The 72,089-nt window shown below is 39.9% G+C and overlaps 4 protein-coding genes across 4 annotated transcripts; 1 reads left to right on the forward strand and 3 right to left on the reverse strand.

Annotated features, from left to right (window-relative positions):
- Window positions 1-5,519: 5,519 nt before the first annotated feature.
- eno1a (enolase 1a, (alpha)) lies at window positions 5,520-18,140 on the reverse strand. The gene is made up of 12 exons (XM_030767390.1): window positions 18,061-18,140; window positions 15,820-15,914; window positions 13,390-13,485; window positions 11,923-11,981; window positions 11,367-11,436; window positions 11,018-11,151; window positions 10,643-10,865; window positions 8,035-8,232; window positions 6,899-7,100; window positions 6,645-6,753; window positions 6,406-6,464; window positions 5,520-6,007 (listed from the first exon to the last, which is right to left on the reverse strand). Exons 2-12 carry the CDS (start codon window positions 15,902-15,904, stop codon window positions 5,944-5,946), a joined length of 1,299 nt encoding a protein of 432 aa, XP_030623250.1. The 5' UTR covers window positions 15,905-15,914; window positions 18,061-18,140; the 3' UTR covers window positions 5,520-5,943.
- A 2,537-nt stretch (window positions 18,141-20,677) lies between these two features.
- Window positions 20,678-25,633, forward strand: ca6 (carbonic anhydrase VI). Its single transcript, XM_030767730.1, is given in 10 exon segments — window positions 20,678-20,767; window positions 21,507-21,653; window positions 21,655-21,685; window positions 22,264-22,412; window positions 22,832-22,927; window positions 23,722-23,788; window positions 23,912-24,069; window positions 24,201-24,327; window positions 24,639-24,722; window positions 24,993-25,633. Coding segments are annotated over 10 exon segments (1,590 nt in total).
- A 406-nt stretch (window positions 25,634-26,039) lies between these two features.
- Window positions 26,040-31,468, reverse strand: slc2a5 (solute carrier family 2 member 5). The gene is made up of 12 exons (XM_030768546.1): window positions 31,386-31,468; window positions 30,972-31,070; window positions 30,708-30,868; window positions 30,392-30,516; window positions 30,122-30,274; window positions 29,751-29,876; window positions 28,489-28,676; window positions 28,123-28,233; window positions 27,866-27,967; window positions 27,488-27,563; window positions 27,075-27,202; window positions 26,040-26,737 (listed from the first exon to the last, which is right to left on the reverse strand). The coding sequence occupies exons 1-12, from the start codon at window positions 31,428-31,430 to the stop codon at window positions 26,510-26,512; spliced, it is 1,542 nt and encodes a 513-aa protein (XP_030624406.1). The 5' UTR covers window positions 31,431-31,468; the 3' UTR covers window positions 26,040-26,509.
- Window positions 31,469-38,121: 6,653 nt separating this feature from the next.
- Window positions 38,122-40,542, reverse strand: gpr157 (G protein-coupled receptor 157). The gene is made up of 4 exons (XM_030769846.1): window positions 39,950-40,542; window positions 39,282-39,495; window positions 38,671-38,865; window positions 38,122-38,445 (listed from the first exon to the last, which is right to left on the reverse strand). The coding sequence occupies exons 1-4, from the start codon at window positions 40,324-40,326 to the stop codon at window positions 38,239-38,241; spliced, it is 993 nt and encodes a 330-aa protein (XP_030625706.1). The 5' UTR covers window positions 40,327-40,542; the 3' UTR covers window positions 38,122-38,238.
- Between the last annotated feature and the right edge of the window lie 31,547 nt (window positions 40,543-72,089).

Below are 72,089 nucleotides of genomic sequence, written 5' to 3' on the forward strand. Positions count from 1 at the left end.
CCTTAAATCTTGCAACTTACCTTAAATCTCGTTCTACAACATCAGTGATTTGTTTGAGATGTGACTGCAACAATAAACAAAAAACAGGCAGATAGCAAGCGGGTAGTCAAGTGCCGCTACTAAGGAAATATGAGCCACTTCGCTTGGCTGTGTGTTTCACAAACGTTTGTGACCGAGATTGATCATTCGTTTGTCAATCATAAATATTAATGGTTCAGAGTAGTGTGAGTAGTACGGATAAGTGTAGGGATAGCGTTCGCTCCCTCTCTCAGTCAGAAAGAAACCCCCTGCATGAGACCTCCTTCCTGTGAGGAGAATGGTGTGAAGGAAGAAAAGTTCAACCCACTTTCCAGTGTCATGCGCCAGGATAGGCTACTTTGGTACTCAGGGAGCGCTATAAACCAATGAGGTTGATCATTTTGTGATTTAAAAGCGACACGTTTTTATTTGTGTGTGTGTGTGTGTGTGTGTGTGTGTGTGTGTGTGTGTGTGTGTGTGTGTGTGTGTGTGTGTGTGTGTGTGTTGTGCCTTGTGCGTGTTGTGCCTTGTGCCTTGTGCCTTGTGCGTGCGTGTGTATTGTACGTGCGTATGTGTGTGTGTGTGTTTTCTCGTTATCTCATTACAAATGACTGCTAATATTCCTGTGAATCACAATTATCAGAGAAACGCTTTAACAACCCTATGAAACCCTCCTATAGACATATGGTTTCATGGTTTCAATGTGTATTTTTTATCTTTAGTATCTTCATTGAACATAGGCTTCAAGGCTTTCTCAACAGGAGAAAGGTGACCCTACACAGATCACATTCCTTTACCCAAACACCTAGGCATAAACTGGCTCTGTTATCTATAATAAATGTTTTCAATTGCTGGGATTCTAGTATGCTTTGGCACATACACACTATATATGGCATCCTGCAGAGAAAATAAGTATGTATGGTATGGACTGTCTGTGGTATCTTGTTCTCTCTTTTTCAAGGGCAGCTCCAGCTTCAGTGGACAGATTCAGGGGTGAGTTGTCAAAGTGAACGTTCCCACTGACCCTGTAATATACCAATATAATCCTCTGATGCTTTGTGTAAGGAATAACCAAAATGTGGTTATATATAAGGAATACAAATATATTCTTATATTAGCGGTAAAGTTCTCATTTTAACAATAGATTTTACCCCACTGATGTTGCCACTGGTGCCTTTTCACATAACGATTGGTGTTCAAAAATGACTAAAACTAACATACAAATTCAGACCTGTTTTGTTATGCAGATTAGATTTTAGAGGCTGCTGGTAATGTTACCACCTGGAATAATGGATGGAGGGTTTTGCATGCTTTGCATATGTAAGAGTAGCACTGTCCCACAAAGAAAAAGGACTGAACACATAATAAATGGTCACACACTATAACATTACACTGTTGGAGAAGGAATAAAGACTGCACCGAGACAGTTCTGTAGTACAGTGTAATGATCACAGCTGGCTGTTTTCTTTTCTCATTATGGTAAAGGTATCAAGAGGCTCGCTTCATGATATTGTGTCGGAAACGGATGACTTGTTATTTTATTGTGACATGACAGGCTGAATGAACAATGAAAATAAAAAAAGGAGATGCAGAGAACAAGTGTCTCAAAAGGGGTGGGAGGTGTAAAGGGGGGAGGGGGGTGCACACACGCACACACAGTCAATAATTTCACCAGGAGGAGGTAAAGGAGGCTCAAAGCAAATTCAGTAGAGTGCCTGTAATCAGAGAAAGAGAATTATTCTAACAAGTGCATTTAGGATAGAGGCTCAGCGTGACCAAAGGAAACAGCACACCGCTATCCCTTTGTAACTTAGGATATGCATGCTGAATGGATACTCTGCAAACATAATACCTCCATGAATCCTGCCAACACCAAACAGATGGCCAGAGCCTCATTTCCATTACAGAGCTACCTTGTTTTGGCAGCTCATCTAAAATACCACTATTAGTAGTCCTTTATAAAGCGGATGCCAAAGAATCGTGTATATTAAGGTTATTATAAGAATTTGATTCCTGCAAAAAATTTCTTTGTCTTTGTTATTTCGAGGAATAAGGAGACCTTGTACGAGAGGGTTTGTTGTAAAATTGTGGGTGCCTCGGAGAGTGGATTGAAATCTAATACGGGACCTAGATTAGGCGAGACAATGAAGCACAGAGTGATTTGATTGTTATCATGTTACTGGCAGTACACTCTCCCAGGGGGGTTTTGATAGCACATACATACAAACCTGACCACAAGCTAAGACATATGTATGCACGTTCACACACAAAGGAGTACAGTCATGCACGCGCACACACACACACACACACTTATAGACTATCGGTGTAATTATGTTGAACATACTCATTCACTATTAACTATGCTTACCTATCCTACAGCATTGATCATTAAAGAAAACATGCTTTTGTTCTTATTGTTTTCCAGTTCTAATCAGTTATACTTTATCTGAATTGATGACAGCCCCAGTATGTTTGCATCATCCCTTTCTTTGTCTCCTTCAAATTACAACTGGAGTTTTATTGTCAATGAATGAACCAAAGCAACATATGAAAATTATGTTGAATGTTATAAAGCAATGTATGAAAATGATGTTGAATGTTATATGAAGTCTTCAGCATAACGGCCTCAAATTAATTCAGTTCATTCAAATTTGTATTCACGAGTACAGGAACAAAGTAAAAGGGACCCCAAAAATAGTCCAGTGACTAGTCATTTACACACTTATGCAAATAAATGTACAACCCAGGTCAGTCATTTAAAACTATGTTTTTCTTCAAATATATAACGAGCATGGCAGAAAAATATTGATTTTTAGCTATGGTAATATTGGCGTGGAGGTTTGGGGCGGGGGGTAGAGATTACCAGTTAATGTCAGCTGTGATTTAAAGCACATGTTTCTGGAACACTCCGGTCATACTTTTTTAAGGATGCAAGGCGAACCAGGTGTGTCACTCAAAAACAATTGACTGCAAATATCAATCTGCCTCACAGAAAGGGGGATGCTTTGGTCAGGTTGCAGTGCCAAAACCTCTTAGAATATCAAACACTGCACATAAAGTCATGCCCAGAACACAGGCAGTGGCCTACTTAGCCATGGAAAAAGTAAGATGGTATAAATATCACCCCTCACCCTGATCTTCAGTAGCTGAGAGCATGCGTGTGGCACACATCAAAAGAGACCCACACGCCCGAGCTCTTGTTTCTCATGGTGAAGAGCTCTGGTGAGGTCGTGGATTTTTTCTGACACGGCTTAAGTCCACTCAGTCCCTTAGGTTTTTCACCCCCATCATATTGTGACACATCTCTATTGTGACAGGAGCGGGCTTTTCCAGAATGATGATTCTGACTTATTATATGTTATAATGCTGTGGAATGAGCAGGTATCTCATAATTACCTTACAGTGGTGGTAGAAAATGTCATTGGTCATGATTAAAAACACAGTATATACAGAAGCTTATTGGAGGAAAAATACAACAAAGCTCACCATTTCTATTTTTCCTTGTACATGATAGAATAGTAATAATTTATGAAATTGCATATTTGAATTTCTGACCTTGATTAAACTGTTCAGGTTTTTTTCAATGAAATTAAGCAAACGATGCCATTTAAAACATTTGGTTTATGGCCACTGCCTAAAATTTTTAAGTATTTACCATGAACCACATTATTAATTAGGCAAGAAGATATTGTATGAACAGAAAACTGGGAATACTAACACAGAGCATTCAGTAATAGTACCATTAATATGAACAACAGTAAGGCTAGTTGTAAGGCTCCAGCAGTTTATCAGAAAAGAAATGCATTTCAGCCTCAGGTCAGATATTGTTGAGGAAATGTGCACTTTCTCCTCTTTATGTTAACCACTGATCAACATGTCAAGAAATGACCGGGGGGTGTTCCAGAAAGCGGGTTTAGTGAAAACTCTGAGTTAGTTAACTCAGAACAAGTATTAAACCTCTTAATAGAAGAGCCCTATGGCTTCATTCTTATAGCAAAACAAAGCCACAAGGCTCTACGCTTCATTCTTATAGCAAAACAAAGCCACAAGGCTCTACTATTTGGAGGTTTATTAATTGCTCTGAGTTAACTAACTCAGAATTTTCACTAAACCCGCTTTCTAGAACACCCCCCTGAAATCTGGCTAAGCCTGTTTTTGTTCATGAATGAGCAGTCCAGGGTTATGTTGTGGTTGCTGTTTTATTAAAAATGAACAGCAGGTGGCAGTATACATCTGCAAAGTAAGATATACTCAGCGGACGCCAGGCGTATTGTTAACTTCCCGACTTCAAACACATGACACAAGACACAGAGAGTGTATTGGAGTGTGTGAGAGTGTTGTTCAGATGAGTGAGAGTACTAAGTAAGTTTTGTAAATTTACCTCATCCACAGAATGAAAATTCTGTGAATATATATGTATGTATGTACCTATGTATGTGTGTATACACACACACACACACACACATATATATATATATGAAGAAAGCATGTCGAGCGATCATTTTGAATAGCCAGAACACGACAACTAAATTGTTCTAATGTCTAAACTTTTCCAAATTTCTGAATATTCACCAAGATTAACTTTAATGTAAGTTTGCATAATGAGGCATTGTGGAAACGCTGTAAAGGGATGTGACATAATGCTACAAACCAGGAAGGAACTATCCTTAATTTGACCACATGGTGGCACAAGAGGATTTGAAAAGAATGAGGGAGGATGGGAGGGGTGACGGCTGCTCTCGGTGTGGTAGCATGGGTACAACTTCAGAATACTTCACACATAGCATTGAAATTACCGAGAATGTAACAGCTCACAGCGAGGAGAAACCTGGATAATGAGCAAACTGCTCAGCTGTTTGACACATTAACCAGAGAGCACAGTCAATCCAATCTGCATTCGATTGTTCTTTGCACTTGTTCTTTGTGTGATCACTTCTGAAAGAAACCAGTCCTGAGCCAGACTGATGAGTTTTAGAAGGGAGAGCCGTTACCGGCAGTTGTCGTTCTCACTGAGGTTTAAACCGGATACCACCGTTTCAGCGGGCATTCGAAGAGAGCAAATAGCTTCTTATGGCAACTGTTGATGCCAGTTCTCCAAGCTCAAGCCATCAGAGCATAACTTGTCACTACGTAGGCCATTTTATTGACTATATTACGGCCTGTGACAGGGCTTTTTAATACAATGTGAGAAAATTCTTTAACGTGTTGGCCAAACCAACGTGTACGCGCCCTGTCCCTTATACACTATTATTTCATGGCAGAAGAGAAATATTAATTGAGAATCATTATGACAAATAAAGCTCAATTAATTGATTGTGTACTTTTTCAGTAGTACTTCAGAACTACATTACTTTTTATCATCTCTGAATCATTTCATTTGAACACCTTTGATAATGAAACCATGCTGTGTGAGTTTGGCGACATGACAACCAAGGCTTGAAAGAGAGAAAAAGAAAATGCATGAACATACACACAGAACACAACCGTGTTCATTCATTTCAGTAAGGATTGTTTATTTCATGTTATGCCACGCTTTTACAGCAACACTACAACTTCTCAAAAGCAACACAATACACATACTCTGTGCTCCGTACTGCGGCACAGTGAACGGATCTCTCAACAAAAAAATACTCAGGAGAGGACCAGAATCACTACAACTCACAAAAAGCTAAACAAAGATCTCTCGCACAATAACAGAGACACAATTAAGAGACCAATGCTACTGGGGGCTGCCAAAGCATACAGGGATGGGATCATTGACTTGTACTAGAAGCGAGATTCTGTGCCTTAACCTACAGACTTGGACCTTGGGTTTCACTGCCTTTTCCGACCTTCCTCCATTCCGTGAAGGGCATCTTGGCGTGGCTTTGATGTGTGGGAGTGAGAGCATGATGAAAACACTAAGGCCCAAGAATGGTTACCACTTCAGATGGGCCTCCTGAAGTTCTTGCCGGCAAAACGGGCCTTGTCTCCCAGCTCCTCCTCAATCCTGCACAGTCATATCAAATGTATTAATACTCATATTCAGCATTATGATTCATTTTTTCTCATAACCTCTTAAGGTCTCGCAAGACGTTCTCATTTAACCCACTGCATAATGGTTGTTGTTATGGACAATGCAATGAAATAGAGCAAAGCTTTCTTTTCAAACTGAAATGTCAAACATAATTGCTCTTAAAGTGTAAGGACATTGTCCAGCCAGTGAATACCCTGAATACTACTTCCCAATGGCTCATTATGCAGCAGTGCCATTGTCTCAGTATTTTGATGGAAGGTTGCTGTACTATGAATGTCAGATCAAAACTAATATAGCATCCAAATTTAATTTTATAATAATTTTTTTGCATTATTAGTCTGAATCTAAAAAAAACCCCAAAAAACACCAACCTCAGCAGCTGATTGTACTTGGCCAGGCGCTCAGATCGGCAGGGTGCGCCAGTCTTGATCTGAAGTCAGACAAACACACACACACACACACACACACACAGAGGAGACGATATGTATTCAGGATGTTCACTCACTTCTACACCATCACAACAGAAGTGCACTACAGCAATAACAATTACTAGGATGTGATGTAGGGACAGAGAAAAAGAATTATCGTGAATCGATATTGGTTTGCATACCTGGCCAGTGCAGAGTCCCACCACCAAGTCAGCGATGAAGGTGTCCTCTGTCTCTCCAGAACGATGGCTTACCATGACACCCCAGCCATTGGACTGTGCCAGCTTACAGCTACACAGAAAAAAGAAAATGAGTAAGTCAAACCAAACCAAAATTTCTAGTTGTGCTGTTTTATACTGTTAAAAAGACCGCAGAAACGTTTTATGAGGTTGAGAAACTCAAGAAATGAAAGGGCTAAAGTGCCAAGGGAACTCACGCCTGCAGGGACTCAGTGACTGAGCCAATCTGGTTAACTTTGAGTAGGAGGCAGTTGCAGGCCTTCTCAGAGACAGCCTTGCCAATGCGCTTGGGGTTGGTCACAGTTAAGTCATCACCAACCACCTGGATGCTGGTGCTGGCAGTGAAGTTGGTCCATGCCCCCCAGTCGTCCTGGTCAAATGGGTCCTCGATGGACACCACTGAGGAGAGAGGAGATTTTCATTTAGGACTCTGAGAGTAAGTACCTTAAAAACAATTACATATGTGGGTCTTTTAAGATGTCTGGTAATCTTAGAACTGTGAGAAATAATTTTTGTAACTCATCTTTTGCCAGACCTCAGACTAATACAATTTATAAGACAAGCGCCACAGAAAACTCAGCAGTAACAATGGTATATTGAAAAAAAATTAAAACTCAAAATTAAAAACGCATCAGTGTGGTTTTTACGCTACTCCATTCAACAAACATTTTAAGTTCTAGTGAAAAAAAAACATTTATGGGGAAAACTTTAACAGCTGTTCTAAATCCCCATCAGTGCTGGTATGGGAGCCAACTCATGATCCGTGTCATGGAGGGTATAGGTTTTCACGCATTAGCAAAGCTAAGCTGAGAGGCCTCAGGAGGTTAATTCATTAAAATCTTATTTGGCCTTTTGTTTAGCCTGCTCTAAGCCACAGTGTGGGAGATCATTAGGTTGAGATTCGATACGTCAAGCACCAAAGGAGATACTCCAGTACATAAACTCATTTTCACCACTGCATATTTAATCCCTGATTTCTAAAGTCATTACATTTTTTTTATTTAACGAGGTGCACCAGTCAAATTTTTTCGACAGGAAATTAAGGTGCCATAAAATGCTAAACATGCCCAACAGTGCTAATTTAAGCAATTATCCAGGGCACATGTGGTTTTTTTTGTTTGTTTGTTTGTTTTTTTCATGCTTGAAAGAAACCACAAACTTTAATATTTTGCATCTGCTGAGGTATAATGATGCCAAAACAAGGTGGAAGTCTCTCTTCTGTGTAACGGAATACATTCAAGAGGCCTGAATATAACTGAATCCAATGTGTTTTAGCTGTAGTAGAGCAATAATAACACTTAAGGGAAAGGATCCACTGATCTGGTTAACTGACCTGGGTAATCCTTCACAAAGCTCCTGTAGAGGTCAGCCAGTTGGTCAGGGGTGATGTAACGGCTGGGGTCGTCGGGGGATTTGAAGTCCAGGTCGTACTTGCCACCCTTGTAGAACTCGGAAGCAGCCACATCCATGCCGATCACAATCTTGTCGGTGTAGCCGGCTTTGCTGATGGCGTTCTTCAAAAGCTCCAGGGCTGGAGAGAAACCGTTTAATTATGATGGAATTCAAGTATCAAAGGACATGAGGTTAATGAGTGACAACAAAGGGGGTCTTGTTCTTCTGCTCTGAGGAATGGAGAACACCTCAGCAAATTTCCAATTCTTTCCCTATGCTTTGTTGAGACATAGAGAAAACAGAAAGTAAAGCATGTAATCAGCTGCGTCCAAGGCTGAGCAGGAATCCCTCAATGAAAAGAGTCTTTTATTTTACAAAAAAATTCAGTATTACCATCAGAGTTCAGGATTCACAACCGCCTCCCTTACAGCCTGATGTGCTTTAGTTGTGAAGGACAAATAATTGAGCCAAGCTTCATCACATTTGCATAAAAAAATGAAAATATGACCATGAAAGTTCAGTTTCTAGTATCCAGGATATCTGTCAGCAGTAAACCTTCTTTGCTGATGACAATGGCTAATTCTGCTGAAAACTCCAGTGCTACGTTTCTCAAGAATGGGCCTCTCTTTAAATGGTGCGAAGAAATTTACAGGCCTGGTGGTTTTTAAGTTTCACAAACTGCAAAATTAAAAGCTAGTTAAAGCCAATACTTCGTACATACAGTAATAGCTGCATATAATACCTATTAACATATAAAGACCAGAACCTATGTGCTATCTTTAAGTGGTTTTGAGCAGTAGTTTTATTTTACGGTGCAGCAGACTGTTCAACGCACAGGATCCCTGCTCGACAAGAGGCATTCAGCCATCTCAGCACCTCCACAAGTAACAGGGCCATAGTTCAGGTGGTTCACTGGCTGAGAGTCAGTTTATGCTCCTGGGTCGAAGCCTTTATTTAGAAATCATCTGTTGCTTGAAAGGGAGACATTCCCAGGCAAAGAGCTGAGAGGACTGGGGGGGGGGGGGGGGGGGGGGGGGTCTTAGAAAGGCCACACAACAGTTCTGCTAAAGGAAGTTTTCAGAAAGGGGTTAAAATACCTACCACACCAGACATGCTTGGATCAGTGTGGATCATGATCATCTATTATGGGAGGAACAAAATCTTCTCTGATATATATATATATATATATAAAATGGGCTGACCTCTTCTATATCTATATATACATAACAGATTAAGCAATGGATTTTTAGTCCTAAACTCATAGTGGATAGGCATTCAATGACCACCAAAACATGGTTGGCTATTTTATCAACATCCTTCACTAAGCCCAGAATCACGGGCAGCTTCTACTTTAGAACAATGCGCATCATTCACCAATATCCTGAGAAACGTCTATGTCAGATTCATGATGTGTTCTTAAACTGCAGAATTCTTTGCACTTTTTGCTAGCACCCCATTGTCCTCGTAAATTGAAAGCGTGTGCTAGTTGTTTCTAATTAGCACAGGTAAATGCCCCACCAACCCCCATAAAAGGACATGAGACTGCAGGGCCATGTGAACACACGGAAATCTATGGAAGCCCATTTCCGCCACATTAAAAAAAAGAGTCTGCTTAATTGCAACTTTATTTCTCGGAATTCCGAATTTATTTCTCACAATTCTGACTTTATTTCTCACAATTCTGACTTTATTTCTCGCAACTGTGACTTTTTTTCTTGCAATTCCAACTTTTGTTCTTGCAATTATGACTTCATTTCTTACAATTCTGATTTTTTCCTTGCAATTGTGACTTTTTTTCTTGCAATTCCAACTTTATTTTTCACAATTCTGTGTTCTTTTATAACAACCAACAAGTAGCTTGAGCCATCACTTCTGCTCCCGCTTTAATGGTTCAATGAAACGTGTGTACAGTAGCAGACAGGAGCAAAGGCTAGAATGGCTGCGTCTGCTCTGTCCAGGTATTTTAATATTCATCCATATGTTTAAAAGTAAAACTGACTGATTCTCACACACCTGCTTTACTACCTGTCTGGTTTCAGAATGGGATAACCCATAAGTACTGTATGTAAAACTACAGCTCACTTATCACAGTCTCCATATTGCTCTTTTTCGCTCATTGTACAAAAGTATGAATAAATATGCACTACATTCTGGAGAGTTACATGAAGTGTTAGTGTTGTGTTTATTTACTTTAAAATACTATAATGATTTGCAAAATAATGAAAATAATTATTAAAAAAATATTATAAATGATAAAAAAAATGACTGTAATTTAAATCCTATAACATTATACAACTGTAGACTTGAGGGAAACTCAATAAACAATTATTTTGTGCTGAAATGTGCTTAAGTGTGCTCTTCAGTGTGCATAGATTTTGGTCTTACCTAAGAACAAATCCCAAATAAGAAAACATTGGTGAATGTCAGAATCTTTGTGAAAACTGCGTAAGTGAGTTTTAAGAACAAATTTCTTCTTAAGAATGGTTGGTGAATAAGGCCCAATGATTTGAGACAGTGGTATGAACACACATTTTTCTTTTGTTTCTCACCCTCTTTGTTCTCAAGGATGTTGGGGGCAAAGCCACCTTCATCGCCGACATTGGTTGCATCCTTGCCGTACTTCTCCTTGATGACATTCTTAAGGTTGTGGTAGACCTCAGCACCAATGCGCATGGCCTCCTTGAAGCTGCTGGCACCAACCGGCAGAATCATGAACTCCTGCATGGCCAGTTTGTTGCCTGCATGGGAGCCACCATTAATGACGTTGAAGGCCTTGAAAACAGAGAGAAAAGATGCGTCAACAGTAAACAGTGTCTTTGAACCACGGCTGAGCACCACGGGCTAGAAAGAAACAGCATAAGAAAGCTTGTGAAAATATTTTGATGGTCATCATTAGAGCTTTTGAGGGCAGAGGCGGGTCTTACAGGAACAGGGAGAATGACTTCAGGGTTTCCAGCGAGGTCGGCTATGTGGCGGTACAGAGGGACCCCCTTCTCTGCAGCTCCGGCCTTGCACACAGCCAGGGAGACGCCCAGGATGGCGTTAGCACCAAATTTAGCTGTGAAATGAGAGCATTGAAGATGAATGAAATGAGTCCAACCATAAACAACAAGGGAAATCTAAGTTTTTTAGTTTTGTAAGACTCTATGCAGATCCTAGCTATGTCGTGTTCTGACAACTATTAATATAAAAGGTGTAACTATTGGTAAAAAATATTAATACTTATACTTGTAACTATCAATATAAAAGGTGTAGTGCGTAGCGGCAACTTACACTTGTTTTCTGTGCCATCCATGTCGAGCATCAGCTTGTCAATTTTCTCCTGCTCCAAGACGGACACGCTCTGTTTAACAGGGAGAGGAACCCCATCAGAGATAATGCAAACGCATTTTATGACAGGACCGTTACATTTCACTCAACACAAAGTCTGTGCATTGTTAATGTGTTCAAAGCATTCAAATTTACAAGACCATATCATGAAGAGATCAGCCTCAGCTTGTAACTACTGTCATAGCTAAACCTCACACTTACCCAGGCAAATATCAGATGGCTATGAGCAAAAAAAAAAAAAAAAAATGCACTGTACAATGTACATAAGTTAGCTCTATATGTTTATCACCCAACAGGAAACAGGCAGCAAGACATGAATAAATTAAATGTATTTAAGTGAAAAGGGGTGCCTACCATTTCTATTCATTGCTGAATACTGTGACAGGTTAAATGTGAGTTTATCTACAGTGATATTTCTCGCATACTTCTATATTAACATTTTCTGAGCTCTTGATTCTAGCACACATTTTCATGTTAGTTAAATAATGAATATTCCTACCTGGCTAACCAGAGCAGGTGCAATTGTTTTATTGATATGCTCAACAGCTTTTGAGACACCTGCAGGGAACAAGCAGACCATCACTGACCCGAGTACAACAGGAGCATGCAGAGCAGGCACGACTAGACGATCACAGAGTTGACTTTTCTGATTTAAACTGCTTGGGTCAAATTTTGTGGTTCATGTCACTGACAAAGGTTAGGAACACTGTTTTGGGACACTGTGATCATCCATAAATGCCCACTGAGATTAGTTCACAAAGCAAACCCAGGTCCATGCGTGTTTGAGCACTGTGTCATCTGAGATGTTAATGGTCCTTTATTTTAGTTTGTTTTGTTTTTTTTCCACACACGTTTACCTGATTACACAAAGCTGGGGCCAAGAACTCATTTACATATTTAACAGCTCTTTTCACCCCTGACAGAAGAGGGAAGAAAAAGTGCTGTCAGGAGAGCCAAAGAAGAAAGGAAAGAAGAAACTGCAGTAGAAGCCTATCCAAAACTAGAAACCAGTTTCAGTTCATTTCAGTGTCTAACTGATCTTTCTGAAATTACATCATATCATGTGTCCCAACAGTGTGCAAGAGAACTCATCTGAAATCAAAGACTCTGAAAGTCTGAGTTGGATACAGTGGAACTCTGTGGGAGTGTCATTGTACACTGTTTTTGCCCATCTCTTCTCTTATGTAGTGGGGAGACGACGCGAATTTAAAACATTTTAGAGATACAAATAAATAAAATGACCCTACAGGCTTGTATTACATCTTTTAAGGCCAGAGGAACTGTTTACGTCTTAGCAACAATGTAGCGCTCCCACTTGAAAATGCAAACTTGAAAATGGGCATATTTAGGGTCTTCCCCCGGCTTTTGCTCTTTGGTGTCTACGGTTGCCAGATCAAAGCTGGACTAAGGAGCAGTATCTAAGGAGATGAGCAGATCCACTGATGGGTCAATTCCATTCCCTGCAATCCACTTTAACAGTGAGCTCTTACAGTGTGTTTCATGTTGTCTAAGAGAGACCTACTACCCATGTAACCTACAACCGAAACTGGTCATGGTATGATGTTATTCAACATTTAACAGATAAGATTTTGAGTAACAGCAGGTCAAAGAATCTTAGAAAAAGAAAACTGAATGCGGATTACTGTGCGCAAATGGAAATAATCTAAATTAGTTAGAATAGTGAGATGTAACTTGTTGCATATATTCATTGAGTACTTCATAATTGTTATATTATATAGTAATTGAAAAATATTGCATGTAATTAGTTCTATACAAACTTTAGGATGTTATCAAATGACAGAATAATACTCAAACACACTGTAAAAATGCATTGTAAAATGCCAGTGTGTATATTGAGATAGCTGTGTTGACTACAGAAAAATATCCAAAATACATTGTTTGTTTGTTGCTGTTACACTAGTACTAAATAGAGAAAGTAAAGATTTATTGTACAGTTCATTCACACCTTTGCCCAGATAGCGTGTCTTGTCATTGTCACGGAGTTCCAGTGCCTCATAGATGCCAGTGGAAGCCCCGCTAGGCACTGCAGCTCTGAACAGACCTGAGAATGAACAAGATTAAGATGCATTTAAAACAGCTGCGACACAAACTGCTTACAAAAAAGGCTGTGAACCAGACAGCTCCAGTGTTCCTGACTCTGCAAATAGGAATAATTTGTCTTGTGATGTTGAATGCAGTTTGCCATGGAAACACGCAATGAACCTGTAAAGCCCCTCCCCCTCATCCACTGAAGGGAAAGGGATTACATAACAACACTGCATTTCCTTGAAAGGATGACAGTATGATAGACAGTGCTGGTACATGTACTGTCAGTATCTCTATATCTTTCATCAATATCTCAGCATATCTCAATACAGCAGAGACAGCTCCAGAAGTCTGTAAGGGAAAGCAACTCAAGTCAACGGGAGGGATTCTGGCATTATGAAAGCTCTTTGCCAGGAAAGACTGGGGGATTTCTCACAAAGCAGACTGTTGTGATGTAATACACCAGAAAACCGGGCATACATGGCAGTTTGAGGATGCCACACATTTACCACCTGTCAGCTCAGCTATGTGAAGCTAATCTGAATGTGACAATTGTATTCAGCGTCTGGCTAACTGAAAATCAGATTCTAACCGAAGCCAGACTCAAATTAAAAAGGGATTTAAAGCTTAACTGACTGGCGATTTAAGCTGTTGGTCTGGACTTTGCCAAACATCTGCACTAAAGAACCACTGTTAAACCGCTGATAAAATATGAATATGAATGAATTTTGAACAATATTCCAAAAATGAAGCTGGATAATACTGTTACTAAGAGTAAACTGAATGGCTAATCCTTGGTCTAGAAATGACACTTCAAATCATCCTTTTATGTTCTAATAACTGACATGTTACACTAAGTTGATAAACTGAAATACTTCAAATTTCTAAAATCGCTGATAAAATGACTATATTATTAAATGAAATGATTCTGAAGTGGGTGTGCCGTTTTATGACCTCCTGGTGTGTGCTTCCTGATGGCCCTGAACAGCCAAAATAAACACTACAGTACTGTGTCCCTCCCACAGATGTGAGGCAATAGAATTATGTAATACCTTGTAGTAGACAAATTATTTCAGGAAGACCTATTTCTGCTTGCACAACCAATCCAGTTTCAAGACTAAAAGGAAATATAAAACGAGGCTTGGCAAAAAGCAGAGGATTGCAACAGACTAGATTTCTTGTAAGGAAATGTAGAAGGGTAGAACTCCAGCACAAAAGGCAGCAAACCAAACAACCGGCATGTTGAGCTGCATCTATACCAGCCAAACAAAGCCTGTTCTGTTTCTACTAAATAATGAAGAGACAAGTTTCTACGTATGGCTGTTTTTTTTTCCTCAAGCTGGTTACCCTATTCAATGTTCCTATGCACTTGTACACTGTTTATCTTCTCCCCAGCTGGTCAGCCGACTCAATGTGTTTCATTAACAGTCCGGTCAACCGACATACTCTAAATAGACGCTTTGTTTTGGACTCTCATTCATTAAAGGTTAATATCGGATAGACACAAGAGAAGTACAAATTTTTCAAAACTGTATAAATTAAAAAGAGGAGCCTACTGTGAGATAAAATGAAAATACATTAAAATAAAACAGATTAATAAAATATTAGATTGATGTTTTAAATCAGGGAAATACTAGGCGCAATAATCCAGAGATCTGAGAAACATGTTATTCTATAATACACCAAAGTCATAACAAAATATGGCGCATTAACCTATAATTGAAACTGTGGTAAAAGCTACACTGTGGAGGGAAGCAATGTGAAATGCCCACTATGTGGTTGGTTTTCTGTTTTCAAGTATAGAGCATTACAAAGTGGCAATGCTATCCATGCAGTGTACCGTTACATTCGCTATTTTTAACTGTCCACCACCTGATCTACTGCTTTTATTGGATACCCACTCTCTCTGGCAACAGAGGGGAGCTCACAAGCTCCCAGCTCAACAGAACTACAGCATTTTCTCTCTTCCTCACAGTCTGGCAAGACTAGACACAGTATCAGTCACCCCAATTTGTGTATTATTACCTTAATAGACACAAATGTTTTCCCATTATGGTTACACTTGACATATGGGTAATGGGTTACTACTTTGGCACTATGTCCAGGGTAATTCTACTGTTTACATAATTATTATGTTTTGGTTCAACTCCTCAGCTATGAAAATCACCCTGACTGCAGATGCAATATTATTATTTCTATGCAAGTCATACACTAGTGCATAGGGCCAAAAACAACTGTCTTTTTAATCGAGAGACAAAAACATAAAATCAGGAGAGGAATACTAATTACTTCCGCACTTATTACATCATTAACAAGCAATCCCAGTCTTACTCTGTGTCATGTTTTATACCTTTCTTGGTGTAGAGATCGACCTCCACAGTGGGGTTCCCACGGGAGTCGAAAATCTCACGAGCATGAATCTTCAAGATGGACATGTTGCAGGATCTGAGCAGAAAAAAATACAGAATTAGTGAGGGAGACATCCAGACTTTTTCTAGAGTCATCTAATTCCATACACTTAAATAAATTTGAAACTACTTTGGAAAATGTTAATAATTGCGGCTGAGGCAAAGGACACACGAACTGTGTCTCATAGGGAAATACCATCACAAGTTACATGGACAGAAATGTCTATTGGTCAGGACCAAAGTAATGACAGATACCTCTGTCCATTAGACAACCATATCAGATTTACAATTTTATGGAATACATTGTATAACAAAAACTGACCGAAGAAATCCTGCAGGAATAAAAACCATGTCATTGACTGCTCATATGGAAGGGCATGGAGGGAGACTGCAGTGGCACTGTGACTAAGCAAAACTGATCAACTAGCCTGCAGGCTAATCAAAGGCAGACAACACAAGCCTTTCAAACTGATGCTGGCTGATCTTTAGACACACCTAATATGTCCCATTTCATTTACCTTAGGCTATACTTTCCAATGAGCATTGAAACCCAAAGCACAAGCACAAGTGTGACTCAACATAGCCTCACTGTGTGAGTAGGCCCAAAGGAAATAATTCATCTAGCACGGATGAAATGAATCACTTGCGGTGGCAACTGATTTGAAGGGCCTGGTCTTTCACCAAAATTACATCAGCATCCACATGGTCCCATTCATTGGTTAATGCAAAATCATTTAAACTTGAGAGTACCGTTAAATAAAATATACCTACAGGAATACAGCTGTGAATAAGTGAGCTACTGGTTTGCCTCACACCACACTTATCAAGTCAACGGCCCTGTTTCCTACAGCACATCCAGTGATGCAGCATATCGTGACTTCCACAGCCAGTGCTCCTACAGCTGAACACAGACAAGCTATTAATGATAAGAGTGTGGCTGCAGGATATCAAAATATATGCTAGTGTAGGGAATATGTTAAGCTGTTTCACGATATGTTATTTTGTTCCTCTAAGGGAGACCTAAAAATTCCTATCAATGCTTCAGCCAGCTCCAACAAAGAATTACAGATTTCTACTCACTGGTATAGGCAACAACAAGCACATCCATTTCTGCTGGACCAATAGAAAATCCTATGGCCTTAAATGTAGGCATGGAAACTTGCCACTGGCCACAAAGCAGTGAGTCGGGTCTATGCCGAGACAGACAGCAGCATGTGACCCTGCCCCCTGCTACAGTGTACCCGGCGGTACAAGGTGTGCATATTGCTATTTTAATGGAATATTGGCTTTTAAAGCATCTGAAATGAGTCACGCGTGATAAAAAAAAAAGACACTGAACTTCACTACTACCTGTGCAGAGCAAAATCGTATAATCCTTTGCTCTCTGCTTCTTTGATTGTGAAAATGCAGCAATTTGAAACACAAAGGGTACATTTGCTCTGCAGTATCATGTCTGTCCAAAAACAAAACTATAACTTTAGACATCAAAACCTGGAAAAGCTGAATGTAACGACAGCCTTGTTTGTTAACAAGATTATTACATCAGTAGGATTAATATTTAAGAGCGTTTTTGTACACTGTGAACAGCATGAATTGTGCATCGCTGTGTGATACATGTATATTTTTCCAGGGTGCGCATGTTCCGAACACACCCCCTCTACACATAGCAGAAATCCGCTAGCCAGCAACTAGTTGCCAAAATCAAGTGGCACTTCAACGTATCAACTTGCGCCTCCAACCAAAACGTTTCGAACTTTCTATGCCATTCTTAAGATATAAATGAGAAAAACGTCCACCCCACTTGCTGGTTGTAACTTGACACCGAGAGCCCTGTATACAAACCACTCACAGTATGAAATCTCCAAGTGACAGGCGTGATATAAATAGACCACATCAACTTGGAGCGAGGCACATTCTTGTCGACAGAACAAGCTAGTTTGCTGCTGGGTAAAATACGGAAAACACAAACTACATGCTCCAAACTGATCATTTGAGTGAAAGCATCACCTGCGATCTTTCTGATTTACATAACTATGAATGTCTAAGAGCAGACCTTGCCGCATGATACATAAAAAATGACTCTAAATAGTAAAAATGATCTTGTCGTTCAAAGAGAATAACGCTGATTTTGTATGAAATGCGTCAGTTTTTTGCTAGTACACAATGTTCAGAACTCGTCTTACCTTGTCCGGCCTAGCTGTGTGCAAGGACAGTACTGTACCGTTGAAGCAAGCAGAGAAGGCAATGGGTGCAGTATAGCGTGCTGATAAATGGAGGGGATGAGGAAGAAGCCCGAGGAGTATGATTGGCTAGACCAGTCTCACGCGGCACGCTATTGAGCGTGCGAGGAGAAGTGCACGTTCTCTGCCATCACGACCCCGCCCCAAATGGATGCAGGCATCTGATTCATTCAATCCTGTATCCTCTACTACGCTACATAAAATCCCTTAAAAGCGCTCAAAAAGTAAAATATGTTCAGGTAAAAATATGATGTCATTACACTGAACATATGGTTAACCTAATATATCATTATGCTTTGGTGGAGCATCCATTCATAGTCGTGATGGTCATGAACTGACGCATTGTGGAGTACGTGCAGAGCATCAGCTACAGCCAGACATACGTCACTGTAGTTACTTCCATCAGTAGCAGTGACTTGCTGTACTCGTTAGCTTTCAAGTTTTTGAAATTATGCAGTTATCAGTGAGGCTGTCTGAATTTATTTGTATTGTTTCGAATCAGCTGTTGAACTGAAACATTTTTAGTAATTTCGATGCGTGTTTTTTCTTTTTCTTTCTTTTTTTTTTTTTTTTCCAAAACGTGTCCGCTGGATTAGGTGGCATGTCTGTTGCGTAATGTTTTATAATGGTAGTGCTTCCCTTAGACACATGCGAATGAGCAAAGGGCTCAGACTACCCCCAGCCAAAATGAAGATGAGCTCTTAAGCATTTTAAGGGTATTTTGCTCTTTATTTAAATAAAGAAATACTCCCCCTTTTTGTGATTATCTCCATTTAATGCACCTACTAATATTTTCCAAATATGGAAATGGTTACCAGTCCTCTATGACGGGGAATTCCCTCTCACAGACGGAGTAATAAACACTGTAACATTACTTTAAAATTTATTTTCTAAGTGCACACTCCTCTATATTCGTAATGAACGATGCCCTTCATGCAAAAGCACGAAGTAGCCTACTGCTACTTGGTGCAGTGAATGACTTTGAGCAACAATGACTTTGTAATTTGCGACATCCAGTGGCCGATCCGAGCAGCAGCAGTTCCGTAAAGAGACATTTCTTTGCACTTTTCGGGCTTTTCAGTGGGTATGAAGTAAATAGGGGAATGGCTAATTTTAGGATAGAACTTTAGAAGTTTTAAAAGATGTTTTTATTCATTAAATGAACATAAATGTAGTTAATTCTTTGTTGGCTATGACTGACAAAATGATTCTAACTTTAGGTATCGTATGACCCTTTTAGAAAAAAAAAAGAACTTGTTTTACAGGCCCTTTCCAATCCTTTACCTTGGAAACGCTTTAATGGCTTTCAGTGTTCGTTCAAACAATTCAGACTGGAATGGTCCGACATGTTTCAACAAGCATTCAGCACTTCTCCGAATGACTTTGCAAAATTTCCCCACTAACTGTTCCATATCACAGAGGGTGAAAGTAATTTTGCCATTTGTTTATATATAGTGACATTATGAGAACATTTATAATTTAAAAATGACCCTCCGAAAAGTGAACCAACATGTTGATGGCCTACAGATTCTTGAGCTGTCAAGGCAAGGATTTTGCCTCTTTGCTTGGGTGTCTAGCCTATTTTTTACTATAACATGGAGGAAGAAACTAAGCAAATCACAAAATTATTCAAACCTTTGTAACAATTGTTTCTACAACCTCTTACCATCATCAGTAAAGGATAAGCCTAATCACTCCATCCCCATATGCAGACACAACATCGGTCAAATGTGATATCCTTTATTTATAGAATGAATTCCCATGTATTTATTTATTATTAGACTATGCACACATTGTTACATAACAATGCATGACTGTCACAAAATCGCTCTGCGACATTATATGTATTCGTGCTACATTGTTTTACCGTGGAAAAATACACATCAGTTCCACCTCTCCAAAATCAACAGTACAGGCCTCAAGTCACTCCACATAGTAAATCCTTCAATGTGAAAAGCTCACTCAAATATGACAGAGACTACATGATCCCACTCTAATCAAAGTGGAAATATACAAGTTAATTCAACTCTAGTTTACAAACAGCAGTTTTACTTTTCATATTTACTTAATTTGCGAACACTCAGTCAATCAGAATGAATTCCTTCTCATAAGTGTTTAAAGTAAGATGTGGTGCCTTGGATAAAAGACTGATGTGACGCAAGTTGGAATACACAATCATTATCCAAAACTAACAATTTACAAAGAGTGCACTAACGCAAGGTTTGAGTATAAACAAGAAAATGGGGAGATGTGCACAAAAGACAAAAATGTGCTCGGGAAATAGTCAGATGTTTAACTGACTCCCACAGCTGCCTGTTAGTGTGTCCGGTGATGTCTGTACTACGGTATGATTGCCCGCCCTCGGCATTTCGTGTATATACTCTTTCCTAAAAGCTTGCGAAGTCGATATCAGAATCAAGTCCTGTGTGAACAACACTGTAACAGGGAGTAGGCTCGCCCGAGGGGTTCTCCCATCAGAGTTTTCACAGCGTACTTCACCTCTTTGTCAGTAGTAATCTGTGTGCAGAAGCTAAGCTGTGCGTAACAGGACAAAATCGGGATGGAGTGTTTTTCCATTCTCGTACAATTCCTCTTGGCAAGAGTTGTTTTCGCTGGGATTGGTGGAACGCACTGGACATACTCGGGTAAAGTAAAGTAATTTCTACCTACAAATGGCCTCGTTTTTCCTTCATTCCAAATATCAAGCTCCAGAGTAACACATAGGCTACAGCTGGCGTATTCTTGTGTGTTGTTAATGTACATTATGCAAATTCACCTAACACGCATATACAGTGCGAAACCTTCAAAATTAGGATCACTTAGAATTTGGCAACTGGCTATCACAATTAAGTAGCAAATCTCAGTTTTTAAATGAGCTACACAGAATCTACTTTACAAGTCATTCAAAATTCTGAGATTTATTTTTCCAGGATATCGCTTTCCTCACAGTTTTCTTAGTGTTTAGAGGACATAGGGATCACTATGTCACCCTTTCCAACTCCTACACTGTTAAACATTGAAACTCTGAAAACACAAAAAAAAGCCATACATTTTTGAGAAAGTTTTTAAAGTAAATTTGGGGTGATTCAACTACATGCAATTTCCAGCAAGATATACATTTCCAGTTCAAACTATTATAGCAACAGCCAACCTCATCAATGATTAACGAACTTGCTAAAAATGTAAAAATAATTCTCACCTACACAGATGTATTTCGAAAGTATACTTAGACTAGCAGTCCTGTTGCCAGACTTTATCATGAACCTTTTTTTAATCAGAGACAACAAGTGATACTGTGGGGGTGCTCGAGAGAAAATAAATAAATAACACTCGTCTGACTAGTTTATACAATTCAAATCTTCTTAATCTTTCCACATGGGCTCTCAGAGGGGGCCCTGGACCAGAAGCACTGGGCAGAGGAGTATCCCGCTTGCGGCGGACGCAACCAGTCCCCTATCGATATCCAGCGGCGCAGTGTGCGTTACAACCCGCGCATGTTGCAGCTCGAACTTACGGGCTATGATGAAAGGCTTGGCAAGTTTCCTCATGACCAACAATGGGCATTCAGGTAATGTTAAAAAAAAATGTTTAAAAAATCGCTCTCCAACAAATACAGCATTTCCGGGTAATGAGGGTCCCTTTCTCCGTATTTGGCTAAATTTCACCAGACACAGTTGTTGAAAAGTATAATATTACACTCTGCTGAAAGGTACCACATTGACTCGATGCCAGCTATGACGCCACCTTGTGTCTGTATATTGTCAGTGTCTTGTAACCAATGGAGGCAATTTATTAAAGACTTTAAACTTCAGAGACATGTGCTGTTTGTTTCCCTTCACCTTCTTCATTTACATATGCTTCCTGGTGGCTCTAAGAGACAATAAAAAAAGCTAATTGTCCAAAGCTGTATTTCAGGAATCAACCTCTACTTTTTGATTGGTCACATGCAGTATACTCATGCCATAGGCATTGTAACATTTATAAATGGGCTTTTCTTTGCATAACCCCTTCACATTAAAAACTAACGTAAAAAAAAAAAAAAAAGATGCTAATGAAACAATTGTACCATGCAGTACGGGTAGGATGTTTCTCCAGTTTACATATTATTTTGAACAACTGTGGGATATTGTATATCTATCTTGACAGTTCAAATTGAACTACCACCTAGTATGATGATCACTGAGGGGCTGCCAGCACGTTACACAGCTGTTCAGATGCACCTGCATTGGGGAGGCTGGGACCTGGAGGCAAGTGGAGCTGAGCACACCTTGGATGGCATCCGTTACATGGCGGAGGTGAGTCACATGTCCTTCTGTTGTGTTAAATTTTTAATTTCCTCTTCCCTATCACTATCCTACTTTGTGCAGGGCTTGAAAATTCATTAACCTAAATAAAGATACAAAATATCTACAGTGAGACAAATAGGCTGGTCTTATTTTCTTTGAGTAAGCCTCATTTTGTAAGATTTTAACACCACAAGATGAGCAGTGATAATTGATGTGTTGGCTGACTATTAAACACTCGACTGAAATTTGGGATTGCTAATGGATTAAATCATTTTCCCTCGTGCAGACATAACCAGTCATTAGAAATTTGCTATGTGACTTTCATGAAGCTGCTCTCTTTCCTATCAGCATGTCACATACCCATTTCTTGGAAATGACATCATAGATTTGGCCGATTGCTTTGTCCTGCGTGATGTCTTTTTTTACAGCTCCACATTGTCCACTACAATTCTGAGAAGTACAAGAGCTTTTCTGAGGCTAAAGATAAGCCTGATGGACTGGCAGTTTTGGCCTTCTTCTATGAGGTGAGAGCTGAAGTTCTCAATGAATCTGTACATGCTGGCAGATACAAATAACCTGAGTCCCAGATTGATCATATTCTCATATTTGTAACTGGAAAAATGTTTTTGACATAATTTACATTTATTCATTTGGCAGACGCTTTTATCCAAAGTAACTTTGAAGAGATGTAATTCAATATAGTGATAAGACTTCATGAAATAATCTTCGGTACAACACTGCCACCTTGAGGAAACAGAGTAAACTACATAGTTTTCTTGCTATCTGCACAAAAACATGGGCAAACATCTTTTAAGAATACAGATTTAAGAATTCTTCTAAAATGGATCAATTATGGCTTTACAAATGATGCATTTGTTTGTAGTTTATAGAAAGACATCCTATGCAATACTAAGCTTGCAGGCTGTGGTGAAGTGGTAGTCTGGAGTGTGTCAAACATTTTTTGCCCTAAATGGATTCATTGATCAAGCCCTTGCATGTTGGCCTACTGGCTGACATTTCAGCTGCAGACGAATAGGTCCAAAGCATTGACAATCAATGATATAGTAGGTCATTTCTTTTGGCAACTGGTATCCTATGCGAATAGAACTGTAATTCAGCCACTGAGTTGCATCTCTACCAGTGTTTCAGTAATAGCTGACCTTTTAACATAGTCTTGTTAGCTATGAAATGTGAAACCTGTGTTCTCTTCAAATATCACTCACAACATTTTAAATTATGGTTAAGCTGTGTCCCTATCTCGGTGCATTTTTTAAGATGTGAAATGTCAGTTATGTTGAAGATTTTTTTTGGTCTGCAGGATGGACATTTTGAAAATACCTACTACAGTGATTTCATATCCAACTTGGCAAAGGTCAAGTATGCGGGTGAGACATTGTTGCTTGTACAACACAATTTCAAGGATGCTTTCTTTCACTAGTTTAATATTTCTCACATCAATTTTCATGCCTCCTGTACACCTTATGCTCTAATTTCTGTGCACTTTACAGGCCAGTCCATGAACATCTCCACTTTAAACGTCCGTTCCATGCTTCCTGAAAACCTCTCTCACTTCTACAGATATCATGGCTCTCTCACCACGCCGCCCTGTTACGAGAGCATTCTCTGGACCGTGTTTGACACTCCAATCACTCTCTCTCACAATCAGGTCCTTGGCTTACTTAGTGCAATAGATACAGTATACTTACAAACAAAATGATCGCGTACGTTATGCAGTCTCATACTGTATCATGTTTCATTTCATAAATGAATAACAGCGTGGATACCGTCTGTTCACAGATCAGGAAGCTGGAGAGCACTCTGATGGACCACGACAACAAAACTCTGTGGAATGACTACCGTATGGCTCAACCGCTCAACGACCGTGTGGTGGAGTCCTCCTTCCTTCCCCGTTTGGGCAAAGGCAGTATGTGAACTTCCACTCCCTGTGCTCTCTCTCTCTCTCTCTCTCTCTCTCTTCTCTCTCTCTCTCTCTCTCTCTCTCTCTCTCTCTCTCTCTCTCTCTCTCTCTCTCTCTCTCTCTCCCTCACTCTCTCTCTCTGTCTCTCTCTCTCTCTCTCTCTCTCTCTCTCACTCTCTCTCCCTCACTCTCTCTCTCTCTCTCTCTCTCTCTCTCTCTCTCTCTCTCTCTCTCTCTCTCTGGGATTTAATACTTATAAGAGTGCTAAATTAACCATATGCAATAATGATTTTTCTCATGTTTCTAATTTTACTCAGCGTTTTGTCGTCAAGAGGAGATTGAGTCCAAGCTTTTGAAGATTGAGAGCCTGATTACCTCTCTTGGCAAGCACATTCACTCAGGTGGGTTAACTTTAGGTTTTAATGTTCTTCTAGAAGCATATAAATTCTCTTTTTGATATTCTGTTTTTCTTCTTTCCACTTAGACGATAAGGAGGATTCAAGGTCCAGCAGTAAGGGTGAATGCCAAAGCCTCTATGCCTTATTACAATTCTGATTTTGTTTCCTGAGTGTTTGATATCTCAGCCTCTTCAAATATGTTCAAATTCAATAGCTTTTTACTATTGTTTATCAACAGTAATGAGGTAAATTGCTTGTTTGTTTTTTTTTAAGATCCTCGGGATCTGTCCTCAATGATACTTCACTTTCCGGAGAAAAAATTGGAAAGTTATGCTTTGGCTGACCTGACTCATCCTATGGACCTCCACACCTTCACGGTCTGCATGGACATTCGCCTTAGGCCCAGACCAGTTCACACGGTGCTATCTTACTCCAGCTCTGGCAACGACAACGAACTGGTGATCGTCCTGAGCGATCAGGAGGTGGGACTGTGGATTGGCAATGAGTTCATCAACCTCCCCCACAACCTCCGCTCCCGAGACTGGGCCAATTACTGTGTGACCTGGTCCTCCCACACTGGAGGAGCAGAGCTGTGGATCAACGGTATTGTAGGAGAAGAGCAGTATCTGCAGGCCGGTTACTCCATAAAGCCAGGTGGGGTACTCATCCTGGGAAAGGATCAGGACGGATTCCTGGGCATCTCGGATTCGGATGCTTTTGTGGGCCACATGACGGATGTGAACATTTGGGATTATGTGCTCAGTGCAGCGGAGATTCGGGAACAGATGGAGTGTGAGAACGATGTTATGAAAGGGAATGTGTTGAGTTGGGGCGGCACTCAACTCAGCCTGTATGGAGGAGTTGAGCTGCAGGCAAAGCACAAGTGCCCCTTACTGACTGACAGGCAGCCTTAACTGTATGGAGGACTGAGGACTGGAAAAGAGTTTCAGTCAGCTCCATTTTTAAACAGCAAGTGATGGTCTGACTTGAAAACGAAACGTTGAAATTCTATGTTTTGCAATATCTTATGTTTTTTAGCCAGTGATTTGAATATTGTCTGTGTATTTCAATGAAACTGACATTAGCTCTTCATTACTGACTCACAGTGGCCCCTTATTTGCTCTGGTGATATCGTCAAATGCATTAAAGATGCTACTTCACCGGTTTAACAATCACCATATGAGCTAAAATATCAGATCAGTTTTATATACCCTCAATCACAATGCCATATTCAAACATTACCGAGCATTACATAGCAGTGTGAAATGTAAGCTTTAATGCTATACCTGTTGTTGGAAGTTGGAAAAGCCACAACAGCAGTGTTATTGACATATTTTTAATAAGAACAAACAATACACAAGCTTATACGATCCATATCTCTGTATTGTCAATAAATACATATTTGTATTGTGTTTATGCTTCCCATTGCTTGACTAAGAGACATCTCTAGAGACATTTGTATTTGTTAGAGTGCACCACATGATGAAATGTGGTTATTTCACCCTTTTAAGCATATTAGCACAAGAAAATGTTTGCTCATGATGACATATTCTTGCCCCAAATTAAAGACATTTTTCCAGTTTTTGTGTACAAACTATTTGTGTACAATGAAATCTGTGATTTAAACATACAGAAATAAAATCTGCACAATTTATTTCAAAAAAGATTTTTATATTGGTTTTTGCACTGAGAAGAAATATACAGAAACACTCTTGACAACACACAGTCTCTAACACAGAGGATCTCTCTCTCTCTCTCTCTCTCTCTCTCTCTCTCTCTGTCTTGTTCTCTCAGAAGGCAGTGGCCTTCTCATCCTTCCAGCTTTCTTTTACTGTCATATCTTTGATGTCCAAATCTCCAGAATCCACAGCGATCTCTACCTTGTTCCTCTTTGCAAACAGCTTGCTGATCTCCAGAAAGGTCTTGTTCTTTGTCTCTGGGATGATAATCCAGATGTAGATGAGTGTGGCAAGGCAGATGAAAGCAAAGATAATGAAGCTGTATTCTCCCAGTCCCCTCTGTAAGTACACATACACAAAGACTCTTAGAAAATGAGTCCTACTATTAGTTCACACAACAGCACATTTTAATCTGCTGATGGGCTGACAATATGACTCTAAAAATAAGCCTGAAAACCTTTCATAATGTGCTACCTCATCATGTCTCATTTTCAAAAAAGATGTACAGCTAAATTTCTACCTGACCAATTATAAAAAAAAAACCACATGAATTTTGAAAAGTTTGACCAGTCATAAGCAGTCTCTGAAAACTGCCTGTGTGTGTTTTTTGTGAATGGTTTGCTTTCCAACTGTAGCCTTGCTCCTTGACTCTGTCTGAGTAGATCTGAACTCTAACCTCCATAAAAGGGAAGACCAAGCCCACAGTGAAGTTGGAGAGCCAATGCACAGAGCCTGCCACCATGAACGCTGCAGGGCGGGAAGACTGGCGAAACATCTCCGTGGTGATCACGTATGGAATTGGACCTGTAAAGGGTGGGGAGACATGCAAACATGAGCTCCATTTTTACAGTTAGACATTTCAACATCAGGTTGCCCCTACAGGAAACACGAGTTTCAGTATTGTGATGTGCCCTGCAAGTTTAGCCCAGCTGTGCACGACTCCATTGACTTTAATCACGGTAATGTGTGTAGTGTGAATATTTCCACATTCAGAAATCTGAAAATTTCATTGTGAAGAAAATGTGAGCATGTAAAGCACTAACTTAGATGCAATAAATCTTACATCACCTGGCTTTAGGGCATACTCACTTGGGCCAATTGCATGTCCAATGACATAAACAATCACGCAGACAATGCTGACATAGGGCATCCAGTCCACACTTTCCTGTCAACAGAACGACAGCTGATACTGTGAGATAAACCTGCAGCGTCTACAACATTCTGTCTCACACTGGTGCAGGAGGCAAACAGATGCAACCCCACACAGAGGGTGCGAACCTCAAACCTATGACTATATCTCACCTGCAGGCTGACTAAACACGTTACTTACTGCGGATGTTAAGAGCTGAGAGGAAGGAGATGTAAATGAGAACTCTTTCAGAATATTATTATTTTATAAGCAACATTTTTTTCCTTTTTGTATTTGGTGCAATTTGCATGCTAGTGGCCTCTGCTGTAGGGATATACCTGGAGGTTGAGGGCAACAGTGAGAAGAACACAGGAAAAACAACAGATTGCAAACCCAATCAAGAGAAGCAGCTTTCTACCAGAGGCCTCTACTATAAACACCTGTGGAACAAACAAACAAACAAACAAACAAACAAACAATGACAAAAAAAACAACCATTAAACAAACAAAAAACTATGGCTTCTGTCATCTAGTGATCGAATGACAAGTCATTTTAAATGGTTCATCATCAGAACTGAGAGAGAGTTAGTCTTACCGCAGCAACGGTCATGAAGACGTTAACAGTCCCTGTACCAACGGTAACGTACTGTATGTCACTCTGCCTCACTCCTGCAGAGCCAAAGATACTGTCTGCATAGTAATAGATCTGGAGAAAGAGTTTTTACAAAATCACATGAAGGACTCTTGCTTCCTCTCATTGTCATACTATTTTACCAGCTCAAAAGTTTATTATGTGGTGCTACTATGTTTATCTTTATATCTTTATGACGAATAAAAAAATTTCTTTGTGAGAAACGATTCGCTTATGTAAAATACACATAACTAACCCTCCACAATGAGTGACAGGCACTCAGAAATGGTTTACAGAGCAGAGTTCAATTATGACTCAGTTGTGGCTTACCGCATTGACACCAGACAGCTGCTGGCCCATGTTCATAATGATGATGGACACCAGCTGCCAGCGCATTGAGCGGAAGGTGAAGAGGTTGAGCACAGACAGACGACCCTCGACTCGCTCTGACTGGTCCTCCAAATGCATCTCACTCAGCTCCTCATCCACGTCCTCAAAGCCACGCAAACGCTGCAGGGCTGTGGGTTCAGGAGAGGACAAAATGTGAGGGACAAACTTCTGAGACCATTTCACAACCCAGGTCCTGAGGAGCACAACAACGGTACTGATGTAAACAGCCTGAAAGGCCAATTACTCTCGTTTTTTTTGCCTCTCGCCAAGTTGATTTTTACCTGGAAAACAGGATTAATGCACCGACCAGGAGGACTTAGGTCCTTCAGAACTGGATTTGAGCACTTTAGATTGAGAGCTGTGTATGTTTTTTTTTTTATTGTTGTTATTGTTTGTTTTTTGCTTTCTAAAATCTAACCCAACACTTAAAACTCCTGATTCTAAGCTCAGGTTTGACAATGTACTGAATAATCCCAGCACGCGGGATAAGACATCTTTGTGTGAAGTTCTGTGTATTCTCAGAGTGGGAGTTTATAAACAATGCAGTAGGGATTATATAAGGTATCTAAATGGGTTGTCTTCTGCCCAGACAAGGAGATAGTGATGGTCCACTGAAAGAATGCAATGGAAACCGCATGACACAAACAGTTCGAAACATTGTTTTGTTGTATTTTTGGTAAACTCAGTCATGAAATAATCATTTACTGAAAATGACCCTTGAGGTGATACAATGGAGTGACCTTGATTTTTAGACTGTGTACATATTTACAGTAACGCAGCTTCTCCAGAACGCCAGCTACACTTTGACATATCAGATAGGCCACATCTTAACAGATCTTAGTCACATCTATCCGTAGGCTGTGTGTTTGGCTTCCTCATTCTTTTGTAACGTGGCTTGCGGTTCTTATAAACTATGTGAATTTTCCTGGAAGAGAGTGAAAAATGATCCTCTTTGATCTGTCCTGACATATTCATAAACAGGACAACCAAAATGCAAAATGTCTACAGACAAATATTTCTTAGCCACCAATGTACTTTTCTTAACCACCAATGTACTTACGTGTGCTGCCACATCTTCATTATGATAGCTACAGCTCAGTCGCTGTTTGCCCACATTACGCCTTTCCTTTGACATGGTCATGAGGAAACAGCTGTAGAGAGAGCGCTCTCTTTAAGCCATCGGAGACAGAGGGCACTGTTACCTGTCCTGGCTGACTTCTCATCCCCCTTCTGGATGAGCATGTATCGGGGACTCTCGGGGAAGAAGGGCAGGAGGAAGAGCTCAATGACGGCGGGGATTCCCGTCAGAGCGAGCATGATCGGCCAGCCTAAGGATGCACGATAGCACAGTCACGCAGCAGCAGGATAAAATACTGCACCGTTAAAATGAATGGAGCCCAGCCTACAATTATAATCTCTGTAGAATTTATTAACTTTATGGTCTTGTTTTGTTGTAAGCCGTGCTAAAATGAGTAAGAGGCCAGAAAGGTGTGGCCTGGGCTAAATTTTGCATACAGTGATTCTGACTTTAGTACTGAGTCAGGTGGTCTACACACGTTTGACCACACCCTACCTTCTACGCTTCCCAGGATACTGCGAATGCCAAACACCTGAGCTGTGAGGATGCCAATGGTAATGAAGAGCTGGGGCACTATGCCAATAGCTCCCCTCAGGTTTTTTGGAGAGAGTTCACCCAAGTACATAGGAACCACATTGGAGGATAAACCTAAGAGAGAAACATAATAGAGACATGTATTCCAGCTTTTGGTCTAACATTGTCAAACGTGATACAGTCCGGTGTGTAAATGCATATATCATTTGCATGCATGATTGCTTTACTGACCTGCGCAGATGCCTACTAAAACACGAGCAACAATGATAATCTCATAAGACTTTGCCACCTCACTCACTCCCATCATGATCGCAGGAACGATGGAGAAAATATTGTTGAAGAGGAGTGTGCCTTTCCTGTAACATTGACAAAATGATTGTCAGCATGTCTCCCAAAAATAAGAAGATATTGATTGCTTTTTATAAAATGAAAGAGGAAACAACACATGTCCAAGAAGGCCATATAGTCATCAGAGCAATATCTCTGTAAAATATTAAAAGCAAATTTAAGATTTGGTCGCTATATAATTCAAGGCCAGGTTTATCACCTTCCTAATCTGTTCACCAGTGGAGCCACCATGAGGGAGCCAAAGAAACCACCCAGTGGATACATGGACACAGTCAAGGACCACAGAAGGGTGAGAAGGCTGCTGTCGATATGTGATCCATAGCGATCATGGTAGGTCGAGTTATAAAAGTCCTTCATGAACTACAAGAACCAGATTAAATTCTGTTGTCATTGCACATTCTGTACCATAATCATTAATGAGGTGATAATAATTAAGCAACACTTTAAAAACACAGTATGTTACCGTGGCTGGAGAGTTGACCACAGCAACATTGTAGCCGTATTGGAAAGAGGAGCCAAAGGCGGAGATCAGGGTAGCTAAGGCCAGGACCAGCGTAAGTCTCTGAGTGAAAAACACAGAATTCAAAACAGGTGTCACAAACCAGAGAGAGACAGAAAGACTCAGTATATTCCAATATAATCTCAGAAACACATTTCCATGTTGATGTGCGTACGCATTTCTCTGTGTTGCATAGAATCTTTCTTTAAAGATTTGCATGTTCCTCTCAGCTGTTAGAAAATGCCTTACAGAGTCATGCTGTACTGAATACTGCACTGTACAGCAGAAGGTTAGTAGAGTCAGTCTATGACGCAACAGTGACTGGTAATATCAGCACTCCCACCAAACAAAAAAACTGAATGAACCCCAGTAACTTACTCCTTTTCTCTTCCCTTGGGTCTCCAAATCCTTTTTTTCTTTCATGTTGCAAAAGCTGTGAGTGATCGCCTGTCTTAGCAAAGAATGAATGATGGCAAGCTGACAGCTCGCCAGAAATAAATGCACCAAATGCACTTTGGACATTGGATTCGACACCCGCAATGCATTAGTGCACAACGCGTGAATCTGTTGGCAAAACATCCGTCATGTTCAGTGGTTGTAAAGTTGCTGGCATGCTTACAAACACTCACATACAGTTAAAACAGATAATTAACTACGTCGGAGGGAACCTTGAAAGCATTGTTTAAAAGTTATAAAACAGTAAAGGGATAGATTTGGATACTTTCACGCATGAATCATGCGTTTGACAGAAAGGGATTATATAATTCAGACATTAGAAAGGGAGATACATATTTTTTAAATTAAATTAAATACATTAAGACTTGCATATAACATGTAGGCTATTTTAAAGGAAAGTTGCTATTACGAAATCTTGATTAGAAGTGTATTTATGGTACTGGTCACATCAACATGGCAACTTCAGAAACTAAACTTTACTGAGTCTGCAGTGGTTACACTTTTGGAAAATATACATCAAAGAAAATATAAGATGGAGGATAACAGATAAATTGACAACAATTTTTTCTTTAGGTTTCTATATCTTTCTGTTTGACTACTTATTCATACACTCTTCAAAGAAGAGCTGACAGAAAACAAAGAAGAGGAAATCATGAAACACGAAACAGATCCTTTAAATCTCTTTGTCTCTAGCGTTTTGCTCTGTATTTGATCCCTGCCTGACTGGCCCGCCGTCTTTGATGTAACCAAAGATCTGAGACCTGGTAATCAGGACTCAGAAAACAGGCCATCTCTCCTTCGGATGCTGCTTTTCCCTGCTCTGGTACTGTCGCTCTTCTCTTCAGATGGTTAGAACACAGCCTTACAGAGACTGCACTGCAGGAGGGGAAGTCCATTCATGCACAACATCTTACGCCTGATCAAATCTTATAGGATGTACTTTGGTGGTTACAGTGCTTTGTTATTTGATGACTATCTGACTTCATTCTGGATGGATAAAAGATATCAGCAGTGAGATATTGTGCCCCATAGTATGTCTTATTGTGCTTCTTTCACTGCTGTGTTTTCCTCTGAATAACATTTGTACTGATTGTGTTATGTATCTTGCATGTTACTAGAAAAAACAAAAATCTTCACCCTTGGAGAGTTATTAGTATTCTTGGACGTTGGTTGATTTGGATCAAAAGAAAACAGACACACACTGATAATATTAGTCACATGTTATGAAAAGAGGCATTATCCATCATAGATAAAAAGGCCATTTTAAAACAAGACTGAATACCCTGTCCCAGGGTCATAATTCCCATAAGGCCATAATGTGTGTTCTGATGTGGAAGGGAAAACACAAGAAGTGGCAATTGAGCACAAAACTAGGAACAGACAGAGTTCACTGAGAGTGAAAAAAAAAGAACTCTAATACAAACCAAATGGTCTGACTGAATGTCTGTTATCTCACCGTGGCCTGACTCCAGGATCAGCCAACTGGAATTGCATGGAGTACTGGTGCCTCCTGCAGGCTCTGATCTCTTTTATCTTTGACGCTCATGCAGGCAAATGAGAATGACAGTGAGTGGAAAGTGATTTAGTGCCTGTATTAGTTCTTATTTTACAGATGCTCTTCTTAACCTCATACGTGTGCTATGTTATATTTTTTTTTTCAGCAGTCACAGTTAAAAGTTCCTAAAGGCTGCAATGAAGTCTGCTGCAGTCATTTGATTATTGTACTCACAACATGCGACCTTGGGTTTTCAGCGTGCCATTTGCTTGTTTAGCTTGCTTCACACACTCATAAATTTACATACTGTACGTATTGTATACAAGTGGATAGCCCTCTGGGGTCCGTTAAAAGACATTCTTTCACTGTTTCTTTGTGATTCCCGTTACCCGTCCTTCAGCATGCCTTGCTTGTCAATATGCTCACTTTACATTTGCTTTGCTGACTATTTGTTTACATGTTTTCACCGTGCTCCAAAGAAACTCCATGTTTCACAGAAGATGTAATGAATTACATAGCCTGCAAATGTGTATAGATTTCATTAAAACTGCTATTGATCACTTGACTGCAGCAACAATAGTAGCCTCAGCTTACTAACTTATCAAAGCAAAGTAATCCCTTGACCTACCACTATTATACAAAAACATTTCAAGAATTCTCCAGCAGCATAATTGAACAATTACTCACCATCAGCAACAAAGAAAAAACATTTTGCTACTGATGTACTGAATTCTCACGTGCATCTCTGTGCTGCACTCAATAAGTGCATCCCCTGTGACCTTATTAGTTTGGTCTTTCCATTGCACCAGTAATTGCAGTTTTAGACTCCAATAGGCATTGACTGAACAAATGAAAAAACAATATTAATGTTATGATTTATCTGGTGCATTTAGTTGATCTAGAAACACATCAACCCATGTTATGTATGTTTTCACAGCAATCTCACATGCCGTACAACCTGTGGGCAAACAAGCATACCTCTCAAAGATTCTCTAACAGTCACTGCTGAGTTCACAAACACTTTCATACGAAATCCTTTGGATATTTTTGCGCATTGTCTCCTAATACAAAATGTCTAGTGTGAATGCTATACTCCTCCTCATTAACCTGTGGACCAAGTTATTTTAGAAACAATATTCCTTTCAGCTTTAAAAGAGTGTTGTTCTCTGGCACCAGCACAGAGACCATCATCAATGAAAAACAAACAATTTTTCATATGAATAAAGGGGACTTGCATTATCATGTTTTTTTTTCCCCTCTGCTCCTCTGGTTGTGAGTTAATGAATTAAATGGGCAGCTTGCCCAAAACAGAGGAGAGAGGAGCATGAATAATTCGATGGAGTCTTTCTGCCAAACCTGTCAACACACAGACCCACACAATAAGTTGATTCACATGCAAGCGATGGTGACTGTGCCGTCATGTGAAGGACAAATAATAGTTTAGTGGCCTTTTCCCTTTATCAGCATAACCTGGTCACTACTTCTCCAATCCATCGAAACTGATTGTCCTACTGCTCATGACATCAGATGAACTGCAGAGAGTATAAAGGTTACGCATGTACTTCACACAAAGTGTTCATTCAGCTCCAGTGGTTGAGTGCAGAACAAGAGCTGCTCTACTCAGTGACAAGCAACAGTCATTCCAGTCTTACGCTGATTTGTAACAATGTGCTTTACTTTAGAGACTGTACATGATAAGAAAAAAAAAAACCTAACATGTTTTTATGCCGTTACTAGAAGTATAAAAGAGAAGTTTTCATGTCACAAGACTGCACACAAAGTGAGATTAGACAGGGGCAAGAAAGTGAAGTGAACTTTTCTTTTTGCAAAGTTTCAAAACATGAAAAGACATACCCATCGTATGCGGTATTAAAAAACTGAGTGAGGGAGACGAGTGACGAGCAGGGTCACTGTTCAGCTGTTTCATAGCTAATACATGTTTCCACGATAATTTAAAGGTCACCACGTATGCAGGAGCGCAAACACATCTGTTTTGACATTAGGGTCAGACTGCATAATTTACATTTCACACTTTTATTTCACACTATTATTTCCAGCGTTCTGTTTCTTTTTCCTCCCTATTTGAGACGCTGTACATTTGTAAAGAAACTGACGCTTACATATCTAAGCAAAGTCACAGTATATAAAGTGTATAGATTTCTTTGTTCAGTTCTGCACTGCTGAGGCCAGCTCTGTGAAGGCCAGCGGAGCAGTGCTGAACAGACAGTAGAGGTCTCTGTCCAACCAACATCAGCTCCCCCCTGCAGTGCAGTACTGCAGAATCCCTCATTCCTATTCTCCCTCCAACCACTCATTAATCTTATTGATTGGATCTCATCAGCTTAAAACGGAGGTGCTCAGCTCTTAATTTCTGCAGGTCGAGGGACAAACATACCCATCAGATTTTGCACTGAGGAACGTGTTTACGAATGTGAGACTGTAAATCGACTTTAATTGTGGATTTTTGAGGGGGGGGGGGGGGGGGGGGGTTTCCTCTGCAGTGTTGTGTAGCCAATGCGGACATTGGTCAAAGGGGTATGTCTTCCCCAAGGGCAAAAAGAATGTGTGTATCTTTCAGAACTTTACAGGTTTAGCACGAGCCTTAAACCCAAATCGGTCCAAGCAAGGTCAGCACCAGAGAAATCTCACAAGAACTGGTGTAGAGTTTTATGACAGAAGGTGAAAACGGCTGTGTTTGAGTTACCCCTCTACGTTATCATACAATCATATGTAATAACATACTTACAGCCCAGTGTGACAAATGTATCCCTGAGATTTAATGAGTGATGATCTTGGGCTGGAATACTTTCAAAGCCCTAAAACAATATTCTAGTTATAGTCTACATTATCTCCAGTTTATTACCTGAATAGACAGCATTTTATGAGACACTTCTTAAAGAACTACAAAAGCCCTTGAAGTATCACTGTTGCGTTATTAAGCTGAAACAAATAACATTTCATTGATCATACATTAATAATCTAAGTGTTCATTTCCTCATGTAAATCTGAGCACCATTACAGACCAAGTGCTGTGTTTCTTTAACATGCCCTCTGTGAAAGTTCGGCAATGGCAACTTTTTCAAACACATGTTTATCTCTGGATTCATGAGGAATACCCTCATGACAATAAACCATTGCACAACTTAACTCAATGAGCTATTGTCCCACAAAAGTCACAAGGCAAAGCATAAGGAGTGTTGATGCTGTACATTTATACTTTTTGCAGTAACGTGTTACAAATAGGCACTTCCCTTTTCTTCGCTTACTTTGTACCTTATTTCTCAACTATTTTCTGTGGCACATCCTCTTGCTGTGAACTGAGAGCTAACTTAATCATATGCTACAAGCTCTGGCATATACAGTGAAGATATGGCATGACATCCTGGTATACGTTTAATCTATAATGATGTAATGTGTCTATATGCTCAATTGTATTACTGGGTCTGCAGTGTTGAACTAACTGCTGTCTTGCCTACGCTGAATCAAGCTTACTCAGACTATGTTTCTTCCGAAGAGGCCAAATAGTTGTGGGCTCTATCAATGTATGTCGTGGGTTGATAGCTTTTGACGTCTGACCTATCACATGTGGTCTTTTAATTGTTCACCCAGCAAATGGCTCAGGGGTGGTATTAAAATAGCATCACTCCATCAGTGTTTCAGAGGGGCTCTTTATCAAAGTGTTACAGGAAAATATGTGCCTCATGACTACACTGTTCTATGTAGCAAGTTCTGGAAAACATCTGAGAGGTGTGTATAAGATGGATTGGTTTGTATGTCTCTTTGTGCGGCCTTGGCTGGGGACAGACACACTCCTTCTCAGTGGCTTTTTGTTCCCTTTCTGGTGTTTGTGATAAACTCTGCTATGTTGTATCTCTGGTTTAGCTAGTTCCTTCTCCAATTATCACAGGAGTCTGAGTTATTCCACGGAAATCTCTGCCCACATCGTAGAACTTTAGAGAGATGATCAACTAGGGTGTTATTGTTCTGGATAATGCCAGTCTTTCTGTTTGTATCATTAAATATTTACACTGGCTCTGAGCCAAAGCTTCTACACTAAAACCCCCTCCAGTAAAGTTACACTGACTCAGAAACAGAAAGCAGAAAGCACAAACAGAGGGAAACAGCCACAAACGGTGATCCTCTTTACAGGAATCCATAATTAATAGCTAACACAGGGTCATTTAGTGAGGTGAGTGAGGGACTATTGAGCAGCTGTCCTGAGATATATATTCTGGACTGAACTGGTTCCCTGCCACCGTGTCTACCACTACCCACTTCATGGCACACAAGAGCACAGTGATGTGCAGGCAATCAAACAAACGAGCAAAAAAATCCACAAACTTTTGTTCTGTAAACTCTCAGAGCCAAATTTAATAACGTAGTCATAAAATACAATTCTGTAACATGGTGTAACAACAACAATAAAAAGGCACGAGGTTTCCTCGTTCCCACACCTTTGCTTATGTAGGGAATGAGGTTTTTTTTTTTTATCTACAAATTCCGACTTGTGTTTTTGTCCTGATTGTGTTTTGCTCGGAGCGTGGTTATATTATTTCACAGTAAATATATGATATAGTACAGTACACGCGCTTATAGTAAACAGAGACCTTTTTAATTCATTTCTATACTTAAAAATATTCTCTGGAGCGTTGTTATGTTCACAGGAACATTTTTAAAATAAAAATAAAATGCGTTAAGTCCATTAGAATGCTTATGTGCATTTTAATGAGGTTTCTTACAGTACATTTAGAGTTTTTGGTCACTAAATAATATATTATCTCTGTATGCTCGTATTGCCCTAAATTAGGATTTCTCGTTTCAAATGAAAATAAAATAATAAGAATAATAAGAATTTTAAAAAAAAAAATAGTCATGGCACCACTATCAAAATACAGGCTGGAGTAACACTCAACCAATACAGAGAAGAAAAAAAACCCACTAAAAAAAGCACTTCTAAAAAATGCTGGCCTAGGCTGGTCATATAAAGTGCATTTGTGTCCCGTGTTGTGTGGGGGTGTGATGCATGTGACTGCAGTACCCTTTAATCCTTGAAGGCACTTGCTGAAATGAGAAGGCTGCGGTTGTTGAGTCCGACACCCCCCTCCTATTTTTTTTTTCCACTTTCATTGCAGAGAGGGCTACAGTCCACACAGAGCGTATGTCGATTCATTCACTGTAAAAGAGATCTGCAACATGGTGTACTCTCACTGGTAACGTCATACGCGGATCATTGGAGTCGACCAATCAAAGGCGAGAACGGCCCTGCACTCGGTGCTCCTCCTACTCGCCCAGCACTTGAGGCCGGTTCCTGTCCTCTGCATGTGAAGGAGCGTCCCCACCACCCCTGTGCTGGGACTGCGATTCTGTCACTCCATGACTGCTGATGCTTCTGCAGCAAAGCAAAGCTACCAGCCTCACTCGCACTGGCTTGGTACACAGCACAAACATGATGCAGTTTGCAGCTCCCTGAAAAGTGTTTCCAATTCCCTGGGGTGAAAATAAGACTTTATATGAAACTTGAAATAGCAGCACCATTAAAAAAATCATTCATAAAATCTGAAAGCCATTTATAAAGCAATTCATTTTAATGGAGTGATCTATGTATCTAAAACAAATTGGCCAAGTGGAACTCCGTGTCTGTGTCTCTGTGATGACAGTTACTAATTTGAGTGGAAGTAAGTTCAATCAGAACTTCTGGGGACCCACACTCACATGTAAGGTAACCAGCACAGGATTCTGTCTTGCAGGGGAATCCAGCAGTAGGAGCAGGAAACGCACGGTGCTCCAGATTCGCAGAGAGATGAAAATGATGGGGATGAGAGTGAGTTTTCTGTCGGCCATTGCGGAGAATGAACTAGACACTGGGTTGCTGTGGAGGATGGGACGGTACTCTGAGAGAGCAGCGTGCTGGAGGTCCAAGGACAAAAAAAAAAAAAAAGAGTTTAGCATCCTCTATGATCAAATTGTGGTTTAGTGTAAAAATTGTGTAAATTTCATTTAAGGACCTGGTCTGTTATGCAGCCTTAGCGTTTGCATTACTCATCACGATAACACACTACACAACTACCAATTCTTGACTTCATTTTTCAGCTGAAATTCAACTCAGTTCACAAGTGTTCATTTTACTTTAGTGGAGTAACATTCATAAGTTCTTTGAACATCCAAGTTTATTCCCATGAACACTCCACAACACCATTTAACGTTTAAAACGCTTATTTTGTTGAAAATCAATAAATGTGTGTCACTCTAACATGTATGTCATTGTGTGGTTGTATATGTAGAGTAGAAAGTGAGTGAATGCTGGGAATAGTAAGAGTGCTTACAGCTTTGTGGATGTGGCTTTTGATGAGGATGTACAGGACGGGAAGGATGACGTAGGCAAGGATCTCCCAGATCTTGCCTGTCAGCAGCATCCACAGCACGTGGTCTGGGGCTTGGATGCTAACCCAGCACCAGCCCACAGACACCTCTGAGGCGTCATAACCGATCTTTTGTAAAGCCAATGCTGCCACAGTGATGGCCAAAGGGACACCCCAACTAAATCAGACAGAAACAGAAAGATAAGCTACTTACGCAGACACAGATATAGACTTCAGGATGCAGTAATTCCTGAAAATTATTATGATGAATGACTCAAAATTGGATAGCACTTTTAAAATTAAAAAATAAAGTTATAATGCTAGAAAAACGTAAAGCAAAATACGTTTGGTTCTATTAGAGGCAACAGATTGGGTTTAGAATACATGACACAACTACTGTAATCGATACTGGTTACTTCTTTACGAGACTTGGACATCAACTCATATATTTTTCAGCTAATATCCACTTGATGGAAAGGGCGATATACACAAATTTACTTAAATTTGTTGAGCAGGAGTGTCACTCAAAAGTGACATTTAAGTGGAAGTGTTATAAAGTTGTAAACGGTGATAAGCAAACGTAATTGTGGACTAAGACACTATTTAAAAAACGAGGAAAATACTTCAATTACCTGATAAGATGAAAGTACAACACCAGGCTGTCAGCTAGTCTCTGACTTGATTTAACGATGAAAATATATAGGTAAACTGCAATGGCCACAGTCCAGAAGAAGGAGCTTGTATTTGCGAAAGTGGAAATCGCTCCTTGCGTAATGCACTCCACTGAATTGGAGTCAAAAATCCTCCCAACTCCATACGAGTAAGAAAGCGCAGAAAGCAAATCGGTGACCGACAAAAAGACCAACAGTTTTCTAGGCGTAGTTCTCAGATCAGTCCAAATTATATATGTGCATATAATCAAGAGAGATCCCAAGAGCGACAGGGCGCACGATATCAATATAACAATCTGCTCGTAAACAAACACTTCGGTACGATTGTCATCGGCCATAATTTCTCCTAAAATTAGTCTATATCAGAGGTTGGAGAGCAGGAATGTATCCCTTAACCTTGTTTAGAGAAATATTCCTATAATCGTTCACTTTCTCAAAATAAGGGTTACGAGTGTCTTGAACAACTTCTTCCATTCCAATTTTTCCCTTTCGCGGTTCTCATGAATCACATATTAATCGGCTTTGAGTCATGAAGAGGAGTTAAAACAACAACCACTGGAGTTGTAAAACGAAATCACTTCACCTTTTGGTTACACAAAGCAACAAACACACAACAACGTGTGACAATAAGGTACGATATTCCGACACCTAACAAACATGGAGGGAGAAGTATTGCCTCCCCCAGTTTTACATGTTAACTCCTCCCTGTCCCTCCTTTTAAAAATAGTTTACCCCGGAACACGAGTTAAACGAAATTTTGCTCTTTACTTTCAGTCCAAAACTCTGGGGCCAAATCATGTCTTTAAGCTTTCATGGATTGCACTGAATCACAAAGACTGATGTTTTAGATTGGCTAGATTTTCGTGAACATGGGCTATTGCACAATTAACGCTCGATTACAGTGTCTGAATTTATCCACACAAATCATGCTGCATAACCCTTTTTAAAAATGTAACATTCCTTAATTTGACAACGTACAGTGATTTGTATGGAGAGTGAATGGCCAGCCAGTGGTCACAACATGCTGATTTTAATTCGAGCAGGTTGTCATTAAATAAATAAACAAATAAAGTTCCCAGTAACGAGAAGTGCACTCACATTAAAGCACCATCAGATGGCGCGATGCACCAACAACATGCAGAATTTTAGCACCTGGAAATTTGAAAGAGAACTTGAAAATGAAGGATTGGATTGTTACAATTACTTAACTTAAGTACAATACAGTCTTTATGTGTAGTGCGCCGCTTTCAAGCATTTGCTGAGCACCTCATTAAATCAAGAGGAATAACTATGAGTTGCTACACATCCTGGACATATAGATGCTGTGCTACCATTGTGTATGCTTACGGGCGAGCGTGGATTCTCATTGAAAAAATGTCAACGAACAGGCGCGCAAACCCCTTTTTTTTGCCACGTAAGATGTTTCATGGTGGGCGTGAGAGAGGGGGGTGGGCAATAATTGGGTGCATAATAATTTCATAAACAAACAAATAATCATTCAGTCATGGAACAGAAAGCTGGAGTAAAATACTGAATAGGAGTGTATCCACTTAGGGAGTATAGTTTTTTTGTTTGTTTGTTTTTTCTTTCCTCGGTGCCATCTGCCACACAAGGATTTTGCAGTTCTCATTTTGCTGATGCACTAAAAGAGAAAAAAAAAACCCTTCTCTGCTGTGTGTTAGCTACAAGCAATGCAGTGCTATGGTTTACAAAGACCTGCAGTATTCCATCTTGCCGTGCTCTGCAGTAAATGCATCATTTGAGAGAGAGAGAGAGAGAGAGAGAGAGAATCAATGCATTCCCCTGTTCTTCACATTATGGGAATCCACATGTCGGTTCAACACCCTTGCAAGCTGTCTCTGTGGTGCTGCACTATAGCTGTGAATCATTTATGCTTTGCGCTGTGACTGTCTGCAGAATCTTATTGCTTCTCATTGCGAAAACATTAGGATGCTGGAATTACATATATTTTGCAAATACAAAAGAAACATGCCTTGGTTTCTCCTTACAAACATCGTGTAGTCAACAATATCTATTAAAATGTTCACGGTGTGCGCTCACAGATGAATAATACAAAAGGAATAACAGTAGTGGAATTTTCCTCCTTGCCGTGGAGACATCAGAGCAAGGCTAAAGTGCTTTAATATTCAACTTGACTACAATATTCAAAGGTGGGTCAGGGACATTTAACAAGGGTTTGATTTTAGAGCGTCAGGGTTAGACATACATAGTGAAACTTTCCTTTTACGAAAATCCTTTATAGCTGTCATATTCAAAATCTAAGATCATGTTGTGCTGTATAAGCAACAGATGTACTGACTTTGATTACTTTTAAATAGTGTGACAGAGAGTGTTTAAGAAATGCTAGGTTCACCTTTCAAAAATGGAATAACTAAGTAAAGTATCAGGAGCAGTGCAAATGAGCTTATTCTTTAAAGTCAGACAATCAAGACCAAAGGGTTTACTTAAGTTTTATGATAACCAAGTTCCTTTTTTTCTGAGTGAAGAGAAGATGGGAAAAGTCGGCTTTTATTTTACGTTGTAAATCATGGTAGCGTACAAAGACATATGAGCAAAGATCTAGTAAAACTGATGTAACTGTGACAAAGTCCAATCACAGTTGTGATGACATATATTCCTTTGATTAGCTGTGCTGTGAGTGAAAATGTGTCAGAAATTCCCAGTAAGTAAAGTAGAAATAGCACTGATTGACTGTGAGAAAAAGAACCTGTCATATTCACACTGATGGGCTGTTATCTACCATCTTTACGCTATAATAACCTGAGCAACGTTCATTTGACAGGTAATCCTCCATAACTGATTCTGCCATTTAATTGGTCAAAGACACTGGCTTATTTAAGGTCCGTTTTAAATATCAGCACTTAGCAATTATCAGTCATATCAGAGAGAGCCGAGGTTCAAACAACATAGATTTTCTGTATTTTGGGTTACTGTATTTATATTTTAAAAAACCTACAAACAAACAAACAAACCATCTGCAGAAGAACTTGAAGAAACATTTTGAAACTTTCCAGATAAAGCTGACACCCTTCTGGATAATAACATTTTGGTGAATTCTTTTCTGTTTCTTTCCCATCGTATTAAAATTCCCATCAAAACCCCCAAGTGACTCAGAGACAAGTGATTTTATTTACACTTTCACAGCCTATTTATCAGGAAAACAGCAAACCCTCGAGCAATACACCACATAACGCACAAACAAGTCCCCTGAAAATACAACCAGACTGTCAGAGTACGATAGCACAGCTAACTGCACAGAACATTTTACTCACAATGCTTATGGTACAATGCTGATTATCATTCAAATTTTCCACAACAAACCAGAACACCAAAAGTTCCTGCACTTAGGCTTAGTAAACAAGCAAAACAAAAAAGTGTGAATTTTTAACTTTCATGACAGGAAGTTGTTGCTTGAATTTTTAAATTATGGAAAAAAAAAAAATCAAATGATCTGTTGTCATCAGTCTTGCGGATAAACAGAACTAGTGAGTGACAGAACAGAGAACCAGTTACAATGGAAATAACATGTTCAGCCTAAAATACATGTATGTATCGCTTAATAATGATTAGTATACAAAATATCCTCACAGGTGACAAAGACGACCTAGTCCTGTGGCATATGGGTCTACTTCGAAAATCATAATGCAATTAAACAAAGCCCATTTTAAAAAAAATATCACACAACAAATGGGTTTAATTCACACACAAAAAAAGGAAGTTATAGGACTAAGATTAAAAATGTCAATATTAAAATATTATCAAATACTTCATATTAATATATTGTCTCTTGAATAAAACCATGATAAGAGCACACTTGTTGAACATCCATACTGAAGTCATGTTTCTCCTCTGAACCCACCTGTTTGGGCAGGTGCTTTGAGCGACGGACGGCCTTACATGGTGATGAGTTTCTGCGGCAGTATACTTGCTGATTGCTTCGTTCTCACTCCTCACAACAACCAGCTAAGACACTGCCAGAGAAACACTCACATCAGCCTGGTCACTGCGGATCCTCTCCTTCTCTTCATTCCTTCCGTCCTACCATCTCTTTCTTTCGCCGTCCGCATGCCTCGTCCGTTTTTTTCACGGAAAGGTCCAGACTCTGAACCGTCCTGGTCCTTTAAAGCTTTGTGCCAGTAGGTTCAGGACAGCTTATGATCTGGAAGCTCCACTGTCCTTGTGTGACAGCTGAGGACAGAGGTGGTTTCCATTACAGCACTTATCCATGGTTCTGCTTTCATTTTCCCCAGTGGTTGCTTCTGCAAGTCAAGAGAATACATTTCTGGTTACAGTTCTGAGTCACAGCCTCCAGGTGGACTCGTCTGAGTCTTACGCCTTTGCGCATAAGACTCTCTGAAGAAAACATTGACGACAGACTCCTCAGTTAACAGAGGCTTGAATAGAAATTCACTCTCACTGCCAGTCTTATGAAACGGTCAATACTAATAGCACACCCTGCTTAGGGCTCTGTCTGCAAGGTGACATGGCAGCATTGATTACATCACCACCATCACACCAGAGATGCCGAGGCATTGGCTTTCTCCGGAGAGATACGACGAGAGAGCCGGACAGACATCCATCTTTACAGACATCCAACAATACAAAAATAAAATGATACAAAAAGATCAAACTAAAATAACACACAATTCCTTGTGAAAATGTCTGTTCAGCGATTCAGCTGTGCCCTGGGGAAGATGAAGTTGCTTGGTGTGTTTGGGTTTTAGAGGACACCTATCCCCAGTGCATAGTCAGTCTGTAAATACAAGACTGTGATGGAGCACTGCAGTCCTGGAGCAATCCACCTAGGGACAGGATGCCACACCTAAGGCAGAGAGCTCCAGCACACCTTTTTAATTGCATTTCTAATACACCATGAACTAAGATTGCCCCCTTCCGCCACAAATAGAACAGTGACTCACATTTACTCAAATAAAAGCTGAACGAAAGTTCAAAGGGTTCATTTTATTTTCTGCCTGCTGAACTCGGAGTGATTTAGTAAGTGAACATGAATATGTGTGTTTGTACGAGAGAGAGAGAGAGAGAGAGAGAGAGAAAGAGGTTGAGGAAGAGAGAGACCATATGTGTGTGTGTGCGTGTGTGTATGTGTGTGATGTGCGTGAGACAAGGAAATAAGTAAGCTGGACTAGTCTGTCACTGAGACACGCCCACACTGTTTGAGTGCCAGCTCCTATCAGCTGGTATTCCCCACTGTGGCCTTATTTTGAGCAGCAGTCTCACTTCATAGAGCCCTGCCAGGAAACTGGGCCTCTGACAGCACACAGCTCTACCAATAGGACGAAGCTCCCAACACTCCACGCTTCTGTCAGAGAAGGATCAAAAAACTGAGAAGGAGAAACCGAGAAAGAAAGAGAAAACAAGAAACAAGGGTCTTCCAGGCAAAAGATTCACGTCGCCTCACTTACAGCTGTGGGTTTTTCCGTAGAATAATACATAGTCCCGTTGCCAGTATGAATAGAGTAGCTTACAACCATACGCTAAGGCTCCCTGCAGTGTGATGTGGAGTTAAGGCCTCTCGGTAAGAAGACACACTAAGGCTCATAAATCCCATTCAAAAGCAGTACGGTAGGCTATACAGTTCTGTGTCTGACAGGCCAGTGTACTCAATGATCAGCTCTGCTATCGACCCTTCGTTAAGTAATTAACTGTATTGAGTGTCCTCTCAGCAAGTTTCTCAAGTCAATAACTGAATAGAGGCCTGTGAAGAAAAACAGCACTGTCTCTCCACCGGTGTGGTGGCTGATGGGAGAGCAGATTATGAGAACCTGCGCTAGTTTCAGCTGACACACTACGCTGGACAGGCTGGCACCGCACAAGCCTGTCTTTTACGACAGCTGATAAAACATTCCCCTGACTCAATGTATTATCGGTGCTTTGGCAAACACACCTGTAATTATGCTTCGATTTCTGCTCTCCTCCTGCGCTTCGTCACACCAGGGCGCAGACATCAGGGTGAGACAAGTTCGTGAGGAGCAGGGAGGGTTAACTGAACTCCACGTCAGCGGAAACACCCTGTAATAACCAGTGTTTCTTAATCTCCAACCCATTCCTCTCAACGACGGCCTGATTAACGTCAAAAACCTGTATGAAAAACAGGCATTTAATTCCCTTGATTTTATACGCTTGGAAGGAGTTTTAATTACATAAAGTTTGTTACTGGTTAACATGTAGAACAACATTCTTCTTGCCATCTCTCTGTACATATTGTACATATCTGCATATGAAGTAACAGGCACTGATAATTACCTTCTTTCCAAATGACTTCATTTTATGTCAAACCGTCACTGTCAGACAGCGATTGCTAATAACCTGACAGTCCTGCCCTGACAGCTGTATCATATCTCTGTGTCATTAAACACTACTGTTTATGACTGCACACACAATAAAATAAGAACACAAAAAAATTGACTACCAAAATATGTAGGCAGTCTTTTGTGTCTCAGATGTCTTCTGTAATGTAAGTGCAGATGGAGTATGACAAATCCAGTATGATATGAACTGTTCTATCAGCCAGTACCAATGAACCATTTAGCAGTTTTCAATGGACATGCTGGAAAATTCTAGTAGTTCTGAGTGAGAATAAGAACGAATACCTTGAGACACTCATACAGAACACCTCATGCTGACCAAGCACTCTCATAAACACAAGTCATACATAAAAACACTCACAAACCTACCATGCCTACAAAGCACACACTATTACACATTTACCTCATTACGAGACTAATGTAATGGATGCAGCGTATAGCTATGAGATTTCATTAAATGGGATTTCTCAATAAGAGAAGGAAGCTGTTCCACTTGTTGCTAGACAGCAAGGTAAAATTATTTGGGAGCACCAGGACTGATTACAGGGTGCCTTGAGAAAATGAAAATATCAGTGTTACCATTATGAATTACAGAAGCATTGTGAAGGATAAACAACCCAGGAATTGAATGGGCAGTTTAATTGCATATGTATACTGCAGTTAGCCATCTTTAATAACATTTATGTCCTTTGAATAAAGGAAATAGTCACCATCACATTGTCAGAGTATGTTTGTATACCCTCATAAATCAACTCTCTATCCCTTTTACACACACACACACAGACACAGACACAGACACACACACACACACACCTCGTGATTCTGTTTCTGCAGCAGTTGCTAAATTGTTGTGTTGTGTGCCTGTGTGTGTGTCTCGTGAGGCAGACGGCTGCTGGGGCCACATGATGACAGGAATTCCTCACTGCTTTGGGCCTGATGTAATCCCTAATACAAGCTTTCAGGAAACAGGGGAAAAAACCACGCCTGCCAGCTGGCTCACACAGACCTGCATCCGACATGCAACCTCACACCTCTGACACACTGTACAGTCGGACACACACACACACACACACACACACAAATACACTGCCACATCTATCTGACAGACAATATTGTTGACTGTATATGCACAACACATATCACAACTGAAATTAGTAGTACATGAAGAGGAGTGAAACTGCTAGTAAAGGAACAAGTTAAAAACATTGGCAGAGTGCCCAAGGAGAGGGAAAAACCAAGTCACTTCACCCTTTTGCTTTCCTTTCATGTTTAGTGAGAACAGTACCAATTTCCTCTCTACTGCCAGTTGTGTTTTCTAAAGAATGTGCTGTAATTACCACTTCCACACAGCATACAGAATTTATGTCACTGTTAAGTCTCAGAAGAATCTGAGTGAATCTGCACAAAAGTAAAGATCCTGAATTCTTTCGTTCAGCTGGTAACAATGCAAGAGACGATGAGAGACGCAGACAATGAGACACACACATTTTCATGATTCTATTTCTCTCTCTCTCACACACACACACACACACACACACACACACACACACACACACACACACACACACTCATTCAGCAGATCATTAGAAACCCACCCCAGTACTTGAAACCACAGGTGCTCTGCCCCAGTGTGTTCAGGACTTCTGCAGAAGTTGTCATCCATTTCTCCCATACCTAATCATCCTCAAGGGGAAGTACCCTGACATAGCACTCACAAAAAACCCATGTTCCCGGGAATTTCTCGGTTTAAACAAATTGTCAACACTTTACTTTTAAAAACTAGATGATACGAGCAGTATTTCATTCATGTAGTGTTACAGAGAGCTACAGTAATATGACAGACTTTAGTTTACCATGGAGCAATTAAATGTTTAATTTACATGTAAAAGAAATCCTGTTGGCACTCATTTGGAAGACACATAGAAAGTAAAGAACCCACATTAAAGAAATGATAGTAAAAATGAAGACTAAAAGAAAGCGAATATGACAAAATGTGAAAAATGAAACTGTGTAGAGTGGAAGTTTTAAGCCATCACATGTTTGAATGAGTCAGATCAAAGTGTCAAAGCAAAGAAAAAAAAAGTTCTGGGAAGACAAGATAAAAGATTGAGATTTGCATTCCTTGAATGACTGACTGGTGCCACTTCCTTCTCTTACTGGACTCACAGTCCCATTGCCCAAGACAACAACAGCAAATTTGAAAAAAAAAAAAAGAGAAAGAGAGAGAGGGAGGAACCCAAAGACTGTCTGAGGCTATCTGAGGAAACAAAGTGCAAACATTGCATTCTTCCACAATATCCATTTACTCAGGAGACTTGATCAATGCAAGATCTATTTGTAGAGCTGCTGATCATGAATTATTCAGACTCTTCACCTTTTTGGCAGTGACACGCACGGCTATCAGAACATGTCTTCTCTGGTCACCCACCTATGCGCTCACAGAGTTCAACATACATAGGCTGTGAGTGTTCTCTGTTTCTGTCACTAAATAAAGGAACAGACATTAAACAACACACTGAAGAATGACTTTTCAAATATTTGCTGAATCACTTACCTCGTTTAGTGCCTTGTCTCAACGCATCCCGTACGATCAAAGAGTTCATCAATGGATTTTTTTTTTTCAGGAAACGTACATCAACATCCATGAGAACTATTAGAACAAAGCCACAAACAACCAATTACTATAAAGCCAGACAAGACTGTTTGCATTTGAACTTTACACACACTGGAGGACTATGAGTCACGGAGGGAGTTTTTCCTCTTCCTCCGAGTCCGATTGATTTTCCTCCCTGTTCCTCAAGCCTGTTTGTTCACAGAAAGGTGATAGTAAGTGTAGAGGCTCAGTCCTGTGTACATTATGTCAATTATGTATGAGGAAAATCAGCTTAGGGACTTAACTATTTATTGAAGAATGTCAAACTCTCTCTGAGAGAATGAGCATTGGTAAAAGAAAAACGGTTATGTGTGTAATGGATAGAAACATAGAAAACTCAATACTACATAGATATGATACAACAATACACAGAAAACATAATAATAACACATACACAGAGACACAGAAATAGGTCTCATAGGTCTACCTCAATTGAGAAAAAATGTTTAAATCAAACTTTAAGAAGTAAAAAATCATATTGCTACTGAACCAAAAAATACTACATGAAAAATATCTAGTCCAAATCACAAATGACAGAGTCAAGTTTCAGATCTTTCACATTACGAGCAGACTGAAAACGAAGCTGAGACAATGGCCCTCAAAACAACCACAGACAAAAGGTAACCCCCACCTAACATGGGTCTCACACACACACACACACACACACACACACACACACACACACACACACATACATACACACACATATACATACACACACATCTACACACACACACATCTACACGCACACAACAAAAAAACTTACCATAAGAGTCCTGTTTGGCTGGTGCCACTGGCCACGTAGCGCTGATACCTGTGTCTCATGTTAAGAGCCAGACTGGAGGCTGAGTTTATCTATGTTCTGTTGTCCTGTTCGTGAGGGTCAATAAGAGCAAGCAGCTGAAAGGGCTGACCGCAAGCCAGCACTCCCTCCAGACAGGCCGGTACAAGTCAAGGCATGTTCCCACACAGCGCCATCTGCGTGCGTCTGCTCTGCTACAGCTACTGAGGGGAGGAGCGTCGGAAGAAACAGAGGAGGAGACAAACAGTTCAGAGCACAAATGAAATGGCTCTGTGCTAAAATGAGTTCAAGAGGTCAATGTACAGCAATGTGTCTATAGCTTAAAATATTGATATTAACTATCAAAGATTTAAAAGGTTTGAAAATCAGTCACAAAATCTGAACAATGCGTAACTTTTTAACAGCATTCTGAGGCCCAATTTATTTATATAACACAGGTGTAACAATTAGAACAAGTAAATCTCTAAATAATGTAATGAGATACGAGGCCCAATTTATTTATCTAATGCAGGTGTAACAATTAGAAAACGTATATCTCTAAATAATGTAATGAGATACAGAGTGGGCAACAGTTAAAGCAGGGATATAACTGAACACATGACTGTACTGTTAATGTTTTTAAGAATAAATCCTTAAATGCCTGCAGTAGCTGTTCAAACTACTCTTGTGACACAAAATTCAAGTAATAATGCAAAAAAAAAAAAAATCTATTAATAGAAAAAAAAGTATTTTGAATGATCATCTTCCAGAATGCAGTCTGATTAATCAAGTATAGACGAGTAATTGTATTAGTGTGAATAGCTCCATGGACAACAAAATTCTGTTTTCTGCTCTTTATGTAATCACTTACGTTATATCAACTCGTTCAGTATAAACTTGGTGAGGAGGTGTTTTATTCTGTCCAGAGGCTATTTATGATCCAGGCCACCGCAGTAATGTAAAGTGACGATAGGCTTTTAGTTTTGAATTTCTCCGCTGGGAACGACACACATAAAGTCGTAAACTGCACCCCCTTGTGGATGAGTGCTTTATGTTTTGTCCAAGTATGAGTTCCGTTCAAAAGTGTGCCATTTATCAGAGATGGTCGTGAGATTTACGGCCAATTTGCAGTGTGTAATAGCCATGGTAAATATTCCTCAAAAATCAATACGTTTCACACTAGACATCATTGAAATTATTTATCGCAAGGCCATTAATAATTAGCCAAATCTACCAAGATCAGTATTTACAGCCAAAGTGCTGGTAAACAGTGTACTTTTAAAATACAGGGAAATGTATTTCATAAGGTCTCATAAAATACCAAATCTCATCACAAAATATCATGTTCAGTACTTAAACCATTGAACATATGTCTACAAGTCAAAATGTTATGAAGGTTACGCACATCAATTGCAAAATCATTATAGTTTCCCATGTGTATGTATCCTGTTTTTAAAGGAAAAGTTTAGACTTTTTGCCGACTTCACCGAATGTCTAACTGAACACAAATAGTACATAAGGGAGAAGGACGTCACACTGCTAAAAAAAAAAACAAAAAAACAGCCGATCACACTTGCTAAAGGAAATGAATAATGCAAAATATTTGCCAAATAACTGTTGAATCAATTGACTACACTGTAAATCAGTTTTGCTAAATATATGTTTGTATCTCACCAGAATGTGTTAAATCGCGCACGAGTGTCAGTGTACGGAACATTTTTGTACAAACCGTCACAATTTATCCTTGGACTGTACATATTAGCTAAGTGTACCTAGACCGTCGGTAAAGTCTTTAAAATATCCAATGATGGTTATTGTCGCAGCCATTAAACGGAGTTGTAATTTTATTTACTAATTAAGTGAGAATAATTTATATTTCGTTGTTAGAGATGATTGGAGCATTAGAGGAGCTTAACAATATGTAAGTTTATTAGCTGTGAAGTGAGAGAGTTCATCACTGGGCAGAGCTGTAGTGCATTAGCACAAACCTGGCTCAGCAGTACAGTAAGATGCCTTGGCCTCTCTATCTGCAGTCCAGGATACTGTACAGTGCTGCACTGAATCTGTGCTCCACTGCATCATTCTGCTGTGGGACTGATGACCTTATCAATAAAACCAGCAAAGTCACAAAAGCAAGCACTCAATTTCCATTACCACAGTAGTATCTTTACCTTGAGGCTTATTCTCACGGGATGGGAGCTGCATTTCTGACATATTCGGCACATTTTGAACTAATCTGTGCCAGAGTATGTTGCTCATGTAATTCAATATATTTAATTGTGAATTCATAATTGTCATGCAAATGAAAACTGTAGATGACTAGTTCTACATTAACTTTTTTTTTTTTGGGGGGGGGGGGGGGGGGGGGGTTTAATGGTTTGACAGAGTTTGTCCCACTGCAGACACCATACATCATTATAGGTCAGCACACTTTTAGCACGTGTGTTGGAGAGGCTGGTGCTGCAGTGGCTGTTAGGAGAGCGGCTGCAGTGGAGTTTTGCCGAACACTCACAGTGACCTACTCTCTGCTGCATCCCAGCCTCATTTCTCTTGAGTCATCAGAAGAGATAGCCCACTTTTCCCTATGAGCTGGGAATGTTTTAACGCCTAAGTCTACATTTGGTCAGATTTTACAGGTAATGGCATAGCGAGAAGGAGCACTTTAAATGTAATGTAAATTATGTTGTGATTCCCCTTTTTTTTTAGAATGGCAAAATAATAATCCCAATTAAAATATAAGTGTACATCTTGTGCTTTAAATAAATTGAATTTACTGTTTGCAAGTGAGGCATCTACTAACCAGTCAGGCTGCTTTATTGTTTTCTGAGAGGTAAAGGAGAAGAAGAAGAAAAAAAAAACAAGTCAATCATGAGACATGCAAGGAATCCTTACTCCAGCAAGTTCAAAGCTTGCTGCATTGATTACATCATCGAAACGGGAACACTGGAACAGGACAATGCACCATTGGGGGGAAATGAGCAGACCAGCTAATCTAGCTCCTACTTCTCCAGAGTGCCCTGTACAGACAGAAGGCATGGCTGAACTCTGAGAGCTTTCACTCAGTGCTGAGCAGACAGGAGCGGTGCCTTGTTTCACAGTCTCCTGCCTGCTAGGCTGCACGTGATAATGTACTGCAGGAGCTGCTGCTGCTGCTGCTGCAGGACACTGCAGGATCTCCCCTGCTCTGCTGCTTCACTAGCCTAGCCTCCTCATTCAGCCTAATTACTCTTCAGGGACATACTGACCAAAGTGCTGCATGCTTTACTTAGTTGACTTTATTCTCCCTTTGGCTGAAGAAAAAAAAAACCCCACAGAAGTCACACAGTATATAATGGTGCAAACATGCTCATATTGTACTGTACAAAGTAGCTTTACTCATGACATAATGAATAGAGGAAAGCTGTTCTAGTGAAGAGAGGGAGAGAGAGAGAGAGAGAGAGAGAGAGGAAAAAGAGATGGGGCAGCTGGGGGAGGGAAGTGGAGTAACATCAGGTGAGTGCGGCAGTTTGCTTTTTAGGCTGTACAGCGACCCCACTTGTCAAGAGAGGAGCTGAAAAGAAACTACACTTTCTCTTAATGATGTCAGACTCTGGATCTGGCAATGATGGATTATGCCTTTCACTCAGCCTGTCCTGTACACAGATCCTGCTCCTGCACCACATAATACAGGCATCTGCTTCCGCATTGTAACCCGTGCAATACGGAGGCTCAGAGTGTAGCCGTCTGCTTTTGTATTCTAGTCAATCTAAAGATCTACTCCTGCATTTAAATCTGCAAGACTCAGGAACAGAGAGTTTAGGAATATATACATATTAGATTTACATAATACGCTGTAACATATGGATGCTGAGGGAACAGGAATTAGCTTGTCCAAACTAAGGTGTGAGATATGAAATGTGAAGCATGATTCCTCATCCGTATGGTGTGACAGGATGTGCAGTGTCACCTGGATACAACTCATCTTCATTTTGGCCTCGATAAATAATATGTGCTAAATTCAGCACTCTCGGTGCATGTGTCCCAACGTATAAAAAAAAGCACTGTGAAATTATACACAATATCTTTTTACTACAAGTGAATGACTACTGTTTACACAAGATTTTTGACTACAAATGACAAGTATGAACATTAGAAGGAGAAGAGCTGTTTTGTATTAATACAAGATATACAAATGATTTAAAGGTTTATTACAATTGCCTAGAATGATTAGTCCCTGGGAGAAATTCTGAAACCTGGTTATGTAGCATGCACCAGTAGGACATGTTCCAGAGGGGTATCACACAGAAGAGGGAAGACCTTAAGCAAGTCCTGCAGCACTGAAAGAATTATGAGCATATGGATCAACCCCCCTTCTACTCTCTCTCTCTCTCTCTCTCTCTCTCTCTCTCTCTCTCTCTCTCTCTCTCTCTCTCAGACTTCTGACTTACATTCACAAACATCAATGGTCTTGGCCTGATGGCCATTTAGCCTGGAGACTGTAACAAGACTGTCTCAGAAAGAGTGAAAGAATATACTAAGTTAATAAGGGATGGGTTTTACCAAAAGAGCCCCTTACCAGTCATCGTTCTTGCTCTCTCTCTCCCTCTCTCTTCTCTGTCTCTCTTATTCTTGTACACACACACACATACACACACACACACACACACACCAACCCACAGATATTTTTAATGCACTCAGCCATCTTTGCACCTGGTGCAGGTCAATTCAGGTCTATACTTCCTGTCACAATCTTCTGTTTGGGCTAAATTAGAGACTAGTCTGGATGTGACATAGCTTACTGACACATAGAGAGAGTGTTCAGCTCCACACTGGGATATCTGTGCCCAGTCTAGGCCACACTAAAAACTTGACTTTACCTTCTACTGCAAACTCTTTAACTCTTTCTGTGCGAGTTCTCACACAGACAGAAGGGTGCTTCAATGCTTCAATTCCTACTCCCCAAAATGGTCAACACGGAAACAGGAGCAAAGTAACGGAGGAGTGACTTGAGTAGCAACTAACATAACACTGATCAGAAGCAGCAGATATTTTTTATTTACATCTGCAGGCATTATGCTGTTATCTACTCTAATCTTAAATCATTCATTCTCATTTGTCCTTTCTCTCTCACAGATGAGTGTTCTCCCACAAGTTAAAAATCCTGCCATGTGCCATCCACGTATTGGAACACAGTTAAGTCATCCGGTAAACTAGCTCGTGCAAAAGCTAACACTCTGGTGCCTGACTGCGGAACTATGCACATCATCATCTAGGCAAGGCTCCTTTAAGATACAGCCTGCTCCGGGACCAGGTGTATGAGTGATTATTCCGTCTGAATAGAAAATACTACAAATCCCCCCCGCCCCCAGTATCGGAACCTTCATTACTCAGTCTCCAACTCAGTCCCTGAGAGAGAGGGTACAAAGTTCTCTGAGCCCTGAACCCAAAGGAAAGAGAAACTTCCACATACTCACTCTCTCAATCCCTTCATGTTCCTCTTCTTTGCTGTAGCTGGGCTGAGCTCTATGCAGAGCATGGTGTGTCTTCACTGAGCAGTAAAGTTGACTGCAGCATCGTCTCCTGAGCGGAATGACATTGTTCTCCCTCTCTCTCTCTCTCTCTTGCTTGTCTCCCCTTGCTCTCTCTCCCCCTCCTCCCCCTCCTTCTCCTCCTCCTCCTTGCGCGCACACTAGCAGTACAAACTGCACAGCTCAGCAGTGTTCCCCCACTGCCGCAGCAGCTCCTGCATGAGCTCTGCGTAACTGAGTGTGCCGTGACTTTTAAAGGGGAACGCAACCTCAAGGGTCAGTGTGCACCTTACCCCCCCCCCCCCCTTCCACGCACAAACCACCCCCCTCCCTCCACACACACACACCCCACAAACCTCCTTTAGAGCAGCTGGCTAAGAAGCACCTCAAAAGAAAGAGGCATATTACACCACCCCACCCCTCCCCCAGTCCCTCTCCTCCTCCTCCTTAATTCCACGAGATAAAGAATGACCCTTTTGGACAGGGATGTGTGTTGCACTCTGTGTGCGGGAAACATCCATCATTAAGTATGACTCTGTCCCAAATCCTCTTAATGAGGTTAACATTTTACGCTTTTCAGCAGATTCGCTCATATAAACATGGGACCTACATTTAAAGCTGAAAGACAGTGGCGTAGCTTTGAAAAGGCTATATATGTAGAGATATTGATGTTACAGTGATATCTGTCAGAGACATAAAAATGTGTGGAGAGAAAGGGTAAAACACCCAGAAAACTAAAGTAAAAGAAATAAAAAAAATTAGTGTAAACATGAAGGCTTTCATTGCCAGCATCTTAAGAAAGGAGATCCGAGAGGGTTTGAGGTAGATCGGTGCCTCCACTGCAGTCGACAGGTCAACTGTCTGTGAATGAGAGAGATCTATTACCACCGGCGGGGAACATAATATCTGACTGAGGAAGACCATACAACATTTTGACAATCAACAGAATTACAGCTCCAGCCGTGTCCCATTGCAAGAGGATCCTGTCAGGACATGACATTAAAGCCTGAGAAAAAAAAATTACGACAAGGACCAACTTGTAATTTCCCATTTCGGTTGAGTGTGGAGAGGTCTCTGGCCCACTCTTTGGATGCTAAATCAATCTCCAGTGCACCACCTTCCTTCCATTTTGAGAAGTGTTGCGGTTGCACCTCTGCAGCGGCTACGCTCTGCAATCTATCTCTTTCTTTCTTTCTTTCTTTCTTTCTCTCTCTCTTGCTCTCTCTCTCTCTCTGTCTCTATGCGGTACTAGACCATTTTTTGTGCTTAATGCTCCTCTCCTATAGCGATCATGCTCAAACCCAATAAAAAACTGCCACCCAGGTACCACAGTGAAGTTGCACTTAACACGCATTAGCGCTCTGGACCATGGTAGTGACTTATGTAATTCACAGAATCCTAACCTTGGCAAGGTGCCTGTGTGAATGTTTGTAACGTACTTAGCGCCTGGAGGGAAATCTATAGGGTAACTGCAGACGACATCAAAACGGTGCTGATGCTAACCTGTATGGCAAATAATAACTGCGACTTTTAGAGATGACTTCTCAACTTGCTAGCTTTTCTTTTCACATACTTAATTAGAGCTGTTAGCTTGTCCACTTTTTAATTCCAAACTAACAAACTGTCGTAGTCTTATGCATAATGTTTGCCATGAATGAATAGAATGTCTAGTTCGGACACTGCCCTTAGGTGCTGATACAATTCATTGGCTTATCAGCAATGCGGGCACTTCAAAAAAGCATAGAGGGTGTTTTAGTTCTTAATGACGTTGAAATTTGGTCATTAGGAAAAAAAAAAACAAAAAAAAAAAAGCAGTGATGTCCCTTGACTCCTGTGACTGCCCTCCTGTTTGGTCACAGATCAGCACACAGTGGCCTCTCAGCATCTCATCAGTACTGTGAGCAGTGCTCCGTCCTGTGCTGACTTTGACACGGATGAAAATGCCTTCACCAGCATCTCCTTCATGAGAGGTGCATTTCGGTAATGGCATCTCCACTGATAAATAAAACATGAGCGGGGGCCTTTTTACACGGCTTATCATATTACCCCTCGCCTCACCTGACTCTCTGAGTCAGCTGGCACATCGTCCCCCTTTGGCCTCTTCCTGGGATTTAGGACATGCACGACATGCACCCATTCACCGCCTACTATTCGGCTTACCCCTCTGTGCTGGGTTACTGCTCCACAGAAACCATCTATTACACTACCGCATTGGAATTCATTCACAGATTTGGTTGGCTAAATTTCAATCATTTATCTAGAGATTTAGAAAAACGAGTCGTGTAGAGGTATTTAATAGAAATTCTTTTTCTGTAGTTGATTACATTGGTTCCCACTGAAAATGTGTGTGATCAGACATTATAAATATAACTGATTTCTATTGAGCTAATTGTGTCACTGAAAATATGAGAAGCCTGATTTTCAAGAACATTTATGATAACAAATGAATCTGACATCATGTGTATGGCTGATTTAATGGGATGACTGTATAGTCAGAGGCCTGAATGCCTCTGTGTTTATTGATCTGAGCAAGAAAGATAAAAGAGGCACTAATTTCTATCTTCAACGGGTGATTCGGTTCGATCATTGACTCTGGAAAATTCTCCGCGGCATCTAATCATGGCTCTGGTTTTAACCGAAATGTCCGCTCGTGTGTACTCACCTCTGCTGCGGCCTGACAAAAGCAGCTGTCCTCGTTGCCACGACGCTCAGCTCCTTCCTCAAGGACTTTGTTTTCACTCAGCCCCAGGCTTGCCTCTCACAACCAGCTGAGCGGATTAACTAACAGACAGAGACTTGAGTTAGTGTGTGTGGACCAGTGCATTCATTTAGTCAGTCTGTGCCCCGGAGCACATTTTTAATGTTGGGAAGATTTCTCTCTAAGCCAGGATGACTGTAAATAATACTAAAAAAACAAAACTTCATCATCTTCTAACCTTATTCGAGAACCGAAATGTAGAAATTCTTATGAGCATTTTGGAATCGTTCACCTGAAAATGTCTCAAGTTATCCTTTGAGAAATCTTTGGTAAAACACTTGCTTTAATTTTTTAAATGTATAAAAAAATCACATGGCTTTTGAAATTTTTTTGAGTGTAGCTCTTTGAATGTAATTCTCTTTGTATAAATATAACATGTTATATACCTTCATGTTTTAAAGCCCTTGGTGAAGCGGTTGGTTAGGAGGAGGTGTTTGGCTGTCAGAACCATGTGTGCTGTGAAAAATCGTTGCTGGAATCTCACCCGAAATTATGGAGATGTGAGTAAAAAGCCTAATGATGGATTAGGCTCCTGTTGAGTGTTCACTTATAAAAACGACTGCTTGCTTTATGTATTAAAAACCAGCTCTGGCCCTGGAGCTGTCAACACTCACACCATTTTTATTTCAGTCAACTGTAACAAGCGATCTAAAAATCACTCACACACAGGGAGGCTGACTACAGAAGTCTTTTTATCTATCTATCTATCTATCTATCTATCTATCTATCTATCTATCTATCTATCTATCTATCTATCTATCTATCTATCTATCTATCTATCTATCTATCTATCTATCTATTATGTTGTTGAATATGTATGATATAATATATTGTTGAATCATAACCATGTGGAGCCAGGAGAATGACCAGGTATTAAATATTAATCAGATTAGATAAGGTCAAGTAAGTCAGTTCATTAACCTTCATTTTTATATATTATTAACCCAAATTACATGAATTCTTAACTTGGGCAAATTCCAGAGAACAAAAGATATACGTACAAAACATGTTCAATATTTTGCTTTTATTCACTTAAAAGAGGACATTACTCAGTTTAGTGTGTTCTCTGCTCTACATCAGTGTGTTCTGAACCTTTTTATTCAGAGATGCACCTGTCTTTTTTCCATGCTCTGCAAAGCAATGTGAAGCACCTAAGAACAATCCACCTGTCTCCCTAAGATAGCATGTTGACGTTGCAAGAAATGGACTGAATTGTCTCATCTGTATTTTTTGAATAGATTTTCTAGGGCTTTATGATGCAGCATATAATTCATGATCACCTCATGTGTACATTAATCTATATGAAGAGAGGGTTTGATTTGAAATATGCTGACTGTAGAAGAATAGAACAGCTTCTACAGAGGCTACAAATTCTGTACCTCCTGAAGTGATCAAAGCCACCTAACCTTCTTATGCCCTCTACAGTACAGAAGTGGAGCTACACACTAAGGTAAATTATTTGAAGATGCAATATACAATTACCTGTCTTTACATATCAGTGTCAGAGTAAAGTTCGTAGTAACTTGGGAACCAAACGTGAAATGTGCTTCAGACAGCAGGCTTTAAATGACTGGCTTATCATTTGAGAACTACTTTGCATGGATAACGTTTTTATTTGGCTTTTTATTACCTTGTACTCTATGAAATTCCTTCCATAACATATAATCCTGAGGGTTGCATTCAAAACAGATAACTAATTTAATTATTTTATTTGATCAATTCATTTTAATTGTATGTGCGCATAAAATGAAAACTAGATCAGAGAAACATAACACTACATTTAAACAGAAGATACTGGGCTTGGATCTGAAGAAAAGAAAAATAAGCATAATTACAATTGTACACATAATCATAGATTGGCTTCTGGATCTCTGAGAACAGAGAAATCTGGAGATAGCTTTTGGAGGGGGTCAGTGTGACCTCCACTAAATGAGCTGTTTCTCCTGGGGTCTGTACTGAAGCAGTAATGCACTGTTTAACCCTGCCATGGTGACGGATAAGGCCACACACAAACAGAATGTGCATTATAATTGCAGCATGCAAAATCCTCTGTAAAGGCCACTGTGACGTTTTTTTTTTTCTTTCTTTTTCTTCTCCCTCTTCTTCTTTTTTAAGATTTCAGTCACGTCTATCCTCACAGAGTGAAATCATAGCTTTAAGTAAATGGGAAATATAGGGAAAGAACTATTTCTGCAGGATACCACGATTCCAGCTTTTTTTTGCCTAAAGGAATGTCAGGACGGATCTGCTGCTTTGCGGAACGCATCAAGGAAGAACGTTGTGCTGAACAACGCTTAAAGGGAAAGTACGCTATTGCCTGATGTGACCTAAACAGGGATGCCTGTGAATAATTATGTCATATTTTTAAACTGTGAAATCTGTGTCCCCTCACGAGAGTGGTTTTAGATACTCTCTAAACACAAATTCTAAACCTGGATTTTCCACAAAAACATTATATTCACCCCTTCTTCCAAAAACACATTTCAGATCAATTCAGCATATGAAAGTGACATGACAATGATATTTTCTTATGCGTGTTTTTTTTTTGTTGTTGTTGTTGTTGTTGAAATTATCATCAGAGATTTGGGAATAGTACGGACAGTACCAGTATAGATTAGACTCTGCTCTAACAGTTTACATTATAAGCTTTGAACTTTGACTTTATCTTGACTGCATTGTGAAAGCACTCTTAAAAAATGTCAGCTTTATTCCATTGTGAAATTCTTGAAGATTTGAACAAATGGAGCAATGATTTGGCAAACGACATCATTCTGAAATATTTCTTTTATGATCATACTGAAAGCTATGAGGGACCTTCCTTTTTGAAAAACTGACCTTTATGGGGACCTTCCACAGTCTGTGACTGTAATATCCATCTGACTCTATGTCATTCTGGGGGAAAAAACATACTTTGTTCTCAGCTATTAAGAGCTGTAGCAGTTCAACCAAAATGCTAATTTGAATGTTTTGTAAAATCCTTTCAAGAGGTGATTTCCATTTGTTTTTAGTATGGCATTTCACCTCATTTTCATTGTTTCTTTCAGGTGTATGGAGGTGTTTTCCACATTCTACACTCTCACCTCTGTCATCTAGAGATATGTGAGGATTCCTGGCCTGGATTTAGCACCATCATTTGTTCCTGTCAAAAAGAGATATGAGCAAACTTTCTCAAACACTGCTCCATTGATTTGGATGTTCAAGCCACAGTTTGTCACAGATAATAACGCTTCTTTTCTCAAAGGCTGTGACAAGCAGTTCAGATGCCTTCCCTGATATGTGTAGTCAGAACTCCAATTTTGTCACACAGTTGTAATGGGCAGAAGACTTTCGCACTGTAGAGAAAAATTAGTTTTCAGAGGCATTGTAATCCAAAAATAATTTTTTTCCTTCCTCGTTTTCTAATGCCAATTTGATTTAAAGACCATCATCAGAGAATTATTGCCTTTTTCCCCTCCATTATCTTTCTTCAAGGTATTCCAAGATCTCACTGAAAGCGTATTAAAGAGATTACAAATCACATTAGCTTGAAAGTCTGTGAATTTGGAGGAATATGACAATTATATTAATCCAAGCCCACAGAGGATTCTGTCAGAGCTGTAAATATGCCCACTACTGTCGTTATGCAAGAACAGAGCCTGCTAACGCTGATAGCTTAGGGACTGGTTTTAATTATTTTTATTATTTATTTTAGTATTCAAAACAAATGATTCTCTGAGGAGGAATAGAAAGAGGGAACAGTTAAAATACCAGTAGTAAAGAACTGACAAGTATTGAGTGGACAATTTTATCTAGCTTAATGCAATTTTTTAAAGCATGTTCTACCTTCTATAAAAAAATATTTAATCTCTCTGTGACAAATGAAAAGGACAGAGTACAGTTAGTGATAAAAAGAAATCAGTGGAGTTCATCTAGGAGAAAGTAAAGACAAATTTCACGATTACAGTCAAATCTCGCACTCCACCCCAGGCCCTTTCATCTGAGAGCTGCCCCCCCCACCAGCCGATGAAAACAAATCATTCAATTATTAGACAATAAACAGGATATGAACACACCATTGCCAAAAGAACACAAAGGTTAAATGAAGTTGTCTGTTTCATATACAGTTTTCATGTTCAGTAAATAATCTGAAACAGGAGGGCTGGATTATTGGCAGGAAGCAGGAGGGCCGGATCACTGAAAATGCCCAGCCTTGGTGTTTCCCCTGCAGCCCTGGAAGAGAGACTCCTACCTTCAGGTGGAAGCCAAGAGCATCTGAACTGGGACAAAGTGTGAATTGGACAGTTGACAGGCTGCTGTGACAGAGATGACCGAGGGCAGACAGTGCCCTGGATGTTGTCTGGTGAATTAGGTGAATGAGGTGAGAATGTCTTATTCTCTGTTTCAGTATGGCAGGGCTGGGCGTGTCTGTCTGTGGCAATGCCACAAAAGATTCATTCCATTAGACTACACGTGTAGAGCCATGCCAGTGAGCAAAATACACCAACAATACTCATTTGAAATCTCTTGGCTTCTCTGGATATCCCAGTAAGGAGAAAGGATCTTTTAGGTTGCAGATCCATAACAGATTGTCATAGAACAATGTATAGCCTTGTAGGAAAGCAATATTGATTTGTGCATGTATTTGATACACAAATAATTGAAATTAATTGGGATTGACACATCTGAAAAGGTAAAAAATCTATTGCAAAGTATAAATTATGTATTTATCAATTAAAATTAAATCAATACATAATTTGTGAGAATTTAATTTAATAACATTTAATAAACACTACAGTAATGATCACTGAAAGTTTTAATGAGCAAAACACTGCACCACAATTTCACCCAACAAAGCTGTCCAAACAGCGACTGAAAGCTTTCAGAATGATCATAAAAAGGCTTAACATTCCATGCATCTGTGCAGGTTAAGTGTTACTATTACCAGAATATCAGTCATACAGGTTTTACATTTAATACCCAACTTTACAACTATTACAATACAATCAAAAGCACCCTGGATACTTAGGCAGGACTTTTGGCAGAGGTACAGATCTCTATGGCCCTGTTAGAGCCACTTATGTGAGAGATTCATTCAGTGCTGTTGTCCATCCACTGCCCTGTACATGGAAAGTGCTTGATTGCAATTACGTTGTGCAAATTTCCTCTGGGGACCAATATTAGTTAAGCAATATTTTATACTGATGGGAAAAACTGACACAAACACTCATCACCGGGGGTCCTAAAGCCTGAACATGAAATTGAAACAGACTTGGTGTTTTTTTCTTCAAATAATAATAATATGAATAATAACAATATGAAGAAGTATATTTCAAATTAGTACAAATGTTGGATCATTAAAAAGGAGAAAACACTGTGAGGGTTCACTCACACCAACCAGCCAATCACTGGAGACCTTTACTCCAGAGTAACTAAGAAGACTACAGCAAAGCATGGAAGCTACCCAGGGTCCACCTGTGAATCCCCTGAGAAAGGTTTCAAAGCTGATTGCCTCTCTCTTTTAGCAGCAATGCACCACTCAAGTCCTGCAGGCAATTTGACAAATGAGCTGCGATCAGAGCTTGGGGACGCTTGCACTGCACCACACATCCCAAAGCACACACACAACCCCCCTCCGCAAACCACTGACTGAGATACTCAGCAGAAGCTGCAGCAGTATTACACACAGAGACATTCAAAATTACACACCACCTACGTTTTAACCCCATGCCCATAGCTATCCGCCCTCTGTGAGCAGTCTTATCTCTCTCCATTATCCATATGGTGTAATGTTAAAAACTGTGTTTGTGTGTGGTATCTAAGCTCAAACAAAACACTACACTTCAAACACAACACTACAAAAATGACAGGCATTAGAGACAGCAGCAATGGAAACGTTCCATCAGGCGTGGATGCTGGACATAATGTAAGTTTCTGCAGAATTATTCACACAGTATCAATTTGTCGGATTACTATAGGATGTTAATGGCTCGTGTTTTTCATTCTTTATTTTATTTTCATCAAATATTATCCATTAAGACAATACAGAGATAACTCAACTGCGACGAAAACTGTATGATTAACCTCCTGATGCATCATGCAGTCACTCACCCTGATGTGGTGAGAGTTTACTCCTGCCTGTTAAACTGATGATAGCGGCACATGCTCTCCAATAGGCATGCAGCAGTCAGTGAGAGGTCTGCTGGGATGGTGTATTGATTAACCTGAAATTTAGGGTTTTAAAAGGCAGGCGAAAAAGCGGAAGAGTAAGCTGCCCTCTCGCAGCGTTCTGGGCACGCTTCCCCAGCAGATATCAGCTCCCTTAAGCAGATTCTGCTAGCCTTGCACAGGAAAATGTGAATTTCACTCACAGACAGCTGAGTGCTACGTAATTTAATTCAGGAGCCGCTCTCTCTGCCAGCAATGTAAAGTGAGCCATATTACCTTCAAAGCCATTTGACCTTTCAATCTCCCGCCTAAGGACAATGGACAAACAAGGTCAATGAGATATTTAATAAAGCACGACGTTATTCTAAATGAACTGGGATTAAGCAATTGTGGCTATTCACTACGCGCTTATAGGATGAAATCGTCTAAAGGTCAACAAACTGATCACAAAATAGCCATCATAATTAGTCAGGAGCAACACTGGACAGTAAAGGTGTTTTTTTTTTTTGTTTTTTTTTTTTAGTTTTTTTTTTCTTGAGATTGTGTTGTACTTAAACAGTGGGTGTCAGACATCTGAGGATTTCTGTGATTTTTTTTTTGCTCTTTAACGTAACATTACATATCAAAGCATGGACATTGCATTGTCAGTGAAAAGTGTGCACAGTCAGAGCATGCTCACACAAAAAATGCAGCAGTAACCTTCTCTCCATTGGTATGCAGTGTGCTGTTTGGTAAATGTGTGGTGTCCTTACAGTATAAGGGTTTTTCATCATTCAAGGCCTCTGAGCTTTATCCTTCATTACATTTTCCAGACAGCTTATCACCATGCTTCAAATTACTCTTCAATCAACTTCCATCTTCCCAAGCCATCACAAATTTCACTGCCTGTAAAATTTGAAAATATAAATGGCATGACATTTTTTAATCAAACTGACAAATGTGCTGATCACATAAGACTAATCTTATTGATTCAAGTGTATCTATCAGTTAATTACTTCTGAGGTTATCACATCACATTTGCACATAGTAGACACAGGGTGGCAGTAATGAGCCTCCTCCATATTTCTGCACAATGAGCCTCTGCATTCATTAGGGCATTGCACAAAAGCATGAAGATGTGCAGCATTATGACATATTTATTTATCTATTTGATTGTTTGTTTGTTTTCGGTTCTCATTTTTAGGAGATTTTTTTTTTGTTCCCTAGACGTGGTGTGCCATGCTGCTTTGCTATGTTGTTGATACAGCTGTTTTTAATTAGTCTCAAAAGATGTTAGAGGTGGTCTCAGATATAATCTGGTCCATTAAATATATTTCCACACTTAAAATCATTATGAACTTTTAAATTGTGCTCTTGTTATCTAACTCAAATTAATTCATATGTGTGATCAATGTCGTGAAATCGTGATAGTCTCAAAACTTCTTTTTCCTGCTGTTTAAACAGCAGAGTGTTGCACTCTTGTGTATTTTGCTCTCATGTTACAGGAAGAGTGTCATATGAGTCACTAAGTCCAGTAGTGCCAGCTGCAGCAGGTCTCTACATGTGGCATATTGACAATAGAGCCAAGGAGTCTACTGTAAACCAAACTGGATGGGGCTGCTCTGAGGTGGGGTGCTTTGATGTCAGTGGTTAAATACAACAGTGACTATCTCCCAGTTGATATGACGACGTGTCCAGAGCAGATATAGTGTATTCTTACACGTTTTTGTATTAATGTATTAATGTTTCTGATAGGTAACTGCAACTTGTGTGCTTCTTTTGCCCAATGAAGACAACAATTTGCAGTGCTTGCCTGAAATGTTTTGTTTCTTCCCTCCAAGCAGAATTCTTCTGGATCTTTTTAGCTTTACCTTTCCTCACAGCTGGCTTTAAAAAGTTTCCTGAAGCAAAAGAAGGAACTGTGTTCCAGTAAAGTAAAAATATCTTATTGTATGTGACATTTTTATGGGTTATCAGGGGTACTGCATGTGGGTTTTAGTGTTTTAGCACAGACAGAGGTGGGGGTGGTTGACTACAAACTTCTATGGTAAGAGGTTTCAGCTGTTCCTTGTAAGCATTTGAATAAATAGTGTGAGGGATTTTTGGCATGTAGTTAAATGGGATTCAATGCTTCCAATACAGCGAACCTACAGGACATTCACGGTTTTTAATTACTGTTCATATCATGGACAAGTAATATATAATATGAAAGGGGCAAGTTTTCAAACTGGCAGAAGGAACAAGCAATTTTCGGATTATGCGTTGCTGACAATTATTTGTGTTTATTAAAGCCATTCAAAGCGACGTTGTTAAACCGGACCTGCGCACAGCCAGTACGAACACAAGGGGACACTGCAAGCTTTTGTGCTTCATTGCAATGTTGTGTAGTTACTGTGACAGCTGTAAAACTGAAGACTTTGTTAAACATCTCTTGTGACGTTTGCCATCCCCAATTGCTCTGTCACACCGTGGTTGTCACTGTGCTTAGGAGAAAACGAAGAAGCTGTTCTTTGTTTCATTCCTCACGCAAAGGTTAAGTTAGTTTGGCAAGAGAGGTGCGGTGTGTCTGAGGATGAGCCATCTGTCCAGACAGTTGAAGTTGCCAAGGTGCCAGGTTGTCTGCTGAATCATAAGTGAGGGTTGCATGAGATGAAGTTTCTGTCATTCCCAAGTCCACTGGGACATGTGGTCTATGCCAAAAACCGCAATCATCAAGCGCATGGATGAGAACGAGCGTGAAGGTGATGGTGCATACTGAATAACCGCTATCTGTTCATGTTTATCACTAGTGACTCGGGTGAAAATCTTAAGGTCCCAACATTTGTCTCTCGATAGCCTCTCTCTCTAACATTCTGAACTGTTGCGTTCTCCCTCGTTTATGCTCTCCCACATACCAGCGTTGAAACAGGTATATTACTGTATACGGTGAAATCAGTATCTTCCATGCTGGGAGAAACACGAATTCATTGTGAAAAAACAGAAGAATATTTGAGGGGGAAAAGTCAGACTTATTGTTTTTATCAGTCCAAACTTTGAACAAAATGTGGTGTCAAGTTTCAAATAAATTCTTTACACAAAACTGCTTAATCGTATCCCATATTTTAATTAGACTGATTAGCTACGTCATGGGTATTTAGGTAATATTTCGAGAGGAATATGCTAATCAACGGCGCAGCGCGGTTGGGAGGTTGGGGCAGCTGGGAGCTATTTTACCACGTGACACGAGAGATGTTTCTCTTGCCGTAGCAGCCATCATTTTACTCAATAGAAGTCCATCCTAAAAAAGGAAAGAAGCGCTTGGTAGCCTCCATGAGAAGAGTCATGGATTTTCAGCGGACTATTATTTGAAAAAAAAAAAAAAAATCACAAACGCAATCACTTGTTTTTTGTTTTCCGCTTTTAGATCACTACAGGTAAGTTTGACTATCCATACCTTGACGTTTATACATGAAGCTTTTGTCTCCCCCTAAAATCGTGATGTGCTCATGTGCGTTCAGATCTCATCTAAAGCTTGTCAAATGCAAAGACATCAAAGGACTTCGACATTCTTTTTGGGCATTTGTTAATGTAAGTTTTTAAGTGCTATTGTAACACATGGGTTATTTCACGGCGGTTTTTGCTGCCGCACCCATATGTAAACAGTAAATCGGTATACATTACAAGAAGTACTTCCTGTGTGTGTGTGTGTGTGTGTGTTTCTAAGAGAACACTTCTTATCTTTAAGCGATCGTTCGGTTTCGGATACGATTTTCTTGTGTATTATGCAGGGCAGTAACTTTAAGCGGATTTAAATAACATGGATAACAGAAGTTAATAGACAACGTAATATCTTTAATTCCTTAAAAGGTAATGGATATAGGCCAGGTGAGCGAATATGATATGTCTTCGGTTGCACTGAGTAAATGAGAAACATTTTATCATGATTCAGTTCTACATTTCCGTCGAAGCATTTTTTTGTACTGAGCACCTTGGTAGCCGCAAGAGTCAACTGGAGCTACGTTTAGCTACAAAGGGCACCGCTTTACTTTCGTTTTAAGAAGGATATCCCATAGCGTTTTGCTCAAACTGAATGTCGTGGTGGATTCGAGGATAAACTGATCTTGTAGACATTGCACAATTTAGTAAGCGTTGGGTGTTTCTTGTATGTAGCCAACTATCATTGTAGCTGTGTAACAACAAAGCGTCTGTGGGCCTGAGTAAATCGATAGTGCGAAACTACAAGGCTTACCCGTCAGAAATAAATCAACAATATAGTAGTGCTACATGCATCCTAACAGTTACGTCTAAAGAGCTTGTCGGATAGCCATAATGCTATATGCATAATCACAAGTTCTCGCTTGCAAAGACTTGTAGAGCACGGTAGTGTTTGGCAAAGCGATCAACAGTTTCAGTTTACACAGCGCAGGTACGGTATACTTGGTGTTTACAACCTTAGATTCAAGTTACCTCATTGTGAATGTTTAACGATGTTGACCACATAATGTAACGTTTCTGACCGCATTCTCATCTCGGCCTCATTGAACTGGCTGAACTATGAATAAAATTAGAGAGTGAATCGAAGAGTGTGCACTTTGTGAAGGCTGGTTTAACCAGACCCGAAGAGATAAGTGAAGTACATTTCTTTTTAAAAACTGCAAAATCGTCCTAGGTTTGCAGATATAGCCTAGATGATCGCAGACAGATAATAAGTTGGAATTAAGCTGACCTAGACATTAATCACACTATCATAATGGAATATCAAGTAGTTTAAGTGTTTAAAGGGATGTGATCTGAATTTCGATGAATGGAATTAATCGCGGGACCTTTTAAGTTTAAGGCTTGGATGCTTAATTGTCCCTTCGGACAATTAAGTTCTGCTCCTGATGGAAAAGTTGACTTGACCTCCCCCAGCAATTTGATGGTTATCACTAGAGTTTTTCAGTCAGAGCATGAGGAAAACACTTAAGAAAAACTGCATCCATTTTGACCTGAACATCAAGACTGAATCATTGTACTGGCATCACCTTTGCTTACCGTAGCAGTTGGATCTTGCTTAGTACCCTCTAAGCCTCCAAAACTGCCTTCAATAAGGTTGCACATGTTAGGAGAAATCTCTCTGGTTTGGGTAGTGGTGTATGTTTTTTGTGCAGACCTTTTGATAAAACCACAGGTAATCTTCACTAAATAACAATGTTGCTTTCAGAAATTCCTGTGCACATAAGCCCTTGAGAATGGATTTGATCTTGAATGTTCCTGAATTTAAGTTGGTTTAGTTTCATGGATTGCTCAATCATATTCATGAATTTTTGAAAGAATATTTGAAACTGGTTGTGCACCTTGGAGATATAAGTCACAATCTCGCTTCAGGTATTACAGTAATGGTCTCTCAAGCCGTGTCAAGACCTTTTCAGTTGGATACCGGTCACGTTTATATCTTTGGTTTTTATTTCCTTTGTTTTCATCTTGGCAGCTTGCCTGGTACAGCGGTGTACCTCCCTGGACCTCCTGTACCAATATACCAAACACCTGCTTAGACTCCATAGAAGATACAGTGCTGTTTTTGGCAGACAAAATGGCATACCTTCCTATACTTTCCTTCGTGGGTCTGTTTGTTAGATGTGGTTTGGTTGGTTTTGCTTTTAAGGTTATTTTCCAGGACTGTTTTTAAATCTATTAGAGCAGGTAGTAGTGGAGACACATAAACCCAGAATAAACTAGCACAGTCGCTGACTGACCTGCCATGTGTCAGGAATGTTTGTCTAGATTTACTAAAACTGCTGACGTATTTACCTCCACAGAGGCTTATAATTAGAGAGACGAACCCTTCCATACATGTTATAGGCCTATGTACATTGGCCTTCGTATTGTTTTTCTTTGCATTCATGCAGCCGGCCTCTGTATTTTATGCACTTCTTATTTTCTCAGTTACATCTCTTTGCTTATTTTTCTTTTTTTCTTTTTCTTTTTGTAATGCCTCATCAATAGGTATGAAGAGGTTTTACTCCATGGATCTTAATTGCACAGTATTGTGGGTGGTTCTGTAGTAGTATTACAACATACTGTTGGTCCGTCGCATGGTTCTGTTAAATGTCATGATACATTTCAGACAATAATTTAAAAGTTTGACAACTGAGGAAAACTTGTGCAACACTGGGATGCTACTGCATTCTGTGGCTGTCACTGTTGTGCTGACTGGGGAAAGGGAAGGGTGTTAGGAACATGTGTGTTTGGTGTTTGTATTGTCCGTGCTGCCTCGCTGCTGGATGTCAGCATGGGCATAGTGGGCAAGGCCTCTGCTTGCCAAGTTATGCAACTTGACTAATTTGGTGAAATAACTCATCAGACAAACAAACAAAGCAACTATTTTTAGGGCTCCCTGTAATGACGGTGGTCAAATAAACTGTTTTGCTCTACAGATTAGTCAACTCTAATTAGACATGGCTCCCTCACAGGGTTTTTTTTTTTTTTTTTCATTTGCATAGTGGGTTGTGAGTGTAATCATTTAAATGTCATTTCTAAGCACTGTTGCTCTTATTTCACTGCAAAGCACAAGGGCAACTTTTAGTTGGTCTAATGAACAGTCCATAAGAATGGTGTCATGAAATTTGATACAATGACTAAAGTCAATGGAAGTTTAGCATACACAGCTTCAGAATGTCATTCATAAAGTGGCTTACCTTGTTACCATATTCGAGGAAAAATGTGGTTCCTCTCTAGGGAGTATTAAGAATACCCCAGGGAATCCTACTGAGCAAGCTGTTGGACAAGTAATAGAATGTCCATTGAAAACCACGACACACTTATTTGGACACATTTAATTATATGCTAGTGAAGTAACATGGAAATATCAGATTGTAGCACTAATGTGGAAGAAACGGTGTTAATTTTTCAGGGAAATATTTAGTGTTCTTTTGCTCATTTTTGACAAGATGTTGAAATTGTAGTGTATGCAGAAATTGCTCAGGCCTTTTCTTCCGGAGTTGCCGTCTGTTGTCAAGATGAAAGTTCAGTTTGTAATGTTGCTAAATCTGTTTTTGGCGGTTTGAATGCATTCAGTAAAAAAAAAAGAGGTTCATATACAATTTTTTTTTATCGTTCAGATTTTTCAGTAGCTCTGTTTGCTGGTAGAAATAGTTTGTTGATGACTTTTTATAGGCTATGGCTTTTGAGTGCATGGCTTTTGATATCCAGCCAAATATATAGTTGTGCCTGGAAAAATAAATATTAATATTTCTTAAAAATTCAGAGTTTGTTTGCACATATATGCTCATAAGTTTGTATTTTTCATGTATTTGGTGCTTTGTTCGCATTGCATCTGGTCAACGCTAAATTGGCTTCATTTATTGTCAGTGAACATATGTCTTGTAGTAATTGAATAGTAAAAGGAAGCAAATCTCTTCCCAGGGCTTCTGTGACCACCAGAGGCATCATATGATTGCAATTAATTTAATTATATGATATGAACTTTATGCTGAACAGAATCTTTGTAACAAGGGTTAACATTGTACAGATATCACTCCATAACTGTCCATCACAATTTTCCTGCAGGCATGTAAAGAAAATGGAGTTATGTGGCATGGCTAATGGGGATGTTCCCCACAGGTATAGTTTTTAGGAGAGGAAGTTTCTTGTCCCGCCAACAGTTTTACTAGATCGAGTAGGATCACTCTGCCATTTTTATAAGATGCTTTTATTTAACCCAACATTTGTTAACTTTAAATTATTGTACCAATATCCTCTCATTGCGTCTCCATAAACTGGCATGTAACAGTTCTCGTAGGAATTATATGGTATTGTAAATTTAATTTTTAATTATGCCAGGCTCATAAATGACATTCTTGCTTAATGTCAGACATGTTACTGTGTCTCCTTATGCACGCTGCAATGTATGACAGTCCTCAGATGGCCCATGTGTGTTTTTATATTAAGTCAATTTGCAACTGTCTGGATTAG

The sequence above is a fragment of the Chanos chanos genome, chromosome 3 (genome assembly GCF_902362185.1).
Source record: "Chanos chanos chromosome 3, fChaCha1.1, whole genome shotgun sequence".
Lineage (NCBI taxonomy): Eukaryota > Metazoa > Chordata > Actinopteri > Gonorynchiformes > Chanidae > Chanos > Chanos chanos.

Bases quoted from the DNA above. Each gene is read 5' to 3' on its own strand.
- eno1a (XM_030767390.1), bottom strand. From the start codon at position 15,904: ATGTCCATCTTGAAGATTCATGCTCGTGAGATTTTCGACTCCCGTGGG. The intron at 7,101-8,034 runs GTCAGTTAACCA...CTCTCTCCTCAG, and splicing joins CTTTGTGAAGGATTACCCAG to TGGTGTCCATCGAGGACCCA. The intron at 6,465-6,644 runs GTATGCAAACCA...GTCTGACTTCAG, and splicing joins TGGGACTCTGCACTGGCCAG to ATCAAGACTGGCGCACCCTG.
- slc2a5 (XM_030768546.1), bottom strand. From the start codon at position 31,430: ATGAAAGAAAAAAAGGATTTGGAGACCCAAGGGAAGAGAAAAGGA. The intron at 30,517-30,707 runs GTGATAAACCTG...TCAATGTTACAG, and splicing joins CTGGTGAACAGATTAGGAAG to GAAAGGCACACTCCTCTTCA. The intron at 29,877-30,121 runs GTAGGGTGTGGT...GTGCATCCTTAG, and splicing joins TATCCTGGGAAGCGTAGAAG to GCTGGCCGATCATGCTCGCT.
- gpr157 (XM_030769846.1), bottom strand. From the start codon at position 40,326: ATGGCCGATGACAATCGTACCGAAGTGTTTGTTTACGAGCAGATTGTT. The intron at 39,496-39,949 runs GTAATTGAAGTA...TGTCTGATTTAG, and splicing joins TTGTACTTTCATCTTATCAG to TTGGGGTGTCCCTTTGGCCA. The intron at 38,866-39,281 runs GTAAGCACTCTT...TTGGACCTCCAG, and splicing joins AAAGCCACATCCACAAAGCT to CACGCTGCTCTCTCAGAGTA.